The sequence below is a fragment of the Mus musculus genome, chromosome 7 (assembly GCF_000001635.26).
Source record: "Mus musculus strain C57BL/6J chromosome 7, GRCm38.p6 C57BL/6J".
NCBI lineage: Eukaryota > Metazoa > Chordata > Mammalia > Rodentia > Muridae > Mus > Mus musculus.
In genome coordinates, this window is record NC_000073.6 from 42,596,442 (window position 1) to 42,657,389 (window position 60,948).

The 60,948-nt window shown below is 40.7% G+C and overlaps 1 protein-coding gene across 2 annotated transcripts; it reads right to left on the bottom strand.

The window, feature by feature from the left end:
* Positions 1-13,072: 13,072 nt before the first annotated feature.
* On the bottom strand, positions 13,073-47,826 carry Zfp976 (zinc finger protein 976). 2 transcript variants are annotated; one of them, XM_017322075.2, is made up of 5 exons: positions 46,039-47,826; positions 19,792-19,918; positions 19,532-19,592; positions 16,221-17,782; positions 13,073-16,136 (listed from the first exon to the last, which is right to left on the bottom strand). In XM_017322075.2, exons 1-5 carry the CDS (start codon positions 46,234-46,236, stop codon positions 16,063-16,065), a joined length of 2,022 nt encoding a protein of 673 aa, XP_017177564.1. In that variant the 5' UTR covers positions 46,237-47,826; the 3' UTR covers positions 13,073-16,062. The 2 variants fall into 2 exon arrangements, with proteins under 2 accessions (XP_017177564.1, NP_001229317.1); NM_001242388.1 differs by having other exon boundaries at positions 13,085-17,782; positions 46,039-46,163.
* Between the last annotated feature and the right edge of the window lie 13,122 nt (positions 47,827-60,948).

The window sequence follows — 60,948 nt, forward strand, 5'->3', positions numbered from 1 at the left end:
TGCTACATATGTAGCTAGAGACACAAGCTCTTGGGGTACTGGTTAGCTCATATTGTTGTTCCACCTATTTGGTTGCAGACCTTTCAGCTCCTTAGCCCATAAACTTAAAATATTCAAGATACAATTTGCAAAACACAAGAAAATCAAGAAAAAGGAAGACCAATGCGTGGTTACTTCATTCCTCCTTAGAATAGGGAAAAAAATACCCATGGAAGGACTTACAGAGACAAAGCTTGGAGCTGAGAACAAAGGATGGACCATCCAGAGACTGCCCCACTCAGGGATCCATACCATAATCAGCCACCAAATGCAGACTCTATTGCATATGCCAGCAAGATTTTGCTAACATGACCCTGATATAGCTGTCCCTTGTGAGGCTATGCCACTGCCTGGCAAATACAGAAGTGAATGCTCACAGTCATCTACTGGATGGAACACAGGGCCTCCAGTGGAGGAGCTAGAGAAAGTGCATAGATACTTCTTTAGTACAACCCATCTGAAATGGAACTGCATTTTTGAGTGAATATTGCTCTGGTGTGCAAAACCAGGAGCAACCATTGAAGTATAATGTCAAATTTTATTTCATAACCAGGCCAAACTTGCAGTCTCCATTGAACAAGAAGAGAGAAGCATTCCTGATTACAAGCTGTGGAGGCTGTTTATACTCAAACTCAAGGCTGAGGTATATAGTGAATAATTTTAAAAAATCAGAAATTATTGCATTGTAAAATTTAGTTAACTATTAACTAGTTCACAGAACACACAATGAAACAATGGAAACAAACTATGATGTGTAAATCAGAATATTATTGAGAAAGAACAAATCAAATAAGATTGACTTTTAACTTCTAACAGGAGGAAAGCAAAACACTATAGGGAACAATATAGAATTAAACAAAATAGTTTTATCAGGAAAAGAAAGATAAGGTATCAGGAGGTCCTTAACAAGTATAATTTCCTTTATTTGGGTTTCATTGAGAACCCCGGATTACCTTGATCCATTAAGTCCACTATAATGTATAATACATACTGACTCTGTAATAGATAGCACTATATATTCAATCCTGTGCCTTAGGAGCATCATTCATACCAAGAGTCTCTTCTATAGGAAGAAGTCATTTGCTGTTGATCTGGGTAGAAGTTGTGCTCAGTGGGTAAGAGCACTGACAGTTCTACTGAAGTTTCTGAGTTCACATCCCAGCAACCATAAGGTGGCTCGCAAGCATCTGTAATGGGATCTGACACCCTCTTCTGGTTCTGTCTGAAGATAGATACAGTGTACTTAGTTATAATAATAAATAAATCCTAAAAAAAAAACTTTTAAAAAAAGAAAGTTTATATATGGGCTGGTGAGATTCCTCAGTGGTTAAGAGCATTGACTGCTCTTCCAAACGTACTGAGTTCAAATCCCAGCAACCACATGGTGGCTCATAACTACTTGTAATGAGATCAGACACCCTCTTCTGGTGTGTATGAAGACAGCTATAGTGTACCTATTTATAATAATAAATAAATCTTTAAAAAAATTTAAAAAGAAAAAAGAAAATTGTCTTCTGCAGCCAGCAAGGTGGAGCATAGGAGGCCTCAAAACCCGAGAACACCATGCCTGACCTCAAGCTGTACTACATAGCAATAGTGATTTAAAAAATAAAAAAACAAAACAAAACAAAACCAAAAAACAACTGCATTGTATTTGTACAGAAGGACACACTTTGATCAAGCGAATCAAATAGCAATCCCAGAAATAAACCCTCACACTCATGGACACTGGATTTTTACAAAGAAACCAAAACTTTATAGTGGAAAAAATAATGTGTCTTCAAAGAATGGTGCTGGTATCACTGGATATCTACAGATAGAAGAATGAAAATAGATCCATTTTAATAACTATGCACAAAACTCAAGTCCAAGTGGATCAAGGACCTCAACACAAAAATAGATATACATTAAATTTCATAGAATATAAAGTGGGAAATACCCTTGAACTCATTGGTACAGGAGACAGTTTCCTGAACAGAATACCAATGGTTCAGGCTCTAAGATCAACAATCAATGAATAAGGCATCATGAAACTGCAAAGCTTCAGGAAGGAAAGGAAACTGTCAATGTAACAAAATGGCGCCCTACAGCCTGAGAAAGGGACTTTACCAACCCTACATCTGACAGAGAGCTAATAGCCAAAATTTACCAAAAATTCAAGAAGTTAGACACCAACAACACAAATAATCCAATTACAAATGGAGTACAAAGCTAAACACAGAATTCTCAACAGAGGAATCTTAAATGACTGGGAAGCCCTTAAAGAAATTTTCAAGTCCAATGGAGCTCTAACACTTTAGTGATCCCAGGATATTGGGATGACCAAAGGGATAATTTGGTCTGCGACTATGTGTCAATTTTTGTGTGTGCTGTTGATGGCAAAACCAGAGAAGTGGAGCTGCATAATCCCCTTTTGACAAAGAAGATTTGAGCTCCAATACAGGACAGCTTGCCAAAGACCAGCCTCCGACTGGAGAGTTGCTGAGTGTGATGGTTTGTATATTCTTGGACTAGGGAGTGGCACCTTTTGGAGGTGTGGCCTTGTTGGAATTGGTGTGACCTGGTTGGATTAGGTGTGCCACTGTGGATGTAGGCATAAGATCTTCACCCTAGTTGCCTCACTCTTTTAATCCCAGCACGTGGGAGGCAGAGGCAGCTGGATTTCTGAGTTTGAGGCCAGTCTGGTCTACAGAGTGAGTCCCAGGACAGCCAGGGCTATACAGAGAAACCCTGTCTCGAAAAAACGACCCACCAAACAACCAACCAGAATACTCAATAAGGTCCAAGACCACATCAAAACCATCGTTCACAATGATCTAGTAGGCTTCATCCCAGGAATACAGTGATGGTTCAATATATGAAAATCCATCAACATATTCCACTATATAAACAAACTGAAAAACAAAAATCACATGATCATATCATTAAGTGCCAAAAAAGCCAATGACAAAACACAGCACCCCTTTATGTTAAATGTCATGGAGAGATCAGAAATTCAAGGCATATAACTAAACATAATAAAAGCCATATAACGTTGCGGTAAATCTCCCCAACCCAAATATGCCCCGACAATGAAAACACAACACAATTAATATGATTACATGCTGTGTGCCTAGATTGGAAGATCTACTGCTACACTACCATCTACCACAGCTTATGAGACCCCTTACAACTTGCAGTTTCTTCAGGCAATGTGCTTCTGCTCTGCATTTCTCATCACTAATCAAAGGAACCCTCGAGCGCCATTTGCTGGCTGGACCTTTGAAAAGCTTTCTGGTCAAGGAAAATATGCGGCAGAGGCCAGACAAAAAACATTTTCCAGCGAGTCTGTTGGCTCAAACTGCTAATGCAGCTTTGGGAGCTTGGCGTGCCATTCCTATGAAAGGTTCCGTTATTACCCCTTTAACTAAAATTATTCAAGGAGCACAAGAGGACTATAGTGAATTTGTAAGTCGTTTGCTTGAGGCTGCAGAGAGGACCTTAAGTCATGAGGATGCAGACAATAAACTCGTAAAACAATTGGCTTTTGAGAATGCTAATTCGGCTTGTAAGGCAGTCTTGCCTGGTAAGATCAGAGACAAGGACCTTAATGAGATGATTCATCTTTGTCGTGATGTTGATATGTTTACTCACAAGATGTCCCAAACAGTTAATCTTGCAATGGATACAGCTCTTAGGCCTGTTATGGCAACAGGCGCGGCTCTTCAGCAAGCCGGTCCCCAGAAAAGTTGCTTTAAGTGTGGCCAGCCTGGACACTTTGTATGACAGTGTCCCGCTGCACCCTCCTTTAACGGTGCTTCAGCACAACCTACTAACCATTCTTTTCGGCCTACACGGCCCAATTTTCTTTGCTCACACTGTAAAAGAGGCAACCATTGGGCAAACACTTGCAAGCTCAGACAGATGTGTCTGGAAATCCCTTGCCTCCTATTCAGGGAAACGAGTATGGGGAACAGCCCCGAGTCCCCAAAACCATCTCATTTCTCCCGGCCACGGGATACAGCCGGCAGACAAATCAGCCTCTGGTCTCTCCAGAGCCACCACAGGCAGCGCAGGCCTGGACTTGTATTCCTCCGCCAGCGCAATTTTAACACCAGAGAATGGCGTTTACATCCTCCCCACGGGGGTCTATGGGCCTCCTCCACCCAATACTTATTTTTTAATATTAGGGCGTGCTTCTGCCACTTTGAAAGGACTTACTGTCCATCCCTCATTAGTAGATAATGGCTACACTGGAGAAATTAAAATTTAAGTTAGTGCCTCTCAAAGGCCAATATCTATATGCAAAGGGCAATGTTTTGCAGAAGCCTTGCCTCTACCTTTAGATACTTTTTATCCAGCAATGGGCAAATGTCGCGGCTCTTCACAGCCAGGGTCATCAGACCTTTATTGGGTACAAGCAATTACCAAAGACTGCCCAACACTCTGCCTTAAGATAAATGGCAAGCGTTTTGAGGGCCTTTTAGACTCAAGTGCAGATTTCACAAAGTGCCTGGCCTGCTGCTTGGCCGTTAAAGGCCTCTTTAACTCATTTACAGGGAATTGGACAATCAAAAAATACTCTCCAGAGTTCACAGTTGTTGACCTGGGAAGATGATGAAGGAAACTCTGGTTCTATTCAGCCTTATGTTGTCCCTGGTCTGCCCGTTAATTTATGGGAAGAGACATTCTTTCTCAAATGAGGGTCATTATGTGCAGTCCTAATGAAGTCATTACTCAACAAATGCTCGCCCAGGGTTATCTCCCTGGACAGGGACTGGGTAAATATAGCCAAGGGAGGCCTACCCCAATAGAGGCCACCCCCAAGATAGATCGTGCAGGTTTAGGTTACAACTCCCATTTTTCATAAGGACCATTGCTCTCCCTGCACGTCAGGCAGATAAGATTACTTGGAAAGATGATACCCCTGTCTGGCTTGACCAGTGGTCCCTTCCTGCAGAAAAATTGTCAGCAGCCATAGAATTAGTGCAGGAACAATTGGCAGCTGGACACAATGAATCCTCCACTTCACCATGGAACACTCCTATCTTTGTTATTAGAAAGAGAAATAGTAAATAGAGATTATTACAAGACCTTAGAGCAGTTAATAAGACTATGGACCCCATGGGGGCCCTACAACCTGGGATTCCCTCTCCAGTGGCTATTCCCAGGGGATATGCTAAACTAGTGATTGATTTAAAGGATTGTTTCTTTTCCATTCCTCTCCATCCTGAAGATTATAAACGCTTTGCATTTACCCTTCCAGTGGTTAATTGTATAGGGCCTTCTCCTCGCTTCCAATGGAGGGCTCTTCCTCAAGGCATGGCAAATAGTCTTACCCTTTGTCAGAGATATGTGGCACAAGTTATTGATCCATTCAGAATGTCATAATCTGTATGTGGTCCATTACATGGATGACATTTTGATTGCTGGACCTGATCAAGACCAATTATATATTGCTAGTCAAAAGCTTGTTAATGCCCTTCAAAATCAAGCACTCCAAGTTTCTCCAGAGAAAATTCAGATCCACCCTCCTCACTTGCTTTTGGGTTTTGAATTATTTCCTAACAGAATTCTCTCTCAAAAGGTCCAGGTGAGACAAGATTCCTTACAGACTCTTAATGATTTTCAACGTCTGTTAAGAGATATTAATTGGCTTCGTCCTTATCTGAAACTTACAACAGGAGAGTTAAAACCTTTGTTTGACATTCTGCGAGGAGACTCAGATCCATCCTCTCCACGCATGTTAACTCAAGAGGCACGAATGTCACTACCTAAAGTTGAACAAGCCATCAGTGAGCAAAATATTGGGTATTTTTCCCCAGAGCTTCCACTTCAGTTCCTTGTCTTCCCTACTCCCTTTTCACCCACAGGTCTGCTGTGGCAGCTTAAACCTCTGTTTTGGGTCCACATGTCAGCTTCTCCCTCCAAAGTGCTACCCACATATCCTCAGTTAGTTGCTAATGTTCTGTGCCTAGACAGAGAAGCTGCTCTTAAGCCTTTGGCAGAGATCCAGATGTTATTGTTCTAACCTATGATGCCTCTCAAGTTCAGTGGTTACTTAAAAATAATGATGTTTGGGCAGTTAATTGCATCTCCTTTCAAGGTGTGATTGATAATCATTACCCTGCTGATAAATTGGTTCAGTTTTTGCATAAGACGCCTGTGGTTTTCCCTAAGAGAACAAAGTCAGACCCGATTCCTGGGGCTATGTTAGTTTTTACTGATGGGTCTTCCTCAGGTTGGCTGCTTTTAATATTGGTGGAAAGGTCTCACATTTTATGACAGACCTCTCCTCAGTGCAGCTTGTTGAATTGGCAGCTATTATTAAAGTATTTGAACTATTGCCTGAACTTCTTTTATTTTATATACAGACAGCGCCTATGTGGCTGCCTCTGTTTCTCTTTTAGAAACTGTTCCTTATATTTGCCCTTCTAACAATGCATCTCCAATGTTTGCTAAACTCCAGAGCAGGCCCAATTATGCTGCCTGTGCTTGTTCCAACCAGACTTCCAAAGGATGGTGCAACACCTTAGACATCTCCTTTACTGACGCAGGGAAAAAATTTAATTGGGAATATACACGAGGAGCTGAGTGTGGTTTACGTGTCTATAGAGATGAAAAAGATTTCGGAGTAACTTTCAAAATCCAGTTACTTAAGAACACCCCATCTTTAGGGTCGGCTGCTATAAGCCCCAATCTCATTTTACATTCCTCATATCCTAGAAAGCCGAGTCTTCCACAGACTGTTACCTTAGGTCCACCTGTGACTACTATATTCCAGCCTACTTTACCTGCTGGATCTCCCTCCTCTGCAGAATTGATTTTATCCTTAGTAAATGCATCAATTGCTACTATGCACCCAGCTAATGCTACTCAATATAAAGAATGTTGGGTGTGTTTTTCTCCTCATTCTCCTTTCTACGAAGGGGTGGCAACATTTGGATCAGTTATTGCAATTAATGATTCCAGCAAACTTGGATGGCACCCTGAAAGCCATGATGGGCTCACTATAAGTCAGGTGTCTGGCATAGGCTTATGCCTTTTGGGGCCTTCCATGCTTCCTCCTCAGACCTTATTAGAGGGTTGCAATCAGACTATTAGGGTGGATGCCACCTCTAGATACCTTGGAGCACCTAATGGTACTTATTTAGCATGTTTTACTGGACTTACTACATATATAGTTACTCAGACCTTTTTAGATGGCAGAGATTATTGTGTTGTAGTTCAGCTTCTCCCGAAGCTGACAGTACACCATGAAGAAGATCTCCTCCAATTCTGGAAGTGTGACACAGATCTAACCCGTGATAAGAGAGAGCCTATTTCTGCAGTAACCTTAGCAGTGATCCTAGGCTTAGGAGCTGCAGGCACAGGAATGGGCATTACATCTTTGGTCACTTCCCAACAGCAATATACTCAGCTTCACCTTGCTGTGGACAGAGATATACAAGAGCTACAGAGAGGCTTAAAATTTTTTTAAATTCCTTGGTCTCTCTGTCTGAAGTGGTATTACAAAGCAGGCCAGGTCTTGACTTAGTGTTCCTTAAAGAAGGAGGGCTATGTGCAGCCCTCAAAGAAGAATGTTGTTTTAACTCTGACAAGACTGGCTTAGTTCAAGATAGCATAGACAAAGTTAGAGCTAGTTTGGAAGAGAGAAAACGAAACAGAGAGAAACAAGAATATTGGTATAAAAATTGGTTTTCTACTTCTCCTTGGGTCACCACCTTGCTTCCCACACTTTTGGGACCTTTTATGGGTATTTTGCTGCTTTTGTCTTTTGGCCCCTGGGCCTTTAAAAAATGAACCAGTTTTGTTAAGTCACAGATTGAAGCTGCTTTAAGTAAGCCGGTTGCAGTCCACTACCATCAGCTGGATATCCAAGACTCAGACGAAGAAGATCCTCCTCCCACCAAGGCAGAAACAACGACTCGTCTCCAATTTTCCACCCTTGCTGCTAATGCAGAGTTCCCTGGGTTCCTCAGGCTTTGGAGACAAAAGGGACAAAAAAGGGTGACCTCCAGCTCCTAATATAGCTTAAGAGCCACAAATTGTGGTGTTACAATTGGCATAATTCTTGTAGAGGCTTTACTGAGTCTGAGGTTGACAATTCTACGGGAGCTGCACAGAACTCAGAACTGTGCATGCTGGTTCGTGATAAATATGAATCTGGTATGGGCCCAGCATGGCTGCAAACTAAGTATTGCAGGGGAAGGTCCAAATAGACCGTTTCTGAGTTCCCTGAGAGACAAACCCGGTTTGGATGGAGGTTGGTATCTAGTTTCAGTTACAAGTAAAGAACTTTTCTAAGGCTCTGCCTCCCCTCCCCAAAAGATACCAAGAGCCACAAGTGTGGGTCTGTGACAGCACCCACGGGAGGAATTGGGTCAATGTCCCCCCAGCCAGGGTAATGCCCACTCATCCAAGGATGAGAAAATTATTTGATCACCTCAGTTAAGTGTGGCCTTATTAAATTTAATTCAGAAGGGGGAGATGTCAGAGACCATCCCGTGAGAAAGCGAGCCCTTCACAATCTCCCTAACAGGCCAAATGGCCTCGTGCTAGGAGCTGGTTGTCACCCCCTACCACCCTATTCCCTTCCTGGCACCTGAAGCTGTAAAAGCTGAATTATAGTCCCCTCTTCCCTATCTCTTCCTGAGTTCCCATGACATCCAAGGACATGAGTTACGCCTGAGCCCAGCCTGACACCCAAGGCTGTCAAGGAGGATCTATGTTCCGAAGATAAGATGCAGAGTGCCTGCTGCCTGGCACCTGACTTCGGCCCCCATGTCAGCAGATGCCCACTTCTTTGTTCTTTGTAAAATTCCCCCTCGACCCCTCCCCTATTCCCTGTGATGTATGCTTTAAAAAGAAGGCACCTTAACTTAATAAATGAGACGTTGATAGGTAAAAATCTTCTTGGTCTCCTGTTTCTCTTTTTCTTCCTCTCATTTCCTTCCAGGTTTATGGTTCCCCTCGCACCCACGAATAACTGAATCCCTCGGGATGGGATAACCAAACAACACTTATAAAGACATCATTTACTTGTGGTTGGGTTACAGGTTCAGAAGTTCGGCCACCATGCCCGGCTCACCTGACAACATTTCTGATGCCATGTTGTGCTTGCAGACTCTGCCAGCAGCTGACTGAGACAGATGCTGACCCTTCAGCCAACCATTGGACTGAGTTGGGAACCCCTGTAGAAGAGTTAGGGGAAGGACCGAAGAAGCTGAAGGGGATGGCAACACCAGAGGAAGACCAACAGTATCAACTAATCCGCACCCTTGAGAGCTCCCAGAGTCTAAATGTTCCACAGGAATTTAAAAAATTAAAAATGGCAGCCCTTCGAAATATAATATATCAAATTAAAAATCCAGGTTGTTTATTCATGCTGGTTTAAAGCAATGTGACACAATGGATTGTGTGTTTTATTTTGTATAGTTTGAAAAATTAAAAAATATATATGGCATGCATATATCATACAATTGATACATGTTGGGAGCTCCAATGTACTTCTGCCTTGAGTTCTGAGATGAATGATTCTGAGATTGCACACTTATTAGTGACGATGACTGTTTTGAAAATGCCTTTACCCTGGACCAGAGAGATGGCTCAGCAGTTAAGAGCACTGTCTGTTCCTCCAGAGATCATGAGTTCAATTCTCAGCCACCACACTGAGACTCCCAAACAACTACAATGGAGTCTGAAGCCCTCTTCTTGCATGCAGGTATAAATGCAGATAAGATCAATGAATCTAAAAAAATAAAATAAATACATAAATAAATAAGAAAATGTCTTTACAGAGTAAAACTGATGCTACTCAGATATTTATGTTCATTAAAATACAACAGTGTTATAGACATCATGATATAAAGCCTATTCTGGATATAAAGGTCAAGCCATTATATAGAGACCCAACAGGACCTTAAAGGTAATGCTCCAGCTGGCAAGATGGCTCACTGGGTAAGAGCACTGACTGCTCTTCCAAAGGTCCTCAGTTCAAATCCCAGCAACCATAAGATGGCCCACAATCACCAATAATGAGATCTGATGCCCTCTTCAAGTGTTTCTGAAGACAGCTACAGTGTACGTATTCATAATACTAAATAAATCTTTGGATTGGAGTGAGCAGGGACGGCTGGAGTGAGCAGACGTCCTAAATTCAATTCACAACAACAACATCTTTATGTTGCTCACAACCACCTGAAAAGCTACAGTGTACTTATATACGTAAAATAAATAAATAAATCTTTAAAAAATGTTTATAGAATAAAACAGGGATATGGTATTTTGCAATGACAATTTTTTCTTCCTTCCTTTCTTCTTTCTTTCCTTCCTTCCTTTCTTTCATTTTTCTATTTTATTTTTGTTTTTTGAGACAGGGTTTCTCTGTTTAGGACTGGCTATCCTGGAACTCATTTTGTAGAACAGGCTGGCCTCGCACTCAGAAATCTGTCAGGCCCTGCCTTCCAAATGGTAGGATTAAAGGCATGTTCCACTACTGCCTGGCTTTTTTTTTTTTCCGGACATGCTCTTATTTACATTTCAAATGTTATCTCCTTTCTTGGTTCCACATCTCCCGGAAACACTCTATCCCATCCACTTTGCCTGCTTCTATGAGGGTCTATGGTGCAATCCCTGGGCTGGTAGTCTTGGGTTCTGTAAGAAAACAAGCCAGTAACTTCCCTCCATGGCCTCTGCATCAGTTCCTGCTTCCTGACCTCCTAGAGTTCCAGTCCTGGCTTCCTTTGGTGATCAACAGCAATGTGGAAAGTGTAAGCTGAATAAACCCTTTCCTCCCCAACTTGCTGTTTTTCTTTTCTCTTTTTCTTTTTTGGGTTTTTGTTTGTTTGGTTGGTTGGTTGGTTTTGTTTTGTTTTTCGAGACAGGGTTTCTCTGTATAGCCCTGGCTGTCCTGGAACTCACTTTGTAGACCAGGCTGGACTTGAACTCAGAAATCTGCCTGCCTCTGCCTCCCGAGTGCTGGGATTAAAAGCATGTGCCACCATGACCAGCTCCCAACTTGTTTCTTGGTCATGATGTTTATGCAGGAATATTAACCCTAACCAAGACAACTCTCATATCAGATGATATTTCTTACAACCAATTTCAAGTGCACGGAAAATATACTAAGAAGACTGCCAGAATCCATAGAAATTTTGTCATTTTATGAAAACGATGATTATTGTAGACACATAAACACATGGATAGAACGAGAAGGTACTGAGAACATGGTTAACTGTGTTGTTTGTGGTAATGAGGGTACATGGGTGTGCATAGCATGTCCAAATATATCAGAGAACATATACTAAATACGTTCAAGTTTACATAAACTATGACAATGTTACATGGCTCTAACTAATTTTAGTTGATATCTGTGGAAATCCCACCCACCTGCTACCAGAGGTTATTTTGTATGCTAACACAACTCCCATGTCACATTCAGATTCACTGTTCAATTCTGGAGCAGGTTTCACTTCAGTCTTGTTGTTGTTGTTGTTCTTTTCTCAATAAAACTGCACACAGTGGGATAGCTTTTAAGTAACCATAACAATGTATTCTGTGCAACTTAACTATATGGTGAAGTCCTCTTTCTATGGCATTTTTCATTTTATATCAGCTTAAGATTCACCTATTTTGTATTGTTTGCTAAATGAATGATTATATAGAATATCTTGTACCCTTTTATTCTATATTAAAAAGCACCATGAACATGATGTACGTCCAGGAAAAAAGAAAAGAAAGGCAATGTTGGAGATCATCAATTTGCAGCATAGATTCAAGATGATCCAAAGAAAATTCCTTTTTTAAACATTTGTTTATTTATTATATGTAAGTACATTGTAGCTGTTTTCAGACACTTTTCCTTCTCTCTCTGACCCTGCTCCCTCTGGACCCACTTGCTCTGGGCCTGCTCACTCAGACACAAATATGTATTCATTTATTATATGTAAGTACACAGTTGTCTTCACACACTCCAGAAGAGGGCATCTGACCTCATCAAGATGGTTGTGAGCCACCATGTGGTTTCTGGGATTTGAACTCAGGAATTTGGAAGAGCAGTCAGTGCTATTAACTTCTGAGTCATTTCTCTAGCCCCCTAAAGAAAATTCCTTTTTTTTTTTCTGGAGGTGCAAGTGAATTTTTTTTTGGGGGGGGGGCAGAAGTTGTCAATTTAAACAGCAGCAAATGAAGAATGTATAAGGAATCTCCCTGTTGTCACAGAAGATGTAACCTCCTGAATATGTGACACAGGACTGTGACCCCAAGGCTGGATGCATTAAGTGTTTTCCCATTTAATCTAACACTTCTGGATTTCTACTAAAAAGGAATTTGTAATAAGAGCATGGGAAAGGTGCTTCTGAATGGAAGCCCCCAAGAAGGATCAGAAAAGGAATGTAGAAAAAAGAAGTTATTATTACAGTTACTTTAAATTGTAATGCACTACATTTTCCATATCTTCCCAGTAATGCAAAACACAGTCGCTTGCAGAACTGGTTCAGATTACTTAAATACCAATTGTGCTGTCAGTCCTCTACACAAGTGTCTGGAGGTTACTTGTGTTATTAGGAAATGAAGCTATTGATACTTTTCTACAGCAGGAAGTGCACACCAGGAAGGCAGAATCAACACAAACCAAGGGGTGGTGTTTTCCCAAAGCAGCAGTGTGAAAAGACTATAAAGAGTTGATCTCATACACATGAATGGGCTACCTTTCTAGAGGAAATCCAAGTGGGATAAGGAATGGAGATACAAAAAGTTTTTTTTTTGAGGGGAAGAAGGTGGTGCCCTGGATGCCTCCTAAAGAAAATTCTTTTTTTTTGGGGGGGGGGGGTTGTTTCCAGACAGGGTTTCTGTGTATAGTCCTGGCTGTCCTGGAACTCATTCTGTAGATCAGACTGGCCTCGAACTCAGAAATCCACCTGCCTCTGCCTCCCAAGTGCTGGGACTAAAGGCATGTGCCACCAACACCTGGCTCCAAAGAAAATTCTTAACACGGGGAAGTTGATTTCAAAGTTACATGCCAGGAGGAAAAACTCAGAATTCTCAGAAGAGATTATATTTTTTTGGATATTTTCTTTATTTACATTTCAAATATTGTCCCCTTTCACAGTTCCCTGGTTCAGTAAACTCCCTACCCCATCCCCGCTTTCCCTGCTCCTATGAGGGTGTTCCCCCACTCATCAGCCCACTCCCACCATATCCACACTCGAATTCCCCTACACTGGGGTATCCATCAAGCTTTCACAGGACTAAGGGCCTTTCCTCCCCTTGATGCTTCACAAAGCCATCCTCTGCTACATATGCAGCTGGTGCCATGGGTCCCTCCATGTGTACTCCTTGGTTGGTGGCTTAGTCCCTGGGAGCTCTGGTTGGTTGATATTGTTGTTCATCCTATGGGGTTGCCAACCCTTCAGCTCCTTTAGTCCTTTCTCTAAATCCTCCATTAAGGTGCTCATTCCAATAGTTGGCTGCTATCATGTGCTTCTGTATTGGTCAGTCTCTGGCAGAGCTCCTCAGGAGACATCTGTATCAGCTTCCTTTCAGCAAGCACGTTTTGGCATCCACTACAGTGTCTGGGTTTGGTGACTGTATACAGGATGGATCCCCAGATATGGCAGTCTCTGGATCACTTTCCTTCAATCTCTGCTCTACACTTTGAACCTCAATTTACTCCCATAAATATTTTGTTCCCCTTTCTAAGAAGGACAGAAGCACCCACACTTTGGTCTTCCTTCTCCTTGAGCTTCATACGGTCTGTGAATTCTATCTTGGGTATTCAGAACTTTTCGGCTAATATTCACTTATCAGTGAGTCCATTCCATGTATCTTCTTTTCTGATTGGGTTACCTCACTCAGGATAATAGTTTCTACTTTTATCCATTTGCCAAAGAATCTGATTAATTTATTGTTTTTAATAGTTGAGTAGTACTCCATTGTGTAAATATGCCACATTTTCTACATCCATTTCTTTGTTGAAGGACATCTTGGTTCTTTCCAGCACCATCAAAATGATGTACTTCCAGAAAACAATATAAAGAAAAGCAATGTTGGATATCATCAATGAGGAGAATGGATTCTATACGATCCAAAGAAAAAAAATTTGGGGAGGGATTTCGAGACAGGGCTCCTAAATAAACATTTTGCAAGGAAGCAGAGTTTGCCACGTTGCTCGCATTCACAGGCCTTGTCTTCAGTATAAATAGTCATGATGATGACAGAAATGTGCAAAGGCTTCACAATATTAAATATACTCATAAGGTTTCTTGCCAGTATGTGTTGTTTTCTGCATTTGGTGAGAACTGTGATGTGTAAGCAAAGGGTTTACCACATTGTTTGCATTCACAGAGATTCACTCCTCTATGAATACTTTCACGATCATGAAGGCTACAGAAATTTCCAAAGGCTTTACAATTTAAAATACATTCATAAGGTTTCTCTCCAGAACGACTCTTTGCATGCTTTTGAAGATGACTGTGATGTAAAATGGCTTCATCTCACAGACTGGTTTTGAAGGGTTTTTCCAGAGCATATATTCTTTTACCTTAATACGAAAAGGCGCCACACTATTGCTTACATTCATATTTTTTCTCTTCAGTATGTGTTCTTTGATGTATTCAAAGATAACTTATAAAAATGGTTTATCACATCAATTATATTTGGATGGTTGCTCTTCCACATTATGATTTGTGTGTGTGTATCTAAAGACCACTGTTACAAGCAAAGACTTCACCATATTTAATACCTTCAATACTGTTTCTCTCCAGTATGAATGGTTTCATGTGTTTACTACATTGCTTATATTCATAGGGTTCCTGCCTAGTATGTCTTTTTCTGTATTCAAAGTTGACCATGTTATATAATGGGCTTACCCCATTTATTACATTTATAGTGTTTGTCATCATTATCTATCCTTTAATGTAGTCAGAGATAACTGTGTTGTGCAATGGCTTCATTACTTCTATCATACTTGTAGGATCTTTCTCTAATATCTCCTTTTTTCTATAATAAGAGATAACTGTGATGAGCAAAAGCATTACCACATTTCTTTTGTTCATATGGTTTCTCTACTGTATGAATCCTTCCATGAGGATGAAGACTACAGATATGTGCAAAGACCTTACCATGTTAAAGAACTTTATAGGGGTTCTTTCCTAGATGGTTCCTTTTTTGTTTCTAGAGACAACTGTGATGTTCAAATGCTTCACCCTGTGATTACATTCATAGAGTTTTTTCAGTATGGTCGTTTTTATGTTATTGGAGCGTATTATAATGTGCAAAGACTTTACCAAATCCCTTACATTCATAGGGTTTCTCTCCAGTATGAGTTATTGTAGGTAAGACCATTGTGTTGTGAATAGGCGTCATCACATTGACTACATTTCTAAGGTTTCTCTACAGATGTTTCCTTTTATGTATTTGGAGACCACTCTCGTGTGAAGAAGCTTTATCACACTGATTTCATTTGTAGAGGCTCTCCAGTATGTAGTATGTTACGGGTTTGAAGATGACTGCTTTCTGCAAAGGCTTTACTACATTGATTATGTTGGTAATGTTTCTCTCTAGTATCTGTTCTTTTATGCATCCCAAAAGATTAGTCATATGCAAAGGCTTTACCACATTGATTACATTCATAGGGATCTCTCCAATATGCATCCTTGTATGCAGTTTGAGATTATTGCCTTGTGCAAAGGCTTTATCACACTGATTACATTGGTAAGGTTTCTCTCCAGTATGTGTTCTTTCATGTATTCGAAAACACCTGGGCTGTGAAAAAGCTTTATCACATTCATTATATTTGTAGGGTTTCTATCCAGTATAAATTCTTTCATCAGCTTGATGATGACTGTGAGATAAAAACGACTTCATACACTGATTACATTTATAAGGTTTCTCTCCAGTATGTGCTTTTTCATGTATTGGAAGATGACTCCGGTGTGAATAGGCTTCATCACACTGATTACATATTTAGAGTCTCCCTCCAGTATATATTACTTTATGGGTTTTAAGATGACTGCTTTGTGTAAGGGCCTTACCACATTGATCTCATTTGTAAGGTTTCTCTCTAGTATGTGTTTTTTCATGTTTTCGAAGATAGTGGGGTTGCAAAAAGGCTTTACCACATTGATTACATTCATAGGGTTTCTCTCCAGTATGTGTTCTTTCATGCATTTGAAGATAGCTGGAATGTGAAAAGGCTTTACCACATTGATTACATTCATAGGGTTTCTCTCCACTATGTGTTCTTTCATGCATTTGAAGATAGCTGGAATGTAAAAAGGCTTTACCACATTGATTACATTCATAGGGTTTCTCTCCACTATGTGTTCTTTCATGCATTCGAAGATAGCTGGGATATAAAAACGCTTTACCACATTGATTACATTCATAGGGTTTCTCTCCACTATGTCTTCTTTCATGCATTCGAAGATAGCTGAGATGTAAAAAGGCTTTACCACATTGATTACATTCATAGGGTTTCTCTCCAGTATGTGTTCTTTCATGCATTCGAAGATAGTGGGATTGCAAAAAGGCTTTACCACATTGATTACATTCATAGGGTTTCTCTCCACTATGTCTTCTTTCATGCATTCTAAGATAGCTGGGATGTAAGAAGGCTTTATCACATTCATTACATTGGTAAGGTTTCTCTCCAGTATGTGTTCTTTCATGCATTCGAAGATAGCTGGGATGTAAAAAGGCTTTACCACATTGATTACATTCATAGGGTTTCTCTCCACTATGTCTTCTTTCATGTAATCGAAGATACTTGAGCTGTAAAAAGGCTTTATCACATTCATTACATTTGTAGGGTTTCTCTCCACTATGTCTTCTTTCATGTACTCGAAGATAGGTGAGCTGTGCAAAGGCTTTACCACATTGATTACATTTGTAGGTTTTCTCTTGAGTATGTGTTCTTTCATGTGCTCGAAGGTACCTGAGCTGTGCAAAGCCTTTATCACACTGATTACATTTATAGGGTTTCTCACCAGTATGTGTTTTTTCATGTATTTGGAGATATTTCTGGTGTGAATAGGCTTTATCACACAGATTACATATATAAGGTTTCTCTCCAGTATGTGTTCTTTCATGTATTCGGAGATTACTCTGGTGTGAATAGGCTTTATCACACAGATTACATATATAAGGTTTCTCTCCAGTATGTGTTATTTCATGTATTCGGAGATTACTCTGGTGTGAATAGGCTTTATCACACAGATTACATATATAAGGTTTCCCTCCAGTATGTGTTCTTTCATGTTTTCGGAGATAACTCTGCTGTGGATAGGCTTTATTACACTGCTTACATATGTAGGGTCTCACTCCAGTATGTACTACTTTATGGCTTTGAAGCTGACTCCTTAGAGTAAAGGCTTTAGCACATTGATTACATTGGTAAGGTTTCTCTCCAGTATGTGTTCTTTCATGAATTCGAAGATAGCAGGGATGCAAAAAGGCTTTACCACATTGACTACATTCATAGGGTTTCTTCCCAGAATGTGTTCTTTCATGTGCTCGAAGATACTTGAGCTTTAAGAAGGCTTTATCACATTCATTACATTTGTAGGGTTTCTGTGCAGTATTTGTTCTTTTATTTATTTGGAGAGTACTTTGACATGCATGCACTTTACTATGTTGAAAGACTTCAGAGTGTCTGTCTCTAGTTTGGTTTCTTTCAAGCTTTTGAAGATGACTGTGATATTTGAAGGCTTTATTCCATTGTGTATATTCATAGGGTTTCTCTGCAGAAGGACTTCTTTCGTGCCTGCAATGATAATTGGGACATGAAAATTTTATTACATTAATTACAATGAGGAATCCTTTCTATCTGTATAAATTAGTTTTACATTTTGGTCTAATTATAGGCTACATTCTGATCTTAGGGCTTTATCACGGGACTAGAGAGATGGCTTAGCTGTTAAGAGCATTGACTTCTCTTCCAGAGGTCCTCAGTTCAAATCCCAGCTTCCATATGGTGGCTCTCAACCATCTCTAATGGAATTCCATGCCCTCTCCTGGTGTGTCTGAAGAAATTGACAATGAGTTCACATACATAAAATAAATAAGAAAATGAATCTATGAAAAAATGTTTTATCACATTGTTTACAGTCTTGGTGTTCCCCTTCCTTGTGGGTTGTTTTTCATCACTGGAGATACCTGTGATGTTGAGGGCGTTTATTCCATGGCTCACATTTACACCAGACTTCAGATACATCAAGTTTTTCAGATACTTGAACAAAACTGCATGAATTCACAGATTTACCTCCATAATTGTGTTCACAAATTTTCTTCCACTGTGAGTCATATCATATTTGAAAAGTGAAGGACAATCAAAAATTATATATTCTTAATGCTCATAAGATTTTCTGCAGTATAATTTTATGGTTGTATTCCAAATGAAGCTGAAAATCTAAGTGACTATAAACTTGTATCACATTCAGAAAGTCTCCTCAAAGTGGGGCCTATCATATACTGTTGTGGATAGACCTTGGCTAATTATATTTGATGATAATTACATTCTCCTGTGAGTGGCTGTGAACAAGGAATGAGTCAGTCCTCTTGATTTCCTGTAAACCTGCTTCCCCCCTTAATTTGTAAAATAAAGAGAGCTGATGATTGGGCAGATTAAAGGGAAGGTTGAGTGGAAGGTGGGGAGAAAGAAGAAGGAGAAAATGGAAGAGGGAGAGGACAAAGAGGAGGAGGAAGAAGAAAAGCAGAGCAGAAGCACATGGCCCGGAGAAACTGCGAGTTCGCAGGGGTCTCATGGATGGAGAAGATGGTAGAGTGAGTAGCAGTAGATCTGCCCAGTCTAGGCGCCCAGCATGTGTTCATATTAACTGAGTTGTATTTTCATTGCTGGGGCCTGTTTGGGTTGGAGATTTACTGCAACAGTCTATGATCTAATAAATAGTTCTAGGAAATAGAGATACTGTTTCTTTCAAAATCCTTCTGCGCATATGGCCTGTATCCACTATGACATATGATATACCTATTAAGAGAATAACAAATAAAGGGTTTCCACCTTACATTCACACAGTTTGACTTTTTTTTCCTCATATGGTAGGTATTAAGGTTTCTCCAACACAACATCCTTAACGCTCATAAACTTCCCCTCTCACTAAACTTTTCAGATTTAAGACAAGTATATGAGTAATAGCAGCTTAACCCTGAACTATTTGCTCAGTAGAAGATTTTGGACATACACATATGCAATGTGTCTACAATTTTCAATATCTGATTGGTGTGAATGTACATGGAATGGCAGTGCTACAGTGTAGCTCTAATGCTGATACGATTCAAACAGTTATATTTGTTAAGAAATACTGTGACAGAGGAATGCATGGCAACAATCTATCAGCTGCCTGGAATCAAGGTACTTAGTTTTGTGAGAATCTAATGCTCAAAACCTAAACTAAAGCAGTAAAAGAAAATACTGTTGCTGCTCCTTAAAACTTAGAGAACATATTAAATTTTCTTCAGAAGCTCATTAGAATAAAGTTTCACAAAAAATTACCTTCCATATCTTCTATCATTTTGAGAATGTTCTTCAATGTTATGATCTTTCCAATTGTACCCTAAAATATAGGACCAGAAAAAAATTATTGTTGGAAATTTCTCCATAATCCACTATTTTCACTGAACCTTAGAACCATGCCTGCTTTATTCGCCTCATTCTTCCTTATTCTCATTCAAGGTTACACAAGGGCATCAAAAACAAAGAAATCAGCTGTTCCCCCACCTTATTTTAAAACTAAAAGGAAAATTCAGGTTTACCTATAGTGGTGAGATTCCTGTAGTTCTCCAGCATGACATCTTGGTAAAGTCTCTTCTGAGATGGATCCAGCAAGGACCACTCCTCCCGAGTGAAGTGTATATGCACATCATCAAAGGTCAATGCATCCTAAAATCCCATACATATTTACAACACAAAGTGTGATAGTGATAATACTGTAATGAATACTTGACTGACAATATATGCATTTGATCTTGATAATCCCCACACATAGCCCATGACAGAGAAATCCTGCTATAATCATGAAATCATTTTCAAACCAAATTATAAAACCCAAATTATGGGGCTGGAGAACTGGCTCAGTGGTTAAGAGCACCGACTGCTCTTCTGAAGGTCCTGAGTTCAAATGCCAGCAACCACATGGTGGATTACAACCATCCAAAATGAGATCTGATGCCCTCTTCTGGTGTGTCTGAAGACAGCTACTGTGTACTAACATATAATGATAAATAAAGATTTTTTAAAAGACAAAAAAAAAGAAAACCAAATTATGAAGTTCATTTGAGAATGCTGTGCTCTTTGAAGAGCATATAGTCTAGCAAAAGAAATGCCAAGTAAAATACAGAGCGGGGTGCAAACGGATTAACACCACTGAAAAATCAGTATAAACAACAAAGAAACTACTAGCAAGTTGGGTGTATTTGCTGATGCCCTTAATTGAAATGCTCACCAAGTACAGGCATGTGTATCTCATTGACTTGTATGCCAATCTTGTCTATTAAACAAGATCAAGAAAGGCAGCACTACTCGTTATGATCCTGTCTCTGCTGCAAAAATCTATCAAACAAGTCAGGTGTGGTGGCTCACGCTTTTAATCCCAGCACTTGGGAGGCACAGGCAGGCGGATTTCTGACTTCGAGGCCAAACTGGTCTACAAAGTGAGTTCCAGGAATGCCAGGGCTATACAGAGAAACTCTGTACCAAAAAAAAAAAAAAAATTATCAAACAACAACAAAGGCAAAAACCAACAAAATAAAAGCACTGAACAACAATAAAAACAACAAAATAAAAAACCAATGAAGAAAGATAGAAAGAACCTCAGAGGTTTTCAGTGAATTTCCTACAAAGAATTAAATAGTCACTGTAGTTCTTCTGTCTTAATATTCCAAGATCCTGAAATTCCCCAGTTTAAATAAATTAAATAAGATGTTACTTAATAAATAGATGTTACTTAAAGGGCTGGAGAGATGGCTCAGTGGTTAAGAACACTGATTGCTCTTCCAAAGGTCCTGAGTTTAAATCCCAGCAACCACATTTTGGCTTACAACCATCCTTAAAGTGATCTGATGCCCTCTTCTGGTGTTTCTGAAGACAGCTACAGTGTACTTATATATAATAAATAAATTAATTAATTAATTGACTAATTAATCTTTAAAAAAAAACAAAAAAGATGTTACTTAAAGGCAATCGATGTTTAAAGTTTTAATGAACAAATGGAAACATCAGCAAAGAAAATGCTTTTCATAAATAAACAACATAGTGTGTAGTAGATATGGCTCCGGCTTAATATCTCTTGCTGGTCTTAGATATAGGACTCAATTGCAAGTACTTATCATGGAAGCTCAGAACTATTCATGACTCCAAATTCAGGAGTTCTGAGGCTATCTTTGGAGTATATATAATGAGGACCAAGCACACAGAGGTGCATATGCATTCATAGTCATTCAAATATTTCAAAATAAAGACAACAGGTAGGAAGAGTGTCTCACTCTTAAAATCAAATGTATTGGAAGAATCAAGCACTATTAATGTCACAATTACATGCCATTCTGGGAATTAGAATAATACTCTCTAAGCAAAAAACAACAATACACGCTTGTCATGTGTAAAAAAAACATACATTCCTGGCCCTGAAACAATAAAGCCAGGCATCTTGACGCATATATAATCCCAACTGAGAAGAGTCACATAGGTAGATCTCTAAATGTAGGTCCATTCTAGTCTACATAACTACTGCCAGGACATCCAGGATTTCACAGAGAAACCCAGTTTTCAAAAAGAAAAACAACAAAATTAAAACTACATAAACACGACATAGCAAAATCAGGTAGGACTGAATGGGAATTGCTTCTATACTATCATATTTGATTTAGGGATAGAGTCAATATGATGACAGCATGACAGCATGAGAAAGAAGCTAACTGAGCACTTTTAACCACATGCCAGTAGACACAAAGAACAGGAAATGGGTCTATTGACACTCCAATCCTATCCTCAAGGAGGACTTTCATCTAGAAACTTTCCTCTTACACAAGCTTCAAAGACCTCCCTGTAAATAGTTATTAAGGACAAATGATGTGCAAAGACATCATCACAGATAGGAAGATTTTTTCATTCAATTGACTGCATTCTGACTCTGGTCACTGTAAGTTCATGGTCATCTCAGGATGAAAATATTTACAGTCTCACTTTAGTGATTCCCATAATCTGCAACAACTTGTACCCTGTTCAAATTTCCAAACTCTCATAGCTCCCTACAGCTACTTTAGAGAAGAATTCTGGAATGAACCTGTAAGTCCCCACCCACTAGTAGTACTAATGTCTTGGCTTACCCAGAGTCCTTCATTGGCTAATACAACCAAACCAGTTCTCAGGAAAGTAGCAGCTCCTCCATTAAGGGATCAAAGATCAAAAGGCTCAGACAGTGAGGCCTTCCTAGCTCTATCCATCCACCCTGTGGCCAGACAGAGCCCTAGACTGGGAAAATGTATTTTAGTCAAACTTTGGAGTCACCAGAGCACTTCCTGTTCTCCTTCCAAGGCACAGGGTCCTCTTTGTGAACATTACAGGACACAATTAGTGTACAGTGCAGTCATCTCTACTTCATAGAAAGTAAGTCCTGCACCCAAACTTCAGTCAAATTCAAACTGTAACAACAAAGCAAAAACTGGCAGCCGGGCGTGGTGACACACGCCTTTAATCCCAGCACTCTGGAGGCAGAGGCAGGCGAATTTCTGAGTTCAAGGCCAGCCTGGTCTACAGAGTGAGTTCCAGGACAGCCAGGACTACACAGAGAAACCCTGAATGGAAAAACCAAAAACTGGCCATGAATGTGAAAACAAGGTGTGGTAAATGGAGGTAAAAGAAAATAAAAATGAATATGAAAAAAACAAAACAAAACAAAAACAGAACAACAACAACAAAAAAAAAAAAAAAAAAAAACACGTGGCTGCTCCAAGGTATAATGGCTTGGAAAATTTTATTAGGGAAAAAAGGAGGACATAGGCAAAAGCATGGACATCTTGGAGAGGTCAGAGTAGTCATGAACATGACCCATGCAAGAGAGGGAGGAGAAGAGAAACAGACCAAAGGGAAAGGATGGAAATGGTAGAGAAAGTGACCAGGTCACCAAAATGGCCCAATTGCATCAGGAAGAGCTGCAGAGAAGGGCAGTTCAATCACTATGTTGGGGGTTGTGGTATGACAGCCCTAACCTCTAACTGGTAGACTCTGAGGGATGCTGGGAGAACCTCAAGGCCAGGTCCTCTTTGACTTGTTAAATAGGTCATTCATCCCAGAAAGTTAAGATCTGCTTTGTGGGTCAATATTCTCTAGGGCTTAGACATAAGTATTAACGCACACCAGGTATTACTCGTATATTTTCTCCCTGATTCTTCATTTTCAGACAGGAGTAATAACATTCCTGTTAGGAAGAGCCACACCAGTCTGCTCATATCTTCTGTATTGGTTAACTGGGTGAAACTACAGAATTTTGGTTTCTAAAAATGAGTTCAGTTCTTTATCCAGAGTTTTGACTGCCCAGGTTTATGAAACTGATAAATTTGCCAGTCAGGACTTTTTTTTTTCAATTATTTTTTTTAATTGGGTATTTATTTTATTTACATTTCCAAAGCTATCCCAAAGTGAGGCAACACTGGAGATAGAAACCCTAGGAAAGAAATCTGGAACCATAGATGTGAGCATCAGCAACAGAATACAAGAGATGGAAGAGAGAATCTCAGGTGCAGAAGATTCCCATTTCATTTTAAATGCCCAATAAAAGGGCTGGAAGTCAGAGGACCCTCCCACACTGGTCTCTTTTCCATCTCACTGATTAGTAAGATTCAAGCCTGAAAGAGTTGCAGGAATGTCTTCAAGACCACAGAGGCAGGATGAGGTATACAATGGTACAATGCAACTGTCAATTCCAAGCATAAGGGAAGCCAAAGATGGAGAAAGTATTATTCAAAGGAGAAACTAATATTAAAGCACTTTAAAGAAGGAATGAAATAATAATAATTCTTCTTCTTCCTTCTTTCTTCTCCTCCTCCTCCTCCTCCTCCTTCATTTTTTTTTTTTTTTTTTTTTTGTTTTTTTTGTTTTTGAGACAGGGTTTCTCTTTATAGTACTGGCTGTCCAGGAACTCACTTTGTAGACCAGGCTGGCCTCTAACTCAACTATCCACCTGCCTCTGCCTCCCAAGTGTTGGGATAAAGGCGTGCACCACCACTGCCCAGATAGGAGGCTAGGAATAAAATTCTTAAAGACTGGGAAACGCAGAGGCAGAGAGGCAGAGGAGAGGCAGAGAGGCAGAGAGGCAGAGAGGCAGAGAGGAAGGGAGGCAGAGAGGCAGAGAGGCAGAGAGGCAGAGGCAGGCAGAACTCTCTGAGTTCAAGGCCAGCCTGGTAGATGGAACAAGTTCTAGGACCACAAGCTCATCACTCAGAAAAACCAGTTTTGAAAAATAGACAACCAAACAACATAGTCAGTATGGCCATGGTACCAAAAGCAATCTACAAATTCAATGCAATTCCCCTCAAAATTCAAGCACAACTTTCTACAGACATTGAAGTTGCAATTCTCAGGCTGGAGAGATAGCTCAGCTTTTAAGATCACTGACTGTTCTTTCAGAGGTCCTGAGTTCAAATCCCATGAATCACATAATGGCTTAAAACCATCTGTAGTGAGATCTGAAGCCCTTTTCTGGTGTGCCTGAAGAAAGCTAGAGTGTACTTATATAATCAATCAATCAATCAATCAATCAATCAATAAATAAATCTTTAAAAAAATAGAAAGCAGGAATCTCTACCTCATGTTGAAGAACAAACACTCCCAGGATATCCCAAACAATCCTGAACCATAAAACAACTTCTGGAGGCATCACAATTCCTGATCTCAAGCTGTACTACATAGCAATAGTGATAAAAACCAAATGGTATCAGTACAGACAGGCAGATCAATCAAATAGAGTAGAATACCCAGAAATGAACTCATACACCTATGGACACTTCTTAGGCTGCCTGCTTGGTAGCTCAGTGTTTTGCGAGATCTCCAGATCCAGGTCAGTTGAGACTACTGGTCTTTCCCCCAGGCCACCTTCCTCCTCAGATTTTTCTAGCTTTCCCAAATTCAACAATGGGGGTCCCGGGTTTCTGTCCATTGGCTGGGTGCTAGTATGTGCATCTGATTCCTTCAGCTGCTTGTTGGGCTTCTCAGAGGGAAACCATGCTAGGTTCCTGTCTGCAAGCACATCACAGTACCATTAACAATGTCAGGACCTTAGACCCCCTTGAGCTGGACCCCAATTTGGGCCTGTCACTAGATATCCTTTCTCTCATGCTCTTCTACATTTTGTCCCTGCAGTTTCATCAGATAGGAACAATCCTGGGTCAGAGCTTTTGATGGTGGGAATGAAACTCCATCCCTCCACTTGATGTCATGTCCTTCCACTGGAAGTGGACTCTACAAATAACCACTCCCCACTGTAGAGCAATTCATCCAAGATCTCTCTCTTTGAATCCTGAGAGTCTTTCAACTTCCATGTCACCAGTACATTCTAGAGTGTCCCCCTACCTCCAGAGGTTAGGTGTTTCCATCCTTTCTCCTGGCCCTCAGGGCTTCAGTCCTGTTCCCCAAACCCAATACCTGATCATTTTCCCTACTTCCCCTCATTGTGCCCTCTCCCAACCAGGTCATTCCCTTACCCTTATCCCCATAATCACTTTCTTTTCCCACCCTAGTGGGTTTGAGGCAAACTCACTTGGGTCCTTAGGCTTGTTACCCTTCATGAGTCCTGTGTGTTATGTCTTGTGTATTCTGTATTTTGGTTAATATCTAATGATTAGTGAGTAATACCTTTTGGATCTGAGTTACCTCACTGTGTTGTGAATTCTCTGTTTAGTTTTAATGCCATATTTTGATTGGCTTGTTCAGTTTTTTGGTGGTTAGCTTCTTGAATTCTTTATATATTTTGGATATCAACCTTCTTCTAGATGTGGGTGAAGATTTTTCCTCAATCTGTAGGTTGCTGCTTTGTCCTGTTGACTATATCCTTGCCTACAGAAGCTTTCCAGTTTCATATGGTACCATTTATCAATTCTAGATCTTAAAGCATGAGCCGTTAGAATTCTGTGTAGGAAATTTCCCTCTGTGGCAATACATATTAGGGTCTTTCTCACATTCTCTTCTATTTAATTCATTCTATCTGGTTTTATATTGAGGTCATTGATCCACTTGGACTTAAGCTTTGTGCAATGTGATAAGTATGGATCTATATTCATTTTTCCACATACAGACTACCAGTTAGACCAGCACCATCTAGTGGTCCTCAGGACTTAAATCCTGTTTCCCCTCTCTCAAAACCTGATCATGTTCCCTCCTTCCCCTTCCTGTCCCCACTCCCTTTGCCCCTTCCCCCACTGTGATTGCTTTCTTTTCCCTCCCAAGTGGGATTGAGGCAACCACACATGCACTCTTCAGCTACTTCTCCCACTTGCAAAAGTGCTTCACGCTTTAATGAGGAACATGATGTTGGGACACAAAGGTCCTTGCATCCATAGATCACCAGGGAAACCAGGAATCATAAATATATAGAGGCCTGCACTCAATTGAAGAAAATAAAGGACTGGAGAGATGGCTCAGTGGTTAAGAGTACCAACTGCTCTTCAGAAGGTCCTGAGTTCAAATCCCAGCAAACACATGGTGGCTCACAACCATCCATAATGAGATCTGATGCCCTCTTCTGGTGCATCTGAAGACAGCAATAGTGTACTTACATATAATAATAAATAAATCTTAAAAAAAGAACAAGAAAAAGAAATGAAAATACCTACATACAACCTAGAAGTCTAGAAGTGGATTTTCTTTCTTTTCAGAGCAAGCAGGGCTAGAGCAAGCAGAGGTCCTGAGTTCAATTCCCAGCAACCACATGGTAGCTCACAACCATCTGTATAGCTACACTGTACTCATTCATATACATTAAATAAATAAATATATAAATAAATAAATAAATAAATAAATCTTTAAAAAAAAAGAAAAGAAAGAAAACTTGGGGAGTAAAACATCTCAAAAGTTTAGAGGGCTGGCAAGATGGCTGGGCAGGTAAGAGCACTGACTGTTCTTCCGAAGGTCCTGAGTACAAATCCCAGCAACCACACGGTGGCTCACAACAACCTGTAATGAGATCTGATGCACTCTTGTGGTGCATCTGAAGACAGCTACTGTGTACTTAGGTATAATAATAATTAAATCTTTTTAAAAATTTTTAGAGAATTAAAATTTCTTCTAGAGCACCGAGTTTTCTTCATTGTCAGTATATAAGGCTGCACATCACTATGTATAACTCCAGCTTCAGGAATTCGCACAACATCCCCTGCTCTTCCTGGACCAGGAATGAATGGAGTACAAAGACACACATATAGACAAACACTAATACACAAAATATAATGATTAAATTTATTATTTTTTTAAATAGACAACTTACAGCATAAAACTTATTTCTCAAGTTGGGTAGGGTACAGAATTTCTTCCATGGATTGTCAGGATTAATATACTAACAATGTCCATCTTGCTGAAAGCAATATACAGATTCAATGCAATCCCCATCAAAATTTCAAATCAATTCTTCATAGCGTTAGAAAGAGCAATTCTCAAATTCATCTGGAATAACCAAAAACCCAGGATAGCAAAAACTATTCTCAACAATAAAGGAACTTCTAGGGGAATCAGCATCCAAGATTTCAAGCTGTACTACAGAGCTATAGTGATAAAAACTGCATGGTACTGGTATACTGACAGACTGCTAGATCAATGGAATAGAATTGAAGACCCAGAAATGAACCCACACACCTACAGTCACTTGATTTTTGACAAAGGAGCTAAAACCATCCAGTGATAAAAGGACAGCATTTTCAACAAATGGTGCTGGTTCAACTGGCGGTCAACATGTGGAAGAATACAAGTTGATCCATTCTTATCTCCCTGAACAAAGCTCATGTCCAAGTGGATCAAGGACCTCCACATAAATCCAGATACAAGATCAAGTATTGACAAATGGGACCTCATAAAATTGCAAAGCTTCTGTAAGGCAAAGGACACTGTCAATAGAACAAAACAGCAACCAACAGATTGGGAAAAGATCTTTACCAATTTTACATCTGATAGAGGAGTAATATCCAATATAAACAAAGTTCTCAAGAAGTTAGACTGGAAAAAAAAAAAAAAGCCAGGCGTGGTGGGGCATGCCTTTAATCCTAGCACTCTGGAGACAGAGGCAGGAGGATTTCTGAGTTCGAGGCCAGCCTGGTCTACAAAGTGAATTTCAGGACAGCCAGGGTTATACAGAGAAACCCTGTCTCAAGAACAAAAATATATATATATATATATATATATATATATATAAAACAAAACAAAACAAAAAAACCAAAACAAAACAAAAAATGATAATCCTATTAAAATAATAATGCTATTTAAAAAAAATGGAGAATAGAGCTAAACAGAATTCTCAACTGAGGAAATTCAAAGGGCTCAGAAATACCTGAAGAAATGTTCAAATGCTTAGTCAGCAGGGAAATGCAAATTGAAATGACCCTGAGATTACACCTCACACCAGTCAGAATGGCTAAGATGAAAAACCTAGGGGGCTGTGGAGATGGCTCAGCAGTTGGGAGCACTGACTGCTCTTCCAGAGGTCCTGAGTTCCATTCCCAGCAAACACATGGTGCACCACAACCAACTGTAATGGGAAAAATACACAAAGTGTACTAATATAAATATAATTTTACAAAAAATTTAAAAAAAGAGCAGGGCAGTGGTGGTGCATTCCTTTAATCTGACCATTTGGGAGGCAGAGGCAGGCAGATTTCTGAGTTCTAGGCCAACCTGGTCTACAGAGTGAGTTCCAGGACAGCCAGGGCTACACAGAGAAGACCTGTCTAGAAAAACCAAATAACCAAAACAACAACAACAACAACAACAAAAACCCAAAAAACAAAAAAAAAAAAAACAAAAATAAAACAACTCAGGTTACAGCATATGCTAGAGAGGATGTGGACAAAGAGGAACACTCTTCCATTGCTTTTGGGATTGCAATCTGGTAAAACCAACCAGGAAATCAATCTCATGTATCCTCAGAAAATTGTGCATAGTATTACCTGAGGACCCAGCTATACCATATACCCAGAAGATGCTCCAACAGGTAATAAGGATACATCCTCCACTATGTTCATAGCAGTCACATTTATAATAGCCAGAAGCTGAAAGCAACCCAGATGTCCCTCAACAGAGGGATGGAAACATAGTATGTGGTACATTTACACAATGGAGCACTACTCAGTCATTAAAAACAATGAATTCATGAAATTTTTAGGCAAATGGATGGAACTTGAGAATATCTTCCTGTGTGAGGTGACTCAGTCACAAAGGCACAAACATGATATGTACTCACTGATAAGTGGATATTAGCCAAAATGTTCAGAATATCAAGATTCAATTCACAGACCAAATGAAGCCTAAGAAAGGAAGACCAAACTGTGGATGCTTCAGTGCTTTTTAGACAGGTGAACAAAATACTCACAGGAGAAAATATGGAAACGAAATGAAAAGGTCATCTCAGCAACTTTGGGAAGGCCATGAAACCCTTGCTTCTCTGGGAGAGAGAGGCTAATTAGCATTGCTCAGACCAAGGTGTGGGAACCCACCTGTGAGTGGAGACACATTCCACAGGATGGACTGTTGCCCACCCTCAGACAAGGGAACTCCTTGTCACCTCATTCCCTAAAGACCAATCAGTTTAAAGGGTGCACTCTTCTGCCAATCACATTGTGCCTAGTTGTTGATGCTCTATTGTGCCCCTGGAAACCCCATCAAAACTCTGAATGAGTGCCAGGTGTCACTGCCTCTCCTTCAGGTCTGGGACTACCCCAGAGCAATGGAAAAATAAATTTCTCTTGCTGTTTGCACTTGTTTCACTCAGGGGGTCCCCGCTTAGGATTCCCAGAGTCTTACAAAAGTGTGGAGCAGAGACTGAAGGAAAGGCCATACAGAAACTGCCCCACCTGGGGATCCATCTCTTATACAGTCACCAAACCCAGATGCTATTGTGGATTCCTGGAAGTACTTGCTGATAGAAGCCTGATATGGTTGTCTCCTGAGAGGCTCTTCCAGACTCTGACAAATACAGACGAGGAAGCTCCTAGGCAATCATTGGATTAAGCTCAAGGGTCCCCGATGGAGAATGGACTGAAGGACCTGAGGGGGTTTTCAGTCCCATGGCCAGACCTCCAGAGTTCCTGGGGAAAGGAACAGCAAGTTAAGAATACACATGGTGCTGGCCACACATGTGGCAGAAGATGGCCTTGTTGGACATCAGTGGGAGCAGAGGCCCTCAGGGATATGGTGTTCAATGCCCCAGTGGAGGGGAATGCCAGGGTGGGAGGATGGGAGTAGGTGGGTGGGGAGCACCCTCACAGAGTCAGGCGGAGAGGGTAAACAGTAGGGGGATTCTGAAAGGGAGATGTGGAGAGGAGAAATAAAGAAAATATCCAAGAAAAAAAATAGTAAGAGCTGAGGAAAAAGGAAAAATACAGACCACTTATATTGTACAAATTATTTCTCAAGCTGGGTATTGTAGAGACTTTCTACAACCCCAGCAGTGAGGGCAAATAAGCAGAAAGATCATTGTGAGTTTGAGAAAGGTGCTACATAGTACCTACACACACACACACACACACACACACACACACACACTATGGACAAGAAGAACAAACATAGACAACATGGATAAAAAGGAACACTGAAGAGCTGCAGGAACAGAATCCTCTCAGGTCCTTTCATGTGTTTGCCATCAGTGCCTAATGACCATTGTCAAAAATGAACACTGCCAAGCATGGAGCACAGGCTAGGAATTCCAGGACTTTGGGGGCAAATTCATATCCGTGATTTTGAGACCATGCTGGTCTACATAGATACTTCTTTTTTTTTTCTTTTTCACTTGACTGTCTCTATGCTGTTTCATTTATTTTTTATTAGATATTTTCTTCATTTACATTTCAAATCCTATCCTGAAAGTCCCCTATAACCTCCCCCTGCCCTTCCACACCTCCTCCTGATTTCCACTTGTTGGCCCTGGCGTTCCCCTGTACTGGGGCATATAAAGTTGGAAGATCATGGGCCTCTCTTCCCAATGATGGCCGACTAGGCCATCTTCTGCTACATATGCAGCTAGAGACATGAGCTCTTGGGGTACTGGTTAGCTCATATTGTTGTTCCACTGATGGGGTTGCAGACCTTTCAGCTCCTTAGCCCAGAAACTTAGAATACTCAAGATACAATTTGCAAAATACAAGAAAAATCAAGAAAAAGGAAGGACAATGCATGGATACTTCATTCCTCCTTAGAATAGGGAACAAAATATCCATGGAAGGAGTTACACAGACAAAGTTTGACCCTGAGATCAAAGGATGGACCATCCAGAGACTGCCCCCACTCAGGGATCCATACCATAATAAGCCCCCAAATGCAGACTCTATTTCATATGCCAGCAAGATTTTGCTAACATGACCCTGATATAGCTGTCTCTTGTGAGGCTATGCCAGTGCCTGGCAAATACAGAAGTGGATGCTCACAATCATTTACTGGATGGAGCACAGGGCCTCCAATGGAGGAGGCTAGAGACAGTGCATAGATACTTCTATAGTACAACCCATCTCAAATGGAATTGCATTTTTGAGTGAATATTGTTCTGGTATATAAAACCAGGAGCAACCATTGAAGTGTAATGTCAAACTTTATTTTATAACCAGGCCAAACTTGCAGTCTCCATTGAACAAGAAGAGAGAAGCATTCGTGATTACAAGCTGTGGAGGCTGTTTATACTCAAATTCAAAGCTGAGATATATAGTGAATGATTAAAAAAATCAGAAATTGTTATATTGTATAATTTAGTAAACTATCAACCAGTTCACAGAACACACAGTGAAACAATGGAAACAAACTATGATGTGTAAATCAGAAGATCATTGAGAAAGAACAAATCAAATAAGATTGACTTTTAACTTCTAACAGGAGGAAAGAAAAACAGTATAGAGAACAATATAGAATTAAACAAAATAGTTTTAACAGGAAAAGAAAGATAAAATGTTAGCAGGTCCTTAAATATATAACTTCCTTTATTTGGGTTTCATTGAGGACCCCGGATTTCCTTGATCCATTAAGTACACTATAATGTATAATACATATTGACTCTGTAATAGATAGCACTATATATTTAATCCTGTGCCTTAGGAGCATCATTCATACCAAAAGCCTCTTCTATAGGAAGAAGTCATTTGCTGTTGATGTGTGTAGAAGTTGTGCTCAGCAGGTAAGAGTACTGACAGTTCTACTGAAGTTTCTGAGTTCATATCCCAGCAACCATAAGGTGGCTCGCAAGCATCTGTAATGGGATTTGACACCCTTTTCTGGTTCTGTCTAAAGATAGCTACAGTGTACTTAATTATAATAATAAATAAATCCTAAAAAAAAACTTTTAAAAAAAAGAAAGTTTATATATTGGCTGGTGAGATTTCTCAGTGGTTACAAGCACTGACTGCTCTTCCAAACGTACTGAGTTCAAATCCCAACAACCACATGGTGGCACATAACCACCTGTAATGAGATCTGACACCCTTTTCTGGTGTTTATGAAGACAGCTACAGTGTACCTAGTTGTAATAATAAATAAATCTTTAAAAAAATTTAAAAAGAAAAGAAAATTGTCTTCTGCAGCCAGCAAGGTGGAACATAGGAGCCCTCAAAACCTGAGAACACCATGCCTGACCTCAAGCTGTACTACATAGCAATAGTGATTATAAAAAAAATAAACCAACTGCATTGTATTTGTACAGAAGCACACACTTTAATCAAGGGAATCAAATAGAAACCCCAGAAATAAACCCACACACTCATGGACACTGGATTGACAAAGAAACCAAAACTATATAGTGGAAAAAGTAAAGTATCTTCAAAGAATGGTGCTGGTATCACTGGATATCTACAGATAGAAGAATGAAAATAGATACATTTTTATAACTGTACACGAAATTCAAGTCCAGTTGGATCAAGGACCTCAACACAAAAATGGATATACATTAAATTTCATAGAATATAGAGTGGGAAATGCCCTTGAACTCATTGGTACAGGAGACAGTTTCTTGAACAGAATACCAATGGTTCAGGCTCTAAGATCAACAATCCATGAATAAGGCCTCATGAAACTGCAGAGCTTCAGGAAGGAAAGAAAACTGTCAATGTAACAAAATGGCGCCCTACAGCCTGAGAAAGAGTCTTTACCAACACAATATTTGACAGAGAGCTAATATCCAAAATTTACCAAAAATTCAAGAAGTTGGACACCAACAACACAAATAATGCAATTACAAACGGGGTGCAAAGCTAAACACAGAATTCTCAACACAGGAATCTTAAGTGACTTGGAAGCACTTAAAGAAATGTTCAAGTCCAATGGAGCTCTAACACTTTAGTGATCCCAGGATATTGGGATGGCCAAAGGGATAATTTGGTCTGAGACTATGTGTCAATTTTTGTGTGTGCTGTTGATGGCAAAACCAGAGAAGTGGAGCTGCATAATCCCCATTTGACAAAGAAGATTTGAGTTCCAACACAGGACAGTTTGCCAAAGACCAGACTCAGACTGGAGACAGTTGCTGAGTGTGATGGTTTGTATATTCTTGGACCAGGGAGTGGCACCTTTTGGAGGTGTGGCCTTGTTGGAATTGGTGAGACCTGGTTGGAGTAGGTGTGTAACTGTGGGTGTAGGCATAAGATTCTCACCCTAGTTGCCTGGAAGCCAGTCTTCACTAGCAGCCTTTGGATGAAGACATAGAGCCCTCAGCTCCTCCTGCACCATGCCTGCCTGGATGTTGCCATGTTCCCACCTTGGTGGTAATGGACTGAACCTCTGAATCTGTAGGCCAGCCCCAATTAAATGTTGTTTTTTATAAGACTTGCCTTGGTCATGATGTCTGTTCACAGCAGTAAAACCCTAACTAATACTCTGAGGAAGAGATGTCTGTGAGTGGCTAAATAAACTACTTGAAGTCAAAGTGCATCCACGATGGTGGCCTTTGTACTGTTTCAGACAGCTTTGCAGCTTGCTCTCTGTGTGTTCTGCTTTCTCTGGATTTCTCCAGATAGCTCTCTCAATTTTCTGCTCAGGAAGGTTCTCTAGGCAGTTCTCTCTTTCTATTTTAAAAGATCCTTTGGACATCTCATCACCTGCAGATCATAAACCCAGTTATTTTTCCTTTTTAAATTGAATATTTTCTTTATTTACATGGTCTCCCCTCCAAAATCCCCATCCCTACTCCCCTTCCCTGCCTCTATGAGGGTGCTCCTCCAGCCATCTACCCACTTCTGCCTTTCAGCACTGGCATTCTCCTACACTGGGGAAAGTCCAGTTTTTATTTATAAATGGATCTAGAAATTTACTCCACGTTCCTGTTTGATTGTCCCATGAATTGACATTTAGTGAGTGCAGCCCCTTAATTCTTAGGAGAGAGCAAGCATACATTTTCCTTTAATATTGCAAAAGAAGTCAGAGATCAGCTGGCCTCTGTTAAGCACAGATGGTAAATTACCTGGGTGGGACCCTGTCCTGAAATTACCATTTCTACCACACCTGGGACTAACCTTGCTCTGTCCCTGTCCTGCCAGGAACTCAGGAATCTGTCTTTGTAAGCATAATCAAAAAACCCCAGGTGGGTGGGATCTCCTCTGATCTCCATTCCCTAAGTCTCTTCATCTCCTTCCTTATCCCTCTAACAATAGGCCCAGTTTGGCTGCTTTTCTTCCTTTAGATTTGTGAATGCTATCATATAGTTCATATTGCACCCTTATGTGTTTTGAGAAATTATATATTTTTGAACCCATGTTTTTAAAATTGCTTTTCATAGCCTTAAGGGCTGTACAGAAGGTCCTAGCATTCCCCATTTTGCTGAGACATTAGCCACTCCTTAGCCTCCAGACTTTGACTCTCTCTGATTATTATGGAGTCATTAACGTTTACAGGGAGCTAGCCTGGCATGGTGGCCCTTGCCTTTTACCACAGAACTTGGGAGGCAGAGGCTGGCAGATTTCTGAGTTCAAGGCTAGCCTGGTCTTCAGAGTGAGTTCCAGCACAGCCAGGGATATACAGAGAAACCTTGTCTGGAAAAACCAAGAAAAAGAAGAAGAAAAAAACATTTACAGGGAGGACATTTATTGATGGAGGAATGTAAAATGTGTATATTGTTATACAAACAAAACAAAAAAACCCTCAAAACAAAACCAAACCACAAAACCAAACCTTTATGCTCACAGTACCAAAGATACTTGTGGAGGCCTCTGTCTGATGGCTGGGTCCCCAGAAACATTTCATTTTGTCCCTACCAAGGCCATTCAGGACTCAGCAACACCTAATTATTTATTACTTTGTTTTTTTTTTTGTTTTTTTTTTTTTTTATCTTGCCTTTTTGTTGCAACTGTGCAGTGGTTCTTACTTCTTTTATTGTTATTTTTTTGATTTTTGGTTTTTCGAGTCAGGGTTTCTCTGTATAGCCCTAGCTGTCCTAGAACTCACTCTGTAGACCAGGCTGGCCTGGAACTCAGAAATCTGCCTGACTCAGGCTCGCAAGTGCTGGGATTAAAGGCGTGTGCCACCACACCCGGCTGGTTCTTCATTATTGCAAGAAGAAGTATTTAGCTTCATTTTGAATTTTCAGGAGCTCACAGTTAAAGAGAGTGGATATTTTAAAGAAACACCAAGTCTTTAAAATATTGGAATTTTTGAAATAATTAAGGACTTTTAAAAGGTGAATTGTGCACTGGGCTGTGGTGGTGCACGCCTTTAATTCCCGCCCTTGGGAGGCAGAGGCAGGTGGATTTCTGAGTTTGAGGCCAGCCTGGTCTACAAAGTGAGTTCCAGCACAGTCAGGGCTACACAGAGAAACCCCATCTCAAGAACAAAAAAACCCAAAAAACCAGAAAAAATAAAAAGGTGGACTGTGCTATGTTTATTGTGTTATGATAAAATATAAAATCTTGGGCTGGTGAGACGACTCAGTGGGTAAGAGCACCCGACTATTCTTCCGAAGGTCCGGAGTTCAAATCCCAGCAACCACATGGTGGCTCACAACCATCTATAACAAGATCTGACGCCCTCTTCTGGAGTGTCTGAAGATAGCTACAGTGTACTTACATATAATAAATAAATAAATAAATAAACCTAAAATCTTGAGAATAATGTAAAAAGGCAAAAGTTATCATTTGGTAACGGCATATTTGTTGAGTTGACAAGATGTCAATTGTGTGTGTGTGTGTGTGTATGTGTGTGAAATTATAAAACTGATCATTTTTTGCAAAGGAGAAACCACGGTTCTGAAATGCATACAACAGAAGGTACTGCAGGAAAGCATGTAGTGCAACTTCCTGCAGATGATCACTGTGGACACTGTGAGCTCTCACCTATGGGCAGGTGCTGCTGAGAAGTATTAGAAAGATGGCTGAACATGAGTCTAGGCAGCCACCCAGTAAATCAAATTCTTCAATGGATTCTATTTCAATTCCTGGCTGCATCATTTCTGTTCTGCTTTAATTTCAGCCTTTCTTCCCTAAAGGATGTACTGTAGGCTCAATGTATAAGCCACATACACCTTTTCCCTCTACGTGTTGCTTTTAGCTATGCTCTTTATCACAGTGGTAGAGAGAAACTGGGGCATGGTCCTTCTTTTGTAAGGGTTGACATGTTTGTATCAAGATTTGTGTTTGAGGCTGGTCATTGGTGGTGCACGCCTTTAATCCCAGCACTTGGGATACAGGCAGAAGCAGGCAGATTTCTCCGTTCTAGGCCAGCCTGGTCTACAGTTTGAGTTCCAGGACAGCCAGGGCTACATAGAGAAACCCTGTCTAGAAAAACAAAAAAAAAAACAAAAAACAAACAAACAAACAAAAAAAAACCCCAAAGATTTGTGTTTGAGGACAAAGGACAAGATTTCATACATTCTTACATTCCACACAATGTTTAAAACTGTGTTCTTTTTGTGCCTTATTATGCCTCATAGTCTAGATGCCCTTGAGTGTGCATGCAGTCTCACCTATCAAATCTGTATTTCACCATAGATGAACTAGGAATAGGTGTGTGCACTAACATGTCTTCGATGGAGATGGATTTTGTGGATCCAAATTGAGGACTTACAAATTGTTTGAAAGCACTTTACACATGGGAGCTATGTTCACACCTGAAGTAATTTAGGATTCAGGATACTTTTTTTCACACTGTGAAGACTCAAGAAATACTCAGTATATGCTAGCTAATACCAACATGAGTTCTCTAAAACAAAGATGAAAATATCCTTATTTACTGGTCTTAGGTACTGCTGCAAATTTTCAGAACTTACACAGGGCTCATTTGTAAGTAATTATTTGATTATCACTCTTAGTCTTTTCAGTATAGGGTAAAAGAGAGTCAGGTACTTTGGTTTAAACCCAGTGTCAAATAAAAACAAACAAAAAAAGGCCAGACCTTTAAGAACCAATCAATCTCTCTCTCTCTGTTTCTCTCTCTGTCTCTCTCTCTCTCTCTCTCTCTCTCTCTCTCTCTCTTTCTCTGTTTTTCGAAGTTTATAATTTTATTATTTTTTTTCTTATAATTTTTATTGGATATTCATTTACATTTCAAATGTTTTCCCCTTTCCTGGATTGGTTTCTACCCTGCCCCTCTCCCAGGAAACTACATTTCACACCCCCCAACCCCTGCTTGAATGTTCCACCACCCACACATCTACTTCCTTTCCCTGCCCTCAAATCCCATACACTGGGGCATTGAGCCTTCAGAGGACCAAGGGCCTCTCCTCCTTTAGGACTTTTCTTCTATTTCTTCTTCTATTTTTTGTTTGGTTTTTTTGAGACAGACCACATATTTTGTGAATGGCCTTTCATTTCTAATGTTGTATATGATGGGAGAATTTAATCTTGGCAACAAAGTTTTATCCCCATATCTTGTAACTTCTATTTGTGAAGTTCACGGGAAATATCAACTTTCACATCCTGTTTTATAGCCATGTTTTAAGACCCCCGATGCTGGGCCTCTGCTCAAGTCCTGGGATGAGCTGGCCAACACCCCAATATCTCGAGAGAAAACCACACCTGATGCAAAGTTCAAGAGGTTTTATTATCAGCTAGCTGAGGACGAAATCCCTCCACCACCATGCAGGGCAGGGGAGTTCGACCCCGAGTGGTGACAGTAGGGGGCTTTTAACCTCTAGCTGAGGAGTGAGGAGGAGTTGGGAGGAGAGTTGGGAGGAGTTGGGAAGAGTTCTTCTGGGTGTCCTTGGTGAAATTTACAAGGCAGGAGTGGGGAGTCAGTTCTTTCTGAATTTTTATCTCCGTGTCCTCGGCACAGGAAGGCAGGCATCTCTGGTTGTTCAGTATAGAAACAAAAAGGCTTTTTGCTGGCTATAGAGAACAAAGAGCTTCTTTCTGGCTGTATCTTTAGAGATCAGGGAAAACAAGCTTGGGGAACGTCCAGGGGCTTTACCTTCCAGGGAGAAACGCTCTAAGTCGGGGTCTCACAACATATCCTAGGAAGGTTATTCTTTTCAAAGTTAAAACTTCCAGTTTATGTCTGTTTATTATGTTTATGATATTTAATAATAGCTTTGCCATATTTGGGGTATAACTCTCAACAAAGGTTGCTACATATATTTATCAGGTTTAATAAAAGCTTTGCCAGATTTTAGGCATACCTGTCAGAAAAGATTGCTACATACATTGATTTAGAAAATAAATAAACTTAGAAATAATAAAAATGTTTACCTTTGCCACATAAAGCACATACTACAGCCTTCATTGAAGAAAGGCAATCATTTTAACTCTAATATCAGTCATCTCTCATCTCATGGGATGAGTCTGCATATAAAAGCAATGCCCACCAAGTCTCAGAACTTGATTAAGGTTCTTGAAACCTCATATGGTGGTTGATGTAACACATCCTCTGATCTCTATGTATTTGGCACTTCTATCAAAGTAAAAAAAAAATAGATGAATATGATGAAAGGTTTAAACAGAGTTACTTTCCTTTTTTGGTCGTTGTTGTTGTTTTGTTTGTTTGTTTGTTTGTTTAGAGACAGGATTTCTCTGTATAGCCCTGGCTGTCTTGGAACTCACTTTGTAGACCAGGATGGCCTCAAACTCAGAAATCTGCCTGCCTCTGCCTCCCAAGGGCTGGGACTAAAGGCGTTCACTACAAATGCTCAGCTTCCCCCTCACTCTCTTGTCCTATAGTTCAAGATATAGAACTCACAACTAGGTATCTGGCACTATGTCTGTCCATTTGCCACTAGGCTTCCCATCATGATACTAATGGACTCTCTGAAAGTAAAAGCCAGAGCACAATTAAAGATCACATCTACAACACTTTTTCCTACAAGTTATCTTACAAAATGCTTGTGTCGGTGTTGGTGTGTGTTAAATTTGGATTTGAAATCATTCTTTTTTCACAAATTGATGGATAGAGGTATTGTCAAATTAGTTGCTATCAGCAGGACTGAAAGGGCATGACAATGGGCTGGAGTGATGGCCCATTGTCTAAGAGCACTGGGTGCTGTGTCAGTGGACTCAAGTTTGAGTCTCAGTACCTACATGACTAGTAATTATGTGTAACGTTGTTTTCTGTTGAATGTTGATTTGGTCAGGCTTTTGATACACGTAAATAAAGAGAATGGAATGAGAATGAAAATCTGTACCAATAAAGTGAGGTTGGTCTTAGGAGGAACGTGAATGCATATGTTTTATGGCTTTGAAAATTTTCCTTAGAGGATACTGGAGGTGTTTGGAAAACTGGACTATAGTTACCATTGAGTGATGAGAGATTGAGGGGCTGGTCTTGTCAAAACATGGCTGCATGGTTTAGGAACTTTTTTGTCGGTCTGTCTATCTGTCTGCTTGCCTTTCTCCATCTCACTATCTGCCTGCCTGCCTGCCTGTTTCTCTGTCTCTCTCTGTGTATGTGTGTGTATTTGTGCGTGTTTGCACTGGCAAGTGTGCACATGAATGTAGGTGTTCATGATGGACTCAAATTAACCTCAAGTGTTTGCTCTGCAGCTACTGTGCCATACACTTTAAACTTCCTGATGTAGGGGTTGGGAACCAAGTCTTGTTCTCTGAAAGAGCAACGTTTGCCTTTGCAACAAGATAGATAAACTCCCAGCCTAACTAAAGGGCAGAGACAGTATCCAAATCAACAAAATCAGAAGTGAAAAGGGAGACATAACAACAGAAATGGAAGTAATTCAAAAAATCAGCAAATCCTACTACAGAAGCCTATATGCAAAAAAAGGAAAATCTAGATGAAATGGATGATTTTTCTAGACATATAACACGTACCAAATTAACTAGAAATCAGGTAAACTATCTAAACTGAACCATAACTGTTAAGAAAATAGAAGCAGTAATTAAAAACCTCCCAACCAAAAAACCGTGCAGGGCCAGATGGATTAATGGACAATTCTACCAGACCTTCAACAAAAGCTAATACCAATATTCCTCAAGTTATTTCACACAATAGAAATAGAGAGAACACTACCTAATTCATTTCATGAAGCTACAATTACTCTGTTAGCTAAAGAACATAAAGATCCACCAAGGAAATAGATTATTAACCAATTTTGCTCATGAATACAGATGCAAAAGTAGTCGAAGGGCAGTGGTGGCTCACTCTTTAATCCCAGCACATGGGATGCAGAGGCAGCTCGATTTCTGAGTTTAAGGACAGCCTAGTCTACAAAGTGAGTTCCAGGACATCCAGGGCTATACAGAGAAACCCTGTCTCAAAAAAAAAGAAAATAAAACTATCAAACAACAACAACAAAAACCAACAAAATAAAAGCACCCAACAACAATAAAAACAACAAAATAAAAACCCAAAGAAGAAAGATAGAAAGAACCTCAGAGGTTTTCAGTGAACTTCTTACAAAGAATTAAATAGTCAATGTAGTTCAGTCTTCCTATTCCAAGATCCTGAAATTGCCCAGTTTAAACTGTGACATTAATAAGATGTTACTTAAAGGCAATCGATGTTTAAAGTTATAATGAAAAATGGAAACATTAGCAAAGTAAATGATTTTCATAATTAAACAACATAGTGCAGGGGAGATGGCTCAGTGCTTAATATCTCTTGCTGGTCTTAGATATAGGACTCAATTGCCAGTACTTACTATGGAAGCTTAGAACTATTCATGACTCCAAGTTCAGGAGTACTGAGGCCGTCTTTGGACTATAGTGAGGACCAAACACACAGAGGTGCATATGCATTCATAGTCATTCAAACATTTCAAAACAAAGACAACATGTAGGAAGAATGTCTCACTCTTGAAATCAAATGAATCAAAAGATTCAGGCAGTATTAATGTCACAAATTGGTGCCACCCTGGGAATTAGAATAATATGTTAAGGCAAATTTTATTGTTCAAAATGTAAGTGAAGCACAAAACAACAATACATGCTTGTCATGTGCAAAAAAAAAATCCATTCCAGGCCCAGAAACAATAAAGCTAGGCATCTTGACCCATATATAATCCCATGAGAAGAGCCAGATAGGTAGATCTCTAAATGTAGGTCCATTCTAGTCTACATAACTACTTCCAGGACATCCAGGGTTTCACAGAGAAACCCTGTCTTCAAAAAGAAAACAACAAAACTAAAACTATAAAAACATTACAATAGCAAAATCAGGTAGGACTGAATGGAAATTACTTCTCCACTATCATATTTGATTTAGGGATAGAGTCCATATGATTACAGCATGAGAAAGAAGCTGACTGATCACTTTTAACCACAAGCCAGTAGACACAAAGAACAGGAAATGGGTCTATGGACACTCCAATCCTATCCTCAAGGAGATCTTTCATCTAGAAACTTTCCTCTCACACAAGCTTCAAAGACTTCCCTGCAAATAGTTATTAAGGACAAATGATGCGCAAAGACACCATCACAGATAGGAAGATTTTTCATTCAATTTGACTGCATTCTGCATCTGGTCACTGTAAGTTCACGGTCATCGCAGGATGAAAACATTTATAGTCTAACTTTACTAATTCCTATATTCTGCATCAATGTTTACCCTGTTCGAATGTCCAAACTCTGTGTTGACAGTCAAGGCATTCTCTTGACAGATACATCTTGTAAAATCAGAAAACAATTTATACCTTTCCACCATACAGAGGCATAGAATACATATTCCCATTCAAAAAAATAAAAAAAAGGAATTATAAAGTTAGAGAAGATTAAACCAAAGCAAGACAGAACGCCAGCAGAACAAACACCCAATCCTGTAGTTGTGTCTCAGACTCATGCAGCTTCAGGTTCGAAGGACTTAGATGGCCTACTCCTTCAACTTCTCATAAATCTTCCTTTTTGGTTACTTCCACTCCCTACACACAGCTGTCCACGCAGATGTCCCATCACTCAGATGGATCAGCATCTTTTGGTCTCAAAATGCAACTCAGGCTTCAACCTCACAGTTTCATGCAGGGAAGTCTTACAGTCTCCTCAGTGCAGCTCTGATTCTCTCAAACATAGAAGGCTGGAATAAGTGAGCAACTAAAACCACACACTAAGAATTCATGACATTATCTTTTTCATCTTTCCTAATTCCAGAACCAGTACAAGATAAGTGATCATGCCAAGTTTTGCTTCCAAGTTGTGATGATGGACCCTGCAGCGCTTGGACCACAATTCCAACACTTTTTGCATAGATGCTTCCTGGAACTCTGAATCACTTTGTCTACTCATTACATTACACCAAGTCTTAGCATGATACATTTGGGAACCATCATCGGCTTTCAATGGAGAGCAAAGGCTTGCTCTTCAATGGTGATACCATGCTTAAAACTCCTGTCTGTGTCAGCACTTGACTACTGTGCAAACTCCCTAGTGCTGTTTTTCTCCATGAACCTCAGCCTTTGTTTTTACTTTTCCCCAGCAGTTGCTTTTCTTCCACTCAAATTGTGGATTAGCCACTTTTTATGTTTTAGATTTATTAATTTATTATATGTAAGTACACTGCATCTGTATTTAGACACTCCAGAAGAGGGAGTCAGATCTTGGTAGGGATGGCTGTGAGCCACCATGTGGTTGCTGGGATTTGAACTCAGGACCTTCATAAGAGCAGCCTGTGCCCTTAACCTCTGAGCACGGGGTTTATAATTCCCACAAAATAGCTCATAGAGGTGTCTATACTGTCATATTTCTGGCTCTCCACTTACTGCTGCTCTGTCTTCCACACTGAGAGGCTCCATGCTCTTTGGAAATGAAGGTGATCAGAAAGGTAAGCTCTGTCTGGCTTTGTAGACCCTCGGGCCCAAAGTATGTTTCAGGAAGTCCCAGTCCTACTGATTTGCACACAAGGTCATGTTAAACAGTAATTTAATCTCTACTTCCTGTCACATGGATTTTGTCACAAGATGTGGAATCTGACATGTCCACCTTCACAATACCATGCGCACCTGGAACCTCTGCATCTTCAAAACTCCTATTATGACCAATAGTTGAGTTTCCTTGAATCACACCTTTGCAGTTGGTGGTCATGAAAAGTTCAAAGGATTCTAATCAAATATTACTGAAGGATGATCTCTATCACCTTCTCTCTACCAGTTTCTTAACTATTGGGAAAAGTTATCACACAAAACAGAATGTGGAATGCAATGGTCAGAACTTCTAGGAACTAGACCTCCCGGTTTCCAGTGGACTTCCCACTGCATCCGAAAACCAATGCCACTGCGTGTACCATGGACGGAGATATTATAAGCACCACACCCTTCCATTGCCAGGGCTACTCCTCTCTAGCGAATACATACTCAGTGAGGCTCAAGGGCCAACAGCCTTTGCTCAGGTTACCATATGTATTAACAAAACCACAATCTAGCTCTCAGTACATGTCACTCTTTAACTAATTGGACCTGCTCTTCCTGGTCTGGTGACAGTGGCTCCCAGCCTGAACATGGCATGGTTTCTGGACTCCCTCATAGCTCCCTACAGCTATTTTAGAGAAGAATCCTGGAATGAACCTGTAAGCCCCCACCCACTAGTACTACTAATTTCTTGGCTTACCCAGAGTCCTTCTTTGTCTAATACAACCAAACCAGTTCTCAGGAAAGTAGCAGCTCCTCCATTAAGGGATCAAAGATTAAAAGGCTCAGACAGTGAGGCCTTTCTAGCTCTGTCCTTCTACCCTCTGGCCAGAGAGAGCCCTAGACTGGGAAAATGTATTTTAGTCAAACTTTGGAGTCACCAGAGCACTTCCTGTTCTCCTTCCAAGGCACAGGGTCCTCTTTGTGAACATTGCACGGCACAATCAGTGTACAGTACAGTCATCTCTACTTCATAGAAAGTAAGTCCTGCACCCAAACTTCAGTCAAATTCACACTGTAACAATGATTACAGCAAAAACTGGCAGCCGGGCATGGTGGCGCTCACCTTTAATCCCAGCACTTGAGAGTAAGCCTGGCAGAGAGGCAGAGAGGCAGAGAGGCAAAGAGGCAGAGAGGCAGAGAGGCAGAGAGGCAGAGAGGCAGAGAGGCAGAGAGGCAGAGAGGCAGAGAGGCAGAGAGGCAGAGAGGCAGAGAGGCAGAGAGGCAGAGAGGCAGAGAGGCAGAGAGGCAGAGAGGCAGAGAGGCAGAGAGGCAGAGAGGCAGAGGCAGGCAGAACTCTCTGAGTTCAAGGCGAGCCTGGTAGATGGAACAAGTCCTAGGACCACAAGCTCATCACCCAGAAAAACCAGTTTTGAAAAACAGACAACCAAAAAACATAGTCAGTATGGCCATGGTACCAAAAGCAATCTACAAAGTCAATGCAATTCCCCTCAAAATTCAAACACAATTTTCTACACACATTGAAGTTGCAAGTCTCAGGCTGGAGAGATAGCTCAGCATTTAAAATTATTGACTGTTCTTCCAGAGGTCCTGAGTTCAAATCCCATTAACCACATAATTGCTTACAACCATCTGTAATGAGATCTGAAGCCTTTTTCTGGTGTGCCTGAAGACAGCTAGAGCGTACTTATATATAACAAATAACTAAATCTCAAAAAAAATAGAAAGTGGAAATCTCTACCTCATATGGAAGAACAAACACTCCCAGGATAGCCCAAAAAATCCCGAACCATAAAAAAACTTCTGGAGGCATCACAATTCGTGATCTCAAGCTGTACTACATAGCAATAGTGATAGAAACCAAATGGTATCAGTACAGACAGGCAGATCAGTGGAATCGAATACCCAGAAATGAACTCATACACCTATGGACACTTCTTAGGCAAAGAAGCCAAAACCATAGAATAGAAAAAGAAAGCACGGTGAACAAATGTTCTGGTCTAACTGGCTGTGTGTATAGAAGAATCACCCTGCACAGGATGGATCAAGGACCTCACATAAAACCAGCTACACTGAATCTAACAGCAGACAAAGTAGGAAATACCCTTGAATGCATTGGTACAGGACACAGAATTTCCTGAGCAGAACACCAATGGCTCAGGCTCTAAGACCAACAGTTAATACATTTCTAGAAAATGAAAAGCTTCTGTAAGGGAAAGGACACTGTCAATAGGACAAAACAGTAGCCTACAAACTGAGAAAAGATGTTCACCAACCCTATAGCCAATAAGGGGTAATATCCAAAAGTTATAAAGAACCAACCAACCAAACAAACAAAATTGTAGAAGATACTGGAGAAACTAGGCATTTCTGTGTTTGCCATCTTGCCAAGAAGGTTTCAACACACAAGCCCATGCTTAAATATTCGCGCAGATGAAGCCCCAGAGCAGAGTTTTTCAGAGCAGCTAAGACCACAAAAGACCTCACAAGTGGCCCTGTATACCTGAGGTTCGCGGTGCGCACCCTGCCCCAGGGAGGACTCACCATACTCGCTCCAGTTGTTCAATCGCCTGCCCCTTCCCATTGGAAGCAGCTGCCATATACTCACCATGTCGCGAGGTCTGAGCTCGTCTGAATTCCCCTCACAGCACCCAGCAGTAGCACACAGAGCAGGACACACAAACCACACCACACTCCTCAGATATAGTTTGGAACCGGCAGCATAGCACCGGGAAGCACCCGCCTCCACTTCTGACTGGCAGGTCAGACTGGAGGCCGTGATTGGCCAGCGAGTCTTGAATGACATAAGCAACTCCCTTAAGGTTAGTGTGTGATGAAGGGACTCAGTTTAATGATTCCTGGCCCACGTTGCTGTTCCAGGGCCGACCGTTTTCCAGATAATAGGGTGAGAGTGCACTGATGGGATAAAGCAAAGGGGTTGTGCTAGGACCCCAGGGGCCCAAATGTTGAGAACGCGACCCCTAGAGACACAGCTTGACAATAGATCGCTGCAATGGCAAGACAGGTTTTTATTCCAATGCGCACAGGGTTGCTCAGCCTCGCAGGGAGAGTAAATCCCAACTGCTTAAACTACAGTTTTTTGTTTTTTTTAACTACTCTTTATTTGTGGGGCATGGAGGGAGGGTTACACAACTTTATCAATGTTGGCCAGCAAAGTAACAGTTATGTTTTTTACTTTTGGTGTCAGCCAGCGATGTCAGAAACTTTGTCAGCAAGGTCGGTTTATCTTAGAATTCAAACTGAGGCCGGGGTCCCAGGGACCGTTTTTATTGTTATAGCAAATTTTTGAGAACAGCTAGTCTTGCTATGGCAGTTGTGGTCATTTTGACCATTAGACAGTCCCCTCAGATGGGGAAGGGGGCAGGCAGTCTTGAGCTTCTTTACACTGGCAGGGAAAGGCTTGTTTATATCAGCAGGGAAAGGGCAAGGAGCAGGGGGAAGGGAAAGGCTTCTGCAAACTGAGAATTCCTCAAGCAGCAGGGGGGAGGGAAAGTCTTGCTTCTGGCTTCCAGCACTCCCCTTCTCCCTCCTGTAATCAAGGCAGATAGCTTGCAGGGCCCATTATTTAACTTGCAGTGTAATAAACAATCCAGTCCATAGGGGAAGGGCACCCAGAATATTGACAATTGAGGAGATTTTTAGGAAACACTAAGATTTTTGTTCTGTGGTTTCATGGTCGGGTCAGGTAAACTGCAGCTATGTTTCACCTGGTAGGCATCAGACTTTACACAGCCCCAGGAGAAAAGCAGGAAAGAGATGAGAAACTCTACACAACACTATTGCTAGCCAGCACATCTTCCTTAGTGCGAAGAGGAAAAAACCCACAGCTGTATTAATAAAGGTATCCTAATGGACAAAACTGATAGAACGGATCTCTCTGTACATGTAGAAAGTGGATTTATTGGAATGGCTTGTAAGCTGTGGTCCAACCAGTCCAACAATGGCTGTCTGCAAATGGACAGATGAAGAATATAGTAGTGGCTCAGTCCATGTGGCTGGATGACACTGCTGGTCTTCAGTCTACATCACAATTAGGAATAAGTAGGCCAGTTTTCCAAAAACTGAGCTTGCTGGTCAGGGTAAGACATGAAGAACAGGAGAAAGAATTACCATCTTCAGTGACCTTTATAAATGTAGTCTGCCACCAGAAGCTGTGGCCTAGATTAAAGATATCTCTTTTCACTTCAAATGATCCAGATTTAAAAAAGAGTTTACAACCTAAAAAGATATAATCATGAAAAATCCTTCACAGTACCGGAACTGTAGCAATTTTAGTTAATTCCATGTATAGCCAATTTGACGACCAAGAATAACCATCACAAGAGGCAAGACAGAAGAGTTAAGACAGATTTCCTTCCATTTGCAGGCAAGGACAACCTGGGAGTCATTTCCAAAGCAATGCTTTTTGTTTAATTTTAAAACTTATTTACTTTTATTCATTAATTGTTTTTTACAGTCCATACTTCATCCTCCTAATAGTCTGCCACGTGACCATTCTTCATACCATACCTTCTACCCCCACCTCGGTTTCCAAGAGGATGTCCCCACCCCACCACCAAGCCCCACCAGGCTTCCTCAATCTCTGTGGCTTCAAGTCATTTCATGATTAGGTACATCTTCTCTCACTGAGGCCCAATGATGCAGTCCTCTGCTGTTGGGAGCCTCATAACAGCTGCCTGGTTGTATGCTGCCTGCTTGGTGGCTCAGTGTCTTGAGAGATCTCAGGGTCCAGGTCATTTGAGACTGCTGGTCTTTGCCTGGGGCCACCCTTCTCCTCAGATTTTTCCAGCTTTCCCAAATTCAACCATGGGGGTCCCAGGCTTCTATCTATTTGCTGAGTGCTAGTATTTGCCTCTGATTCTTTCACCTGCTTGCTGGGCTACTCAGAGGGCAACCATGCTAGGATCCTGTCTGCAAGCATATCACAGCACCATTAACAATGTCAGGACCCTGGACCCCCCCGTGAGCTGGATCCCAATTTGGGCCTGTCACTAGATGTCCTTTATCTCCTGCTCTTCTCCATTTTGTCCCTGCAGTTTCATCAGACAGGAACAATTCTGGGTCAGAGCTTTTGACTGTGGGATCGAAACCCCACCTCTCCACTTATCATGTTCCGCCACTGGAAGTGGACTCTACAAGTTCCTACTCCCCACTCTAGAGCACTTTATCCAAGATCTCTCCCTTTGAATCCTTAGAGTCTTTCAACTTCCCTGTCACCAGTACATTCTAGAGTGTCCCCCTACCTCCAGAGGTTAGCTGTTTCCATCCTTTCTGCTGGCCCTCAGGGCTTCAGTCCTGTTCCCCAAACACAATACCTGATCATGTTCCCTACTCCCCCTTCCTGTTTCCACTCCCACCCAGGCCCCTCCTTCCCTCTGTTCCTCTCCCACCTTGGTTACTTTCTTTTCCCTCCCAAGTTGGATTGAGGCATCCAGATATGTGCCCTTCAGCTACTTTTCCCACTTGCAAAAGAGCTTCACTCTTTAATGTGGAACAGGGTGTTGGGGCACAAAGGTCCTTGCAGCCACAGATCACCAAGGATACTAGGAATTTTAAATATACAGAGGCCTGCATTCAATGAAGGAAAAAAAAAATACCTACATTCAACCTAAATGCCTGGAAGTGCATTTTCATACTGACTCAGTGACCTTTTGGCTCTTTGTGTAGGCAGATCTCATATAATGTTTGCTATAGAGGCAAACCTTACTCAAATTTTCCAAAATGACTGTCTTTAACTCTTTCCTCCTAGATGGTTACCAATCATTAGATGTCAGGTCTTCTACCTACAGAAGCCCTCCTCACAGTTACATGTACTTTGTAAAAGGGTTTCTATGTAGTCACATATTGAGCTTTATTGTGAAGTTGGAATTGAACTGATTGGACTGATTTCTGCCTGGTCACCTTTTCCCAAATTGTACTGTGCTTTCAATATGCTGACAATGAACCACATGATATTAAACTTCTTGAATTCTGATACAGGTTGACAAAGTCAGTCTGCACCTAACTCTCATTCTCATCTCTTAGAGTGGTCCACTTTCCTGTCTAATGCCTACAGGGGCCTACTTGACAGATCTTTGGCCCACCAGAAACCTAGAATGCCTTGGATGGGAAACATTATCAAGAGTAGAAAACTGGGGCTGGTGAGGTGGCTCAGCAGTTAAGAACGCTGACTGCTCTTCTGCATGCCCTGCGTTCAAATCCTGGGTTCAAATCACATGGTGGCTTACAACGATGTATAATGATATCTGATACCCTCTTCTGGTGTATCTGAAGAGAGTGTACTTACCTATAACAATAAAGGGGCCAGAGCAAGCAGGGCCAGAGCAAGCAGAGGTCCTGAGTTCAATTCCCAGCAACCACATGATGGCTCACAACCATCTGTTCAGCTATACTCATATACATACAATAAGTAAATAAATCTTAAAAAAAATAGAAAACTTGGGGTGGAAAATAACTTAAATGTTTAGAGAATTGAAATTTTTTCTAGAGCACCCAGTTTTCTTCATTGTCAGTGTATAAGGCTGCACATCACTATGTGTAACTCCAGCTTCAGGAATTCTCACAACGTCCCCTGGTCTTCCTGGACCAGGAATTAATGGAGTACAGACACACATACAGACAAACACTCATACACAAAATATAATGATTAAATTTATTTTTGTAAAAAAAAATAGAGACAACTTACACCCAAAAATTAATTCTCAAGTTGGGTATGCTACAGAATTTCTTCCATAGATTGTCAGGATTAATATACTAACAATGGTCATCTTGCTGAACACTCTATTTTATTTATTTATTTATTTTTATTTTAATTTTTTGTGTTTTTTTGAAACAGGGTTTCTCTGTGTAGCCCTGGCTGTCCTGGAACTCACTTTGTAGACCAGGCTGGCCTCCAACTCAGAAATCCGCCTGCCTCTGCCTCTCGAGTGCTGGGATTAAAGGCGTGAGCCACCATGCCCGGTGAACACATTATTCCAATTCAAACCAATCCCCATCAAATTACAAATCAATTCTTCATAGAGTTAGAAAGAGCAATTTTCAAATTCATCAGGAATAACCAAAACTCCAGGATAGCAAAAACTATTCTCAACAATAAATGAACTTCTGGGGGAATCAGTATCCCAGACTTCAAGCTGTACTACAGAACAATTGTGATAAAAACTGCTTGGTATTGGTACAGTGACAGACAGCTAGATCAATGGAATAGAATTGAAGACCCAGAAATGAACCCAAACAGCTATAGTCATTTGAATTTTTAAAAAAGAGCTAAAACCATCCATTGAAAAAAGGACAGAATTTTCAACAAATGGTGCTGGCTCAACTGGCGGTCAACATGTGGAAGAAGGCTAATTGAATCATTCTTATCTCCCTGTGCAAAGCTCATGTCCAAGTGGATTAAAGACCTCCATATAAAACCAGATACACTGAATCTAATAGAAGGGAAAGTGAGAGAAATTTGGAACACATGGGCACAGGGGAAAAGTTCCTGAACACCAATGGCTTATGCTCTAAGATCAAGAATTGACAAATGGGACCTCATAATATTGCAAAGCTTCTGTAAGGCAAAGCACACTATCAAGAAAACAAAACAGCAAACAGCAGATTGGGAAAAGATCTTTACCAAACTTACATCTGATAGAGGGCTAATATCCAATACATACAAAGAAGTCAAGAAATTAGACTGCAGAGAATCAAATAACACTATTAAAAAATGGGGACCATCGCTTCTCCACCTTTTGGTTCAGATGAAGCATAAAAAATGGGGGCCGGGCATGGTGGCGCATAGCTTTAATCCCAGCACTCCAGAGACAGGCAGATTTCTGAGTTAGAGGCCAGCCTGGTCTACAAAGTGAGTTCCAGGACAGCCAGGGCTATACAGAGAAACCCTGTCTTGAAAAAGCCAAAAAAAAAGAGGGGGGGGGGTACACTGTTCTGCTACTCATATTGTGCCTGGTTGCTGATGCTCTATTCTGCCCCTGGGAATCTCATCAAAACTCACTGATTGGGAACTAGGGTCGCTGCCTCTCCTTCAGGTCTGGGAAGACCCCTGTGCACTTGACAGTAAATTTATCTTGCTTTTTGCATAGATGCTGACTCCATGTGGTCACTCAGGGGATCCCTGGTAAGTTAAGGATCCCCAGAGTCTTACAAAGTGTAGAGCAGTGACTGAAGGAAAGGCCATCCAGAGACTGCCCCACCTGGGGAGCCCTCCAATATATAGCCACAAAACCCAGATGCTATTGTGGATGCCTGGAAGTGCTTGCTGATAAAAGCCTGATATAACTGTCTCCTGTGAGGCTCCGCCAGAGTCTGCCAAATACAGAGGAGGAAGCTTATAGCCAACCATTGGACTGAGCTTGGGGGTGCCAGATGGAGGAGATGAAGACCAGACTGAAGGAGCTGAGGGGGTTTGCAGCCCCATGGAGGGAGCAAGTGTCAACAGACAAGACCCTCCAGAGCTCCTGGGGACTGGACCACCAGCTAAAGAATGCACATGACACTGGCCACATATTTGGCAGAAGATGGTCTTGCTGGACATCAGTGGGTAGAGAGGCCCTCAGGCCTGAGGGTGTACAATGTCCCAGTGGAGGGGAATGCCAGGGCAGGAGAATGGGAGTAGGTGGATGGGGGCACCCTTATAGAGTCAGGGGGAGAGGGTAAGCAATAGGGGGTTTCTGAAGGGGAGGTGTGGAAAGGAGAAAACTTTAAATGTAAATAAAGAAAATATCCAAGAAAAATAAAAAGAAATAATAAGAGCTGAGTTTTAAAAAAAATCTATATTTTCAAGACAGGATTTCTCTGCATAGACCTGACTGTCCTTGAACTCACTCTGTAGACCAGGCTGGCCTCAAACTTAGAAATCCACTTGCCTCTGCCTCCCAAGTGCTGGGATCAAAGGCATGCACCACCACTGTCCAGCTGAGAAAGCAACTCTCATAAGGACATCTTTTACTTGGCGCTGTTTTACAGTTTCAGTAGTTCAGTACATTCTCATCAAGGCAGGAACACGGCAATATCAAGGGAGGCATGGTGCAGGAGGAGCTGATAATTCTACATTTCACCTGAATTCTGCTGGCAGAAACTGGCCTCCATGCAGCTGGGTTGAGGGTCTTAAATCCCAAACCCACAGTGACACACTGACCCCAACAAGATCATACCTACTTCAACAGGGCCACACCCCTATTAGTGATATGCCCTGGGCCAAGCATAAACAAGCAGTAACACCCATTAAAACCAAGAACTAGTCATGGCTGTCCGTTCTCTCCCTACGTATTCAATATAGTACTTGAAGTTCTAGGTAGAACATTTAGACAACAAAAACAGATCAAGGGGATAGAAATTGCAAAGAAAAGAGTCAAGGGGGGCTGGTGAGATGGTTTAGTGGTTAAGAGAGCCGATTGCTCTTCCAAAGGAACTGAGTTCAAATCCCAGCAAAGACATGGTGGCTCACAACCAACTGTAACAAAATATGATGCCTTATTCTGGAGTGTCTGAAGAAAGCTACACTGAACTTACATATAATAAATAAATAAATAAATAAATAAATAAATAAATAAATAAATAAATAAATCTAAAAAAAAAAAGAGTCAAGGCATCACTATTTGCAGATGATGTCATAGAATAGTTAAGGGACCACCAAAATTTTTCCAGAGAACTCCTAAAGCAGATAAATAACTTGAGCAAAGTGACTGGATATAAAGTTAACACAAATACATCAGTAGCCTTCCTTTATAAAATAGTATTAGGTCAAGAATAAAAATAGTGCAACATCACCATTCACATTAGCCACAAATGATATGAAATGTCCTGCTAATAAATCTAATCAAGCAAATAAAAGATCTATATGACAAAGATCTTCAAGTCCCTTAAGAAGGGAATTGAAGAAGACCTCAGAAGATGAGATTTCCAATGCTCATGGATTAGTAGGATTAACATAGTGAAAATGGCCACCTCACCAAAAGGAACCTACAGATTCAATGTAATCCCCATCAAAATTCCAACATAATTCTCGACAGACACTGAAAGAACAATTCTCAAATTACAATTCTCATATAAAAACAAAATACCCAGGGTAGCAATAACAGTTCTTAACAAGGAAAGCAAGTCTAGGGGAATCACCATCCCTATACTACAGAGCAATAGTGGTTAAAACCACATGGTGTTGGTCTAGAGACAGATAGGGCAATCAATGGAATAGAATTGAAGACAAAGAATTAAACTTATGCAACCATGGGCACTTGATATTCAAACAAAGAAACCAAAAGCATCAAAGAAAAAAATCCCCACATCTTTAACAAATGGTGCTGGCCTTCCTGACAGCTTATCAAAGAATGCAACTGATCCATATCCATCAGCATGTATGAATCTCAAGTCCAAGTGGACCAAGGACCCTCCACATAAAATGAGATATACTGGATCTACTAGAAAAGAATGTGCAAAATACCTCAAACACATTGGTAAACGAGCAAATCACCTCAACAGACCACCAATGGCTTAGGCTCTAAGATCAATGATTGACAAATTGGATACCATGAAACTGAAAAGCTTCTGAAAGGCAAAGGACACTGTCAACATGACACAATGTCAACCTACAGATTGGGAAATGATCTTCATTCTCTAGCCCTACATCTGATAGAGGGCCAACATCAAAAATATATAAAGAACTCAAGAAGTTAGACTCCAGAAACATAAATAATCCAATTAAAAAACAGGTTACAGAGCTAAACAGAATTCTCAACAGCAGAATCTGGAATGGCCGAGAAGCACTTTCATGTATGTTCAATATTCTTAGTCATCAGAGGAATGCAAATCAAAACCACCCTGAGATCCCACCTTACACCAATAAGAATGGCTAAGATAAAAATAACTCAAGTGACAGCACATGCTGTCAAGGATGTGGAGTAGAGGAACACTCCTCCTTTGCTGGTGGAATTGCTACCCAGTACACACTCCGAAAATCAATCTAGTGGTTCCTCAGAAAAGTGGAAATATTTCTACCTGAAGAACCAGTCATCCAGCCCATAGGCTATACCCTAAAGATGCTCTACCACACCACTAGGACACATGTTCTACTATGTCCATCCCACCCTTATTCATAATAACCAGAGGCTGCAACCATCTCAGATGTCCATCTACTGAAGAATGAATATGGAAAATGTGGTTCATTTACACAATGGAATAGTACTCCTCTATTAAAAATGATGACATCGTGAATTTTGCAGGCAAAACGATGGAATTATAAAATATTATCCTGAGGGAGGTACCCCAGACACAAAAGGACGTTTATGGTATGTATTCACTTAAGTGCATATTAGCCAAAAAGTACAGAATACCCAGGATACAGTGCACAGATCATAAGCAGAACAAAGCACCAAGTGAGGATGTTTGAATTTGACTTAGAGGGGGGAAAATAATCATGGGGTGGTGAAGGGAGGGTGGGATCTGTGTGGGAGAGGTGACAGGGGAGGGAAAATAAGGGCAGGATCAGTTATGGGTTGTGGGGAGACAGCAGAAAGACCCAAAGCATCAGGAGAATGCATGGAAATATGCATGTGTGGGGATGGGAGGCATGAGGAACCTCTAGAAAGTGCCAGAGGTTCCCAGGACTAAACGGGAATGATCTTTGTCGAAATGCCCAACAGTGGGGCATTGGAACCTGAAGAGATCACCTCCAGTAGATAGGCAGATCCTCCAGTGGAGGGATGGGGTCACCAAACTACCTCCAAAAGTTTTTACATAGAATTGTAGCTGACTAAATAAATGAGTGATACAAATGGAGCAGAGATTCACAAAAAGGCTGTCCATAGAACAGCCCAACTTGGGATTTATCTTTTGGTGGGCTCACAACCACCTGTAAAGCTACAGTGTACTTATATACATAAATAAATAAATGAATGAATGATTTAAAAAGAAAGGAAGAAAAAAGAAAGAAAGAAAGAAAGAAAGAAAGAAAGGAAGGAAGGAAGGAAGGAAGGAAGGAAGGAAGGAAGGAAGGAAGGAAGGAAGGAAGGAATCTTTAAAAAAAAGAAAATGTTCATAGAATAAAACAGGGGTATGATATTTTGCAATGACAATTTTTTCTCCTTCCTTCCTTCCTTCCTTCCTTCCTTCTTCCTTCCTTCCTTCCTTCCTTCCTTTTTTCCTCCCTCCCTCCCTCCCTTCCTCCCTCCGTCCCTCAATCCCTCCCTCCCTCCCTCCCTCCCTTCCTTCGTTTCATTCTTCTATTTCATTTTTGGTTTTTCAAGAAAAGGTTTCTCTGTTTAGCCAAGGCTATCCTGGAACTTTCTCTGTAGACCAGGCTGGCCTCGAACTCAGAAATCTGTCGGCCTCTGCCTTCCAAGTGGTAGGATTAAAGGCATGTTCCACTACTGCCTGGCCTTTTTTTTTTTTTTTAAATTGGACACTTTCTTTATTTACAATTCAAATGTTATCTCTTTTCCTGGTTCCCCGTCTCCCTGAAACGCCCAATCCCCTCTTTCCCTGCTTCTATGAGGCTCTATGGTGCCATCCCTGGCCTACTAGTCCTGGATTCTGTAAGAAAACAAGCCAGTAATTTCACTCCATGGCCTCTGCATCAGTTCCTGCTTCCTGACCTGCTAGAGTTCCAGTCCTGGCTTCCTTTGGTGATCAACAGCAATGTGGAAAGTGTAAGCTGAATAAACCCTTTCCTCCCCACATTGTTTCTTGGTCACGATGTTTATGCAGGAATTGAAACCCTAACCAAGACAACTCTCATATCACATGATATTTCTTACAACCAGTTTCAAATGCACGGAAAATATACTGAGAAGACTGCCAAAATCCATAGAAATGCTCTCATTTTATGAAAGGTCTGATTATTGTAGACACAGAAACAAATGGATAGAATGAGAAGGTATGGAGAACAAGGTTAACTGTGTTGTTTGTGGTAATGTGGGCACATGGGTGTGCATAAAATGTCCAAATATGTCAGAGTACATACACTAAATACGTTCACGATTACATAAATAAACTATAACAATGTAACATGGCTAAAACTAAGTTTAGTTGATATCTGTGGAAATCCCAACCAAGTGCAACCAGAGGTTATTTTGTATGCTAACACAACTCCCATGTCACATTCAGATTCACTGTTCAATTCTGGAGCAGGTTTCACTTCAGTTTTTTGTTGTTGTTATTCTTTTCTCAATAAAATTGCACACAGTGGGATAGCTTTTAAGTGACCATAACAATGTATTCTGTACAACTTAACTATATGCTGAAGTCCAGTTTCTGTGGCATTTTTCATTTTATATCAGGTTAAGATTCACCTATTTTGTATTGTTTGCTAAATGAATGATTATATAGAATATCTTGTACCATTTTATACTACAGTAAAACGCACCATGAAAATAATGTACTTCCAGGAAAAAAGAAAAGAAAGGCAATGTTGGAGATCATCAATTAGGAGCATTGATTCAGTACAATCCAAGGAAACTTCTTAACACAGGAACGTTGATTGCAAACTTATAAGGCATGTGGAAAAACTCAGAATTCTCAGTAAGATTATGAAGAAAGAGTATACACATGGACACAATATGACTTCCGTACCTCAAAGCTACATCAATCAAAGATGTGTATAATAGGTATGAAAAAATGAGGTGCTGCAGAGAAAGAAAAACACAAAAAAACAGTATTTTTAAAAAATACATAAAGAAATTCCATTAGAAAAAAACATGAATGCCACGAGGTGATGGCACATGCCTTTAATTCCTCCACTTGGGAGGCAGAGGCAGGTGGATTTCTGAGTTCGAGGCCATCCTGGTCTACAAAGTGAGTTCCAGGATAGCCAGGGCTATACAGAGAAACCCTGTCTCAAAAAACCAAAAACCAAACCAAACCAAACCAAAATGTGAATTTGACTAATGTTTACTACGATCGTAGGTGTATAAGAATTGAGTAGTTACACTCAATAATTCATACAAAATAGTTAAAAGAAACCCCTTAATTGTTATGTTTCTCACCCTCTATCTACTACTGATTTCCCTTCCAAATAGAGAAGCACCATGACATGGAGCTCATTTTGGAAATGGACGTGATCACAAAAGAGAGCAATGCATGGTTCTGCAGGCACTAACACCTCATTTTGGATTCAGGTAAACCTAGCCCCACTCACACACACAGAAACCTATGCTGAAAGCTAATTTAATGTCTGCTTCCTGCCACATGGATTAAGACACAAAATGTAGAATGTGTTCCTTCCATCTTCACAATATCATGCATACCTGAGAATAGTCATCTAAGAAATTCCTTCTGTGCCTAGAGTTGAGTTTCAGTTAATGACAACATTGTGTCTGTTGCTCATGAGAATTTAAAATTATATCAATCTAATATTGATGAAGGATAAAGCCCATTACCTTCTTTCTACCTTTCTAAACTACTTGGAAAATTTGTCACACAAAACTGAATGTGAAATGCAATGTTCAGAACTCAAAAACTAAACAAAAACAAAACAAAACAAACCTTCATTTTTCCAGACTGACATTAGAGAGCAAACCAAAAGTAGTACCTGCATGTGTACACTAAATGGGTATTGTATGCAGCATAGCTTTCCACTGCAAGGGATGCAGATCTTCACCCTCCTCCTGGAATCTACACTCAGGATGACTGAGAGTCTAAGGGTTCCTGCCCAGATCACCACATTTAACAGCAGAACTGCAATATGGCACACTGTCTATTCCTATTCTAGCGGCTCAGACTCTGAGACTTGAGCGAGTCTTCTATTCCTGATCTGGGGACAGTGTCCCCCCCCCCCCCCGACCCCTTGTGACTGTGGACTGCCTTGTGGTCTCCCTCACAGCTCCCTACACCTGCTTGCAAGTAGAATACTGGGAAGAACAAAGATGCTATCTCCCACTAGTGCTCCTGATTCCTAGACTTCTCCAAAGTGCATCACTAGCTAGGCTCATCCAGCTTGGCCCCAGAACAGTAGCAGCTACTCTAGTTGAGCAGCTATCAACTAACTGAAATAGCACATGGCCTTGCAGCTCTGCCCTTCCACCCTAGGAGCAGACAGGGTCTTATTGTGGAAACTGCATAGCTCTGTACAAGTTCTTCACATCTCCTAGAGCACATTTTCTTTCTGTTCTGAGCAGAGGATCTTACGTGTGCAGTCCATCACACACTCAATGTCTCATGTAGTCATCCTTTTGATTCAATGGTGTGAGTTCCTGCAGCCAAACATAGGTCACATTCAAATAATAACTGGTCCTAAAGCAAAAACAGGCTGTAAATTAATAAAAACAATGAATGGTCTATGGGAGGGCTTCGAGGCCTGAGAGAGCAGAAGGGAATGGTGGATTATATGCCAAAAATGATTTTAACTAGCACAACCGAATTTTGTGACCCTAGAAACTTGCAATTTATATTAGAGTACACCAAGTTTTTTTTTTTTAAAGATTTATTTATTTATTATATGTAAGTACACTGTAGCTGTCCTCAGATACTCCAGAAGAGGGCATCAGATTTCTCTACAGATGGTTGTGAGCCACCATGTGGTTGCTGGAAATTTTTAACTCAGGACCTTTGGAAGAGCAGTCGGTGATCTTAACCACTGCACCATGTCACCAGCCCAAGTACACCAAGTTTTAACCATATCTTTCCTCTCAAGAGGACCATCTTAAACCTGGAAATGTGCAGCTCTGTTCAGCAGGGCCACTTCATATTACCCTGATCTTCTATTTTGGTTAAAGTTAAACTATAGTAATTTTGTTTCACAATAAATTTAGAGTTTTTTTTTTTTTTTTTTTTTTTTTTTTAATGAGATTCCTGGTTGCCTTGTGTGTGGATATGAGGAAAAAGAAATGGCCAATCTCGATACCTCACTACCCATTGCTAATATCAACTACTGCCACTGCAGGAAAGTTTTCTACATGCATTTTTCCCATCCCGTTTTTTACTATGCCTGTAGGAGCTTCAAAGTTAATCATAGAAATCAATTCTTGCATAGGTCTAATTTCATTTCTAAATCCCAATAAAAGCCAGAGATTGGAGGACACACATTCACTGGTATAGTTTTCCTTTTCATTGATCAGCCAAGAGCCTGCCTGGAAGAAGTTGCAAGACTGTCTATCTTTCCAGCAGTTGGCAGCAGAGGCAGGATTGCATGGTCAAAGCCATTCTCAACTGAATAGCAAAACCAAGCCTAAGATACAGGAGACATTCCTCTACAGGAAATCATCAGTAGTGTTGTGAAGAAAGGAAAGAAATTCTAAATGACCAGAGGCATTGGAGAATTAAATTAATTATGAGATAAGAGCAGTGTTTCCTAGCAGAGTGAATGGCATTAAAAGATATTTTTGAGCAACCAAATACACAGCCACACCCACTGGCCCTCTCAATTCTCTGAGTTGACTTCACTGGGCAAGTGCATCAGACATATTTACAAAGAATGCCCCCTACCTGGAAATTCAATATTTACTGGATGAAGCAAACCTCCACAAGTAGTATACCCACCAATCTGATTACCCTTCATTCACATTCATGGTATTAATACAGGCTGGGTAATTAAAAAACCATGGCTCTCTCAGGTCCTTGTTCATAATGGTGACTCCAAAAGCTGATTGTCTACTCTGATGACTCTGAGCACTGGACTCCACAGACTGTTCTTCTATTCTGTTTGAAGCAAATCCCATGTTCCTCGTGCAAATCCTGTGTGTGTGTGCGTGTGTGACTGTTATGAACAGGTGACTACATGACTTAGCGCTAGGTCATCATTGTATTCTGTTTTAAGTGTTTATTTTCAGTATATGAGTGTTTTCATGCGTATGTCTGAGCACAGTATCTACAAAGTCCATGAGATGCCTTGGGAATGCTGTTACAGGAGATGATTAGCTACCAGGTCATATCTCTGAAAAGAAACTGTGTCCTCTATAACAAGAACGAGGCCTCTTATCTAGTGTCCTATTTTTCTTGCAGCTTTTTACTTTAACTTTATTACATTTTAATAAAAATATTTCATCATTTTCTACATTCCTTGTCCTTTCTCCATCTCTTCCATTTCTTCCTTGTTAAGCATCTATAGATAGGTATGCACAACTATAAAAATAAAACCTGATCAGTCTATTTTTGTTGGGTGTGTATATAGTTTTATGGCTGAAAACTTTTTTTTTAATTAATTTATTTTAAGTGAGTAGTACATTGTCGCTATCTTCAGACACACCAGAAGACAGCACTGGATTTGTTTTTTTTTTTTCTTTTTAATTTATTTATTATATGTGTGTACGCTGTAGCTATCCTCAGACAGTCAGAAGAGGGCATCAGATTTTTGTTACGGATGGTTGTGAGCCACCATGTGGTTGCTGGGATTTGAACTCAGGACCTTTGGAAGAGCAGTCGGTGCTCTTAACCGCTGAGCCATCTCACCAGCCCCGGCACTGGATTTGTAAGCCACCATGTGGGTGCTGGGAATTGAACTCAAGACCTCTGGAAGAGCAGTCAGTGCTCTTAACCACTGAGCCATCTCTCCAGCCCCAGGCTG

Bases quoted from the DNA above. Each gene is read 5' to 3' on its own strand.
- Zfp976 (XM_017322075.2), bottom strand. From the start codon at position 46,236: ATGTCATTCAAGACTCGCTGGCCAATCACGGCCTCCAGTCTGACCTGC. The intron at 19,919-46,038 runs GTGAGTATATGG...ATGGGATTTTAG, and splicing joins AGCTCAGACCTCGCGACATG to GATGCATTGACCTTTGATGA. The intron at 16,137-16,220 runs GTAAAGCCTTTT...GTAATCAATGTG, and splicing joins CTATGAATGTAATCAATGTG to GTAAAGCCTTTTTGCAACCC.